Consider the following 53,780-nt stretch of genomic DNA (forward strand, 5'->3'; position numbering starts at 1 on the left):
AAGTTATCTGTCCGGCAGATACAAAACAACTGTCACTGTATTCCATGCTGACCGGTGCGATTGGTGCTGCCTGGAATACATGTCATGTTTAAAGCCACTATGGGAACACTGGATGGCATTCTTCAATTGAAACAAACACAAACAGAGCACAGGAGATATTCACAAAGAGTTTGTAGATGAGGAAAATCCAAAGAGCTAATACATAGCTTGAGGTTCCATGCCCTGCATGCACAGATCATTTTCAGTGTTAGTTTGAGTGCTGAGTTTGTTCTCTTAAATCGACTTAAGTGTACTAATAAAAGGTTGTATAGTGTTGGAGTGTATAATGTATAGCTGTACCACTGATAAACGTGCCTGCAGTAGCACTTGTATCATCTCAGACAATGAAGAACCTGACTGACCTGACAATGATTTAGATATTCATAATCCCATAGACATACTGTATGCACCGTGTATATATATATATATACACACACACACATATACTTGCTGTAGCAGCTCCATTTAATTCATGAGAATACACCGCTCTGAGGGAATGAAAGTAAATGGAATGTCAATAAAAAAGATACACACACATACTACAGAATGAAAGAAAGATGAAGAAACCATGCGTCTGACTGAAGGGGCTCTTTAAGTAGAGACTATGATGGTGTGTGTCATACACAACACATCATGCATTTGTCTGGGAATTCATCTCGATAATTATATATATTATTAATACATGTAGAGGGAAAAAAAAAAAAACTTCTACTAATCAAAATAAACTTGTATGATTAAGAAGGAAAAGTCACGGTAGGCGGCGGTGGAACAGAAAGAAATCACCCAGCTCTGATTCACAGTGTGACCAAACACCGAGCCCCAGTAGAGACTAATGAAGTCTTTAATTTGGTTATAGTTTATTAATGTCAGAGACACTCCGCCATTAATCATATTATAACACCCCCAAGTGTGTGTATGCGTGTGTGTGTGTGTGTGTGTGTGTGTGTGCATGTGTGTGCACGTCAGTCTTTCTGTGTGTGAGCGCTCTGCACACGCACACACCGATTATTAAACCTTTGAGCGTGCACACAAACGAGCACACACACACACACACACATGCACACACGCACGCACACGCACACACACAAACAGATATGGTCTTCCATATGATTGCTTGTGTGCATTTCTTGTGTTTCATGGTTTGTCCAGTATGTGTGTACGCACGCGCACGCGTGTATGTGTACTTGTGTGCATGTGTGTGTGTGTGTGTGTGTGTGTGTGTGTGTATGTGTGTGTGTGTGTGTGTGTGTGTGTGTGCATGTCTGCTTTCCTGTGTGCATAATCGTCTTGAGTGCAGCCCCTCCACCAGCAATAACATCACATACATTTTAAAGGGCCGTCATTATCGCCGTGGGTTACCCCCTGGCCCACCGTCACAAGCCCCACACACCGTTTTCATTCCAAACTTATTAATATGCAAACTTATTCAAATGAGATTGTAATTAAGCATCTAGCGAGTGGGAACCCTTTTCATGATAATTTATGATAAACTCCGCGCCACCTTTGATTGAGATTGATTTTTTGGCGCGAGGATGCCGACCTGAATACCAAGCTCCACCTGAGAGACCTGCAGGGGAACAACACTTTTAAAACAGCAAAAACTTATTTCATGGCTGATTGTGCCACAATCATCTTGGAGGAGTAACAATGATCACTTTGAATAATGCGTTCCCACTGTGCACTAGGTGTGCTCAGACTGAAAGCAGACTGGGGAAAAAAAAAAGAACGCAACACAAAGTTCTGCTTATCCATCTTGGTATCTATGTAGACAAAGTGCTAGCCATGTGTTAATTAATACGTGTGTGTGTGTGTGTTTGTGTGTTTGTGTGCCTGTGTGTCTGTGTGTTTTTGGCAAGTGCGTTCTGATCGGGGGTGTTATGATTATGTAGTTCATTAGACGTTGTTTTTTCTTATTCTACAAAGATTAGTTTTGTTCTCTGGTTCTGTTACCTCAGGTCATGTGGCCCAGGGAGGCAAGAAAACACACAGAAAAAAACAGTATTACAATAACCTGGAGATTTAAAATGCAGCGGCTATATTTCATGTTTATGTTTCATTATATTTTATGGAGTTACGGCAGCCATATAAAACAAAGAGTTTGTGAGCCTTTGGGGGATGGCGGACAGATATTTAGATTTGTAGATCTAAGTATTTTTTTGGGCACACTGCTTAGGGACTTTTAGTATTTTTAAGATGGGTTACACAGTGATGCCAAAGTGGAGGCCAAGACCAATAACGGTTACCCTCTTTATTGGTCTTGGCCACAATGGGGGAATTTCTGTATTATCGACCCTTAATAAAAAAAAGTCTATTTTCTGACTGTGTCATATCCTTCAGGTCCTCACACGCTTTAGAAGTCTGCATCCTGTCGGCTCACCCCCTGAGCCCCAGCCTCCCAGTTGGGGAAACTGGGAGGAACAACAGTGTTTTTGTTTATTGTTCTGTTTGAGATTGGCAACAGCCTTGGTAAATAACTCTAGCTTAGGTATCTGTTGTTGGCAGGGGTGGTGCTGGTGGTGGTGGAGGTGGAGGAGGAGGAGGGGGGAGGGCTGGGCCAGAACAGCATTGCATTGTTGTTTGCGAGGAAGAACATCAAAGCGAGAGGTAATCACAAGCAAATGATAACACAGTTTAATTAGCTGCGCGAGGCGCTACCTGAGAGCCGGCGCTATACGTCCAATGCTCCCCATGGCTGGTTGGGAGCCCCCGGGTGAGGCTGGCGAGGAGAACAGGAGGGCTGGAGCTCTGCATCCCCCGCGGCCTCGCGCAGGTTGCTGCTCACACTCAGGCATCCACATCACTCGGGCTTGTTGTGCTTTTCTCCAAAGCGCATTGTTTATCGGGGTCAGGGCGATCCAGAGAGGGGTGGGACTTGGGATGAAAACAAAAGGAAAAGTTATTTGTTTCTTTGTTTGTTTGTTCCCCTTAACTTCCGACTTCAAACCAGGTTTAGCATTGCAAATAAATCAATATGCTCATCTGCAGCCAACACTTTTTTTCAGGTTTTGTTCTACTCTGTTGTTTTTGGATTCTGACTTCTTTCTTGTTCTGGAGGCCAGTTGTTTTACGGCCAGTTTGGTCCGTCTCCTCGTGACCTTACTGTCGTACGCGCTATCGTTCCAAATAAAGCAAGATAACTTCAGCGAGCAACTCCTAGACCAGCACTTTCTCTCTTGTTTTTCACTGGAAGAAACCATTTAAGAGAATCCTATCCATCCTCAGACCCCTGCCAGTACAGGACATTGTCTCGGGCACAAGGACTCTGTCTCTAATGACAGCAGTGAGTGAGTGACTGAGACTTTTTGTGGAGGTTGATGATTGTGTGCCATATTTTGTCTGTTCAGCACTTTTGTCGACACCAGGTAAATGTGCTATGCAATTAATTTGACTACCATCTAACGGCTATCCATCTAACCCTCCATCCATCGAGCCAGTCATCCCCTCATCTTCATATAGATCCACCCACCCTTCCATCTGTCCCTCCACCCATCTGTCCCTCCACCCACACACCCTTCCATCTGTTCCTCCATCCACCCAACCTCCTATCCATCCGCCATCCAACCTTGCATCCACCCACATACATATCCATACTTTCGTCGACCCACACATCCACACTCCCATCCACACGCACATCCATACTCCCATTCAACCGCACACACATCTATACTCCAACCACACACTCCAACACACATCCAACCACACACACACCCATACTCTCATCCCACCACACATCCATACTCCCATCCAACCACACACATCCATACTCCAACACACATCCAACCAAAGACACATCCATACTCCCATCCGCACACTCCAACACACATCCAACCACTCACACATCCATACTCCCATCGACCCACACACATCCATTCTCCCATCCACACACACACATCCATTCATCCATATTTGGATAAAAGTGAAAGTTTTGTTTTCCCAGTGGGTTCCAATTCATGTTTATTATTTTTCCATAGTTCATAGTTTTCATAGTATCATGTTTATTCTACAGACCAACAAAAGGATAAATGATAGGGACATGCCATGGTGTCATTTTCGGTCCAAATTAATTATTTATTTCAAAATGTCTGTGATGTGGAGTCATTATGTAAATAAAATGGTGAAAATATTTAAATCTTGTCAAACGGGCCTTTTAAATGACAAACAAGAATATCAAGTATGTATCTTTTAGCACTTCAGACCTTCCATACAATTCTAGAATCAAACAGCCCAGTCATTCTTAAATGTTAAATCTATTTTTAAGAGTAAAATTAACCGTTTTATTTAATTAAATAATATCAAACCTTCACTGGGCCGTTCTGCATGGAAGTCCTCAAAATGTAACATGAACATTTTAATCAACATTTTGTAAACTATCAACATTTTAATCAACATTTTGTATTCTATTACGCTGATTACAACACTAATGTTAACCAAGCAATCTAATGAAAAATGTTATATGTCTCATGATAACATAGTTGTTCTTATTACTGAGAACTGGTATCTCTAGCCATGAAGAAGAACATTTATGAAAACATCATGTTGGTTCCTTAATAATTGACACCAGCAAGCCTTGGCAAAATGAAAAATAAAACTTTGTTGCACATAGGGCCTCCTCCGATCTCTATTTTACCTTTGTTTGGGACATCGTTTTAGATTGGACTGGAAGTTTCTGTAGCCAATGTTCTTAAATCTAGTCTCAAATGTTATGGTTCTCGTTTTTTGGACAAAACAAAGAGCACAGGGAATACAGCTATAGGAAATAAACAAATTAAATACTATTTATTAATAGACAGCTTTGATTTTTGTTCTATTGATTTTGTGACCATATGGTGCGTTCTTAAGTAATTTATACATTTATAAATGGCTGGCATTGATTTTGATTTAAGAAGGGGAAAAAAAATCCATTCCGACAGTGGAATTGGTTCTCTAATTGACCATTTGTATACAAGTGTACAAAAGGCAGAAAGTCTTTTTTTCTGAAGCAAATTATGCAAATGTTTTGCCTAACAGGTGAAGTGTCACTCTAAAAGCTGTAAACATGACAACCTTGAACATGACTATTCTTTTTTTTGACATAGCTGACATAGCCAAAATACCTCCACACACAGAGCTCCCTTCCTTCTATAGGTCCTCTCCCACATCCCCTAACAACCTCCATCTCCAACTCTTTTATTCTCCCTGGTTTTTTATGTCTCTGTCTTTCTCCACAGCCATCAGACTGGACTTGGAGATGACTCGACCAAGGTCGGCCACCTGAATGCAGTCAAGCAAGTGAATGCGTCAAGTGGCGTTTTTTTTTTAGAAACGCCAAACAAATGACATGCAACACAAAGGCATATATATCATGACCTTCACTGCATGGGAATATAAGACAATAGATTTTTTCCTCTGCATTCTTGTTCTTAATAGATTTTTTTGCTTGGGAACAAAATAGATGGGAGAGGTTCCACAAAAGCTGTTCCAGGAGCAGCGGAGGGATTGATCATTGTTGTTCTTGTTGCTGTTGTTCTGGTTGAGAGTGGATGTTTCCTTTGTTTTGGTCTCTACGCTGCTACTGGATAATTAATGAAACAAATTGAATCAAACCAGGGTGAACAAAACTTTTCTCGTCAAAAACGCCATAGTAAAAACGTGACACTTTGAAAAGGTTGCATCAGCCGCGATTGTCGAAATACCAAATCCTGGTGAACAAAAGACGTTCCAAAATGCATTTCTGCTGCCTAAAGGATATCTACTTTGATATTAAAGAGTCTGGTACAAACATCTTGAATCCTTGTCCAAGCTCTTGTTTAGTTGTGTTTTTAATGATGTCTTCAGGGTGTCTACCGGTAGAATCAAGAACAATTCAAGACTTTTTCCAATACCACTTTAACTGTAAGACCATATTTGCGATGTAAATACACACCAAAAGCGAAAATATACTTTATCCTAGTAAACACATTGATAGCTTTGAACACATCTTCAATCCCGGCATTTGACATGTATGATTGGTGGTTTGTCACCGTTCAGTGTTGGCGTAGAGCCAAAAATACTTGTGTCAGATGGTGACTTTGTTGGCTGTGGATTTCCCATCATATCGTTCATGGTAACATCCTTGCTAGCAGTGGAAAGAGTGGAGCAGAAATGGGCAATTGGAGTCTGTTGGCGGGCTCTTGCACACTCAGTGCTTCCCGCTCTGCATGTGCAATTCCACCGCTTTGATTCCCATTGTCTCAAGTTAAAAACTACTACATAAAGCTCAGTTTGCTTCTTATGCTTTTCCAGGCGCCGGCTTTAACCACCATGAGTAATCGTTATTCTCAGGCCATTTGTCGTTAAACTTGCATGTTTCCATTTCCATAAACTGACGATAAGGCTGGCAAGCAGGTCCTTAGTTTAACAATGCAGACACATTGCATCATGTGATCTAAATGAGTATTGGGAGCCATCCCATCAAATCTGAATTCAAGACAATTCCATACTTTTTAAGGCCTTTTATAAGTAAAAGTGTATTTAAGACAAGACACACAGTTTTTAAGAACCTGTGGCCACCCTGGTATTACTGATATAACATTCATACTGAACAACAATAGTACAGTTGTTACAAGAGCCAAAGTGGTACCAAATAAACAACAATAAAATAACACGTTAATAAACAAAAAAACAACAACCAAAGAAAAAAACTGTTTTATGTTGGTGACATGATTCGGATTGGTATGATAAATTTGGTATTTTCCCGACAAACTACCCATAAAACCTTCTCGATGCCATGGCTGCATGAAACAAAAGGAATGACAGTTAATCAGCTCCATATATCTCAGGCTTCAATTCCGCCCCGGGCCTGGAAGCCATTAACACCTCATCTGCATCCTGGTCAGTGTTTGCTCCCACTGCAGAAAGTATGGACGTATTAGTATCAAATCATACACCAACGGAGGAAAGGAGGAGAAACACACACACACACACACACACACACACACACGCGTGCATACACACACATACACACAGCTGCATAAAAACTGTTAGACACATACATTAGACGCACACACCCATCCTGCCACATACTACTCATACACATACACACACACACACACACACACAGGCTTAGACCTCAACACACTGCAATAATGACAAAACAGCGTCTCATTACCGACCATTAGATTCATATTACTTTCATTTGAACAGGCAATACATCTCACATTCATAAATGGTACAAAGCCACGGCGCGGAATAGTGAAACAGCTGCATGATGGGAGTTGAGGGACAAAACCAGGAACAAATAATACATAAAATAAAACAGCTTGATAATGGCCTCTCCTGTCATCACGGTGAGAGCGTGATAATCACCGGCGACGTGTAGCAACCGCTAAATCTGGCCTTCTAAACTAGTCAAAATAGCTAGGTGGTAAACAACCTTCCGACTGGTCTACGGTCTGCCTTTCAAAGGTCTAGGAGCTGTCTCTCTCACTTGACTCATTTCAACAAGAGGTCAAGTGCCAAATTACTTTGCACTTTTCACAGGATTTTGTGACTGTGGTGGCATGTGGTTACCTCCAGTTACACAGAAGCCAAAATGTCATAGAGCTGTCACTACCCCGCCATCTTGTTTTTCATGACTAATAAGCTAATTTATTTCAAAGATTTGTTTTGATGATTCTCCTGTCGTGGGGGGTGTTCAGTGCGACACTAACAGGAACATAACCAGGAGGTCAATAGAAATGTTATCTCTTTCATTCGTACTCATTTGAGGACATGAAGAAGAATGAATATGACATAACCTATGCAATATTCATCTTAGTTATGGGCCTCTGATGATATGGACATGCATACCTTGCAGATTTTAAGTGAATCATGTCACATCGATTTCAGGTAAAAGCGAGTGTATGTGTCAACGTAGAAATAACGATTCCAATACTGGTAAGGGATGTGATAATGGTGAATGTGATATTCTCCAATGCAACGTTGAGCCTGCTATGGACGGTGTGTGCTGCCAAAACCCATTTCAAACATATCGATATTACATAGAACAATTAACTGATTTTCTGCTGACAGACAGAAACAGAGGAATTACGTTTGATGACTAATTAAAAAACAATGGATTATCTGTCAATACTCTAATATTCTAACAACCTCAAATTAACTGTAGCTACCACACGAAAAATGTGTTTAATGTATCCAATGTAAATATGTATAGTAAGCACAAAAAAGTGAGATTGAGAGTATAACAATGAAAGTGAGAGAAAGAGAGAAGGATAAATACATAAAGATAAAGACATATATAGAAAGTGAAAGCAAGTTAGACACACAAAGTGAGGGATATGGGTTAGAAAGTGGGAGAAAGAGGGAGCAAGTGATATAGATAAAGAGAGCAAGAGACAGATAAAGTGCGAGAAAGAGGGAGCAAGAGATATAGATAAAGAGAGCGAGAGACAAAGAAAGAGAGAAGGAAGAGACAGAGAGATCTATAGAAATGAAATAAAGAGAGAAAAAGGTATACAGTGAGAAAAAGAGAGGTACACACAGTGAAAGGAAGGGAGGGAAATATGTATATAAAGTTTGAGAGAAAGCAAGAGATATATAAAAAGTAAGAGAAAGAGTGTGAGATATATAGAAAGAGAGAGAGCGAGAGACAATGAACGTGAGAGAGAGAGAGAGAGGGGAGACCTCTCTTTTCCCGGTGGTGCGGCGTGGATCTTGAGAGCCTCATGCTGATGGACACAGTGCATTAAGCGGCTCATTATCAGCGTTCCTCCATATGGTCCCGGGTCAGGGTGGGTCCCAGCCACGAGACCCCCCCCCTCTCACACCACCACCCCAATCCCCACCCCCACAAAACCCCAATTAGGACAATTATACCATCTCCATCATGAGGGCCGGTTACACAAAATGGTGTCGCGCCCCCAGCCGAGATTGGTGTCACCGCACCCAGACTCTGAGAGCACTGAGAGAGAGAGAGAGAGAGAGAGAGAGAGAGAGAGAGAGAGAGAGAGAGAGAGAGAGAGAGATGCCCACTGTGGCACCCCCAGTTAGTGTCGAGCTCACACTTGCAATTACCCTGGGTGGGGGGCGGTAGGGGTGGAGTATATGAGGAATAGGGGAATAAACTTTGGACAGTATAACAAGGATTTCTGGTGTGACACACATTAGTGAGCATTACTTTCGGATATTGATTGGTTCTCAGGGTGCAAATCCTGAGAGAGAGAGAGAGAGACCAATTGCATCTGCAGGACAACCCATTATTCAATATAGGCAGAAACGCACTATTCGATTTAGGAAGGTGCCAACGCAGAATGAATACGAGTTATAAAAAAAACATGCATTATCTTCTAAAAAAGCATCAAAAAGATTAGTTGGACATAAAAATAAATAAATGATTACAATAAATGATAATGATAAAAAAAAAGCATTTAATCTAAGAAGCTGTCAACCGTAATCAACCTAATCACATAACAAATAAAAATGAGTCAAAATTCAAAAGAATGCATGAAATGGTATTGTATTGTTAATGCATGTGGTGTCATCCTATGCATTCATGCTATTACTAATGCTATACTCCACCAACAATAAACAAATACCTTGTGTGGCAGCACTGAGGTAGATATAGGCCTACACTTGTTAGAGTCTTGACTCTATTGATGTTCACTGAAACAACAAAATACAGTCCTTGCAGCACAAGCCTGCAGGTCCACCCCCCCCCCCCCCCCCCCCCCCCTACTCTAAGCCCGTGATGTTTTATTTTCTGTTTTATTGGGGAATCCTAGAGTCTTATATGAAGCCCGGGAGGCGCCGGCAGATCGATTGCCTCACTATAGGTGTCTCGGAGTCGGTTCAACAAAAGCAGCCACTTTCCCGAGCTTTCATCTAAATAATGATGAAAGTGATAAAAGACTGCAACACATACACACACACACACACACACGCACAGGCCCCCCATCTAAACTTGATAAGGAGCGTAGCTGGGGAAACCTGCGAGTTGTGTCCACTGAGTTAATGAGATCTATTTGTTCATCGCATTGTGCGTTCGTTACCTCGCTGCCATATTGGGCATGCAGCGCAGGCACAGCAAAGCGAGATCAAGCTGGGTTAAATCAAGGAGGCAGGAACTGAAGAAAACAAACCGCTATCGATTTGTGTGAAGTGGGGACAGAAAACAAGAGCCGTAGAGAAGCGCCCGCTTTGTAAAAGGCCCGATGCAGAGTTGGAAAACAACAAACAAACTCTTTACGGCGGTCTTCTATAAGCGTGTCACGCTGAGCTGTGTGAAGACGCACCTTGCCATTGATTAACATGGCGTGTCATGGAGACTTTTCAATTCAACACAAATTAAAGCAGACACGGACGGTCATCTCCAAACGTGTTTCTTCTGTTGGGTTCGGTATCATAACTATGGAAACCAGAAGACTTGTTTCTCAAGGGCACATTATTCCGACAACGGAAATAATTCAAGGAATGGTCCTACGTGGCAAGCACGGCAAGCTAATGCATAAAAATAACGTGGAAGCGTCAAAAACACAGGCACTCATGTTATTTTCGACCAAGGACAATGCTTATATTAGTTGACATAGGCACTCAACTCCCTGCTTTGTGAATTGTTTGACCTTCGCCTTTCTTATCTCTCACTCCACTCTTTATTTTTTGCTTCGTAACTCAGGGCATTTTCACATTTCTTACAATTGATTCGTACCATGCCAGAGTATAATTGCCCACCTCCACACTACCCCGCTGCTCAGCGCTCACATCAGTAGTGTTGCTCCGTACACTTGCGTATCTACACACTCGGATACAGTAGGTGGCGGCATGCACTTGGTTGGTTTGCGACACAGAGTACACTATTTGTTTCTTAATGTTGTTGCACTGGTGTACAAAAGCATGCTGAGTGCAAGATCCCAAGCCCATACAATGGAGCCGACTTTCGCACTATGCCTACTGTTATTGATAATTTGGAGACTTTATCAGCTATGGCAGTGCAGTTCAGAGGATGAGATTGGCACTCACTGCCCACTTGCGCAGATTCAAATTGTGTTTTGGTATAGTACCGAGACACATGAACCGTGCTTGAGACAACCTTTTGAAGTGGACTTGGCCACAGTTCGCTGATCCACGCTCTAGTACTGTACACAGTGCTCACAATTATCGAACAAACTGGACTTTTGGGTCAAGGGAACTTGGATTAATAGGATTAATGGATTTTGAATTAAAGTGGATATATGATGTGCTCAGGTGTGGGCACTTTGCAAACCATCCAACAGGAACATAAGGCTGTTGAGGTGGGTGCACAATGTGATTATTACTTTGACCATCGTTATAAGCCTGCCTCATCTAATCAAGTAAACAAAAGCAACTGTTGGACCAATATTATGAATAAAAAAGTGTAATTAACAGTTGTATTCATAACAGTAACAGTCTCACAGTTTGCAAACAGATATAACAGCATCACATGTATAATTATTGTGCCAAGTCCAACTGAGTTATCAAACAAATCCTTTTTCTGTGAAATACCTTTATCAGACATATGCATTTGGGTGAACACTAGTTGGTGACACCCAGTTTCTCATTGTGCTATGTAATTAGCCGCAATATAAATACAATTATCATTATTTTAGAACATTTTATGGAAGTAAAAAAGAAGAATTAAAGAAATCATTACTTTTTTTGTTGTTTCCCCATTTCTAAATCTCTGTTGTGCATGGACCGGTATCGGTCCGCGGTCCGTTGGTTGAGAGTCACTTTACTGAATGACTAAAGTAAACTGCTTGGCGAACAATGAACCAATGGGGATGTTTTTTGCTATACATCAACACCAGCCAATCGGTATCGGCTAGTGGTTCCGCAGTAATGATTCCAGCCTCGCCATTGGTTGGCCAGTGCAGCGGAAGGGTCAAAACTACAGGAAGCAATCGGCATTATCAGTTTAGTTTAGTTTTTTCACACTGCGAACGTTGTTGTCTTGCGAGCTACACGGAACTGACAATGAAAATAAGCAACTAATGTAAGCCTACAGCTCATCTAGATTATCGTACATTTATTTAGTTTGTGATTGACCATCTGTCATAAACCACCTGTCCAAATCTTCTTTGGACAGATGGTTTATGAGCTCAATAGTCAATAGTCAGTCCCTCAAACGAGTGTTATAAAGACGTTATAGAGGTATCGTTAAGTGAGTTGCCATTAGAAACAAATTAATGCATACCGTCACCGACGCGTTATGAACTCCTCTTTGGCTGACAACATTGTCCGGTATAACTTTGTAATTCAGTTTCGTTTCTAATCAAAGTGCAGGCAAAAGGCAAATACATTCAACAGCCCTCCTTCGTATGTTTCTTTAGTGTGGGTAGTTGGTCGCTCAACCTCAAATCAATATAAAGAATACATCGATATGATGAGTATGTTCCTCTCTTCCAACAGTTTTGAGTCTGCAGAGTAGAAGCTGTCATGTCGCGGCCGCGTAAGAGCAGACTACCGAAACCCCTACCGGAGGGCTTCACCCTGGCCGACAGCGAGAAGAAGCGCTGGAGGCTGGGCAGACTCATCGGGCAGGGCGGCTTCGGGCTCATATATCTAGGTAAGGAAGATTTGGTACACTCATACAGGCGCGATTCTAGGTTTCTTAAACATCCGGGGCTCAGTGGGGGGCATCGAGCGATCGCGGGAGGACGAGATTGTTGAGGGGGGGGGGGGGGGGTTATTTTTTGTCAAACAAAAATAGATTCGGTGCTATTTCAATTTGATCCGGGGCTTTAGCCCCGAATAAAACAGCCTAGTGACGCCACTGCACTCATATCCCCAATACGTCTCCCTTTTAGTATGTTATATCTGCACTCGAAAACAAAACCCCTTTCCATCGTCTGAAACATGATGTACATAAAGACCGCTCAACTTACTATTGCTAATAGGGGATTTCTAAAAACAAACCAGAATACACAACAGAATAAACAACATTTGCAACCCTTGATTTGGCAACTTTGAGTAGCTGGAATGTGACATATTGATCTGTCCTGCTGCCTGATAACTTCTAACCCCCACCCCCCCTCATTCTTATTGTATACAAACTTCCCATTGCTTCATTTTATTTCACAATTCTGGCATATCTTATGGAAAACCATGGTGACAATCAATAAATTGAAGGTAAAAGCTAGCAATTCAGCAAACACCTGGGCCATACACTCAGCGCTTGCATGTCTTTCCCATCTGATCATTACATTACTGGTCTCTCTTAGCCTCCCAGGATGTTGACTCAGCTGTTGGAGAAGACACCGGCTTTGTCATAAAAGTGGTAAGTTTGTTATTTTTTCCTCATTTGTCAAAAGTGAGTTTACAGACATTTATTTACATATAAATCTTTGAGATTGCCACTTAAAGTAAATGTAAACTTTAATCGTTTTGATATTTTGTCTTTTCTAAAGTGTATGACTCAGTAGTACCCCCACATTTGTCATGATCTCAAATGTTTTCTAACATATTGTTGTTTAACCAACCTCATCTTTCTAGTCTCTCAAATATACAGTAGTACTCGAGTCAGCTTGACTGGATAACATTGGTGACATTCCATTCAATAATGCCATGTTCTTGTTATCCAGCCATCATTGTTGGATTTAGGCCTAGTTATTTTAGAAATGTTCTTCCATTCAGCGACTAAGAGGCAATGCTGAGATAAACCCTGATGCATACTCTGCACATGCTTAGTCCCCTGAGAGAGCTGGTGTTTGACACTCTGTAGCGGCTCATGTGAGAAAACCAGCAAGACCGATTCTGTAAATTATGGGTTGAAAATTGAGGGTTCATATGTGTCAATGGGAGGGACAGGCGACAGTGGCAACAGCATAATCTCCGTCTATGATGCAGTGATCAATGGTTATAAGGATTATAAGAAAATAATAAGGGGGAAAAAAAAGGGCAAAAATTATAAGGGGAAAACATTACAACAATATATAATTGAATTATATTTGTATACATAATACGATATTTCTGCATACAGTATTTCATATAGATATAGACATAGCATTCAATTGTAATTAATAAATATAGAAAGAAGGTGTGTGGGTAATCTTTCACAGGTCACTGTGGCCACACACCTTAACTCTTGTCTATTACCTATGTTTGGACTTATGATAAGATGACAGCAGGGTGTTTAGCATCTCGTTTTATAAAGAGCCCTCAAAGAAAGTAACGGCTGTTTTTTCTTCATGATTAGATTAACAGTTTTTCCCTACCTGACTAAATCATTAAATGTGTTCACATTAAATGCCACGTTTGGCATGCAGTTTGTCCCAGATGTTGTAATAGCAGACTTGTTCTATGAGATTGTATGTCTCCAGCTGCCTGATGTATTGGTAACAAGCTTTGGCTGGAAGTCTATGTGCCATGATTTAATGGCTGAGGGTATATATCCAAGTCTACAGAAAATATATTCTACATGTCTGTCGAAAGAAACCTTTACTGTTCTTTTGAGTAAATCCGTCCGGTTTATACATAACTCACATGTTACGAAAAACATACGGTGTAAAACTTCAAGACCAAAGACATCCCGTAACACATACACACACAAATGCTTCGCTGGGGTGGGTCTGACAAATACCATCTGTGGTCCCTTTAGGTTTGGCTGGTGATCACAAGAGTAAACAAACCCAAAACAACGGGATCAATACGACTCCTTGCCTTTTCTCCATACAGGAGTACCAGGAGAACGGCCCCCTGTTCTCCGAGCTCAAGTTCTACCAGAGGGCAGCCAAGGCGGAGATCAGTGAGTTGGGGCCGCCCGCTGAGCGAGCAGGCAGCTCGCTGGAGCAGCAGCGCATTTGACTGATGAAGTGGTGGTGGGACACACCAGTGCCGCCGCTCGCTGCACAGTAATTAATAAGCCAAAGCAAACATGCACCTCGGTGGCGGTTAGCGCACACCCGACACCTCCCACCGCTTACTTCCTATCCTCTCTCTCTCTCTCTCTCTCTCTCGCTCTCGCTCTGTGTCTGTGTCTTGCTCTGTGTGAGCCTGCCTGTGCTTTTACACAACACCGTCTTAGAGAGGGAGAGGGAGAGGGAGAGAGAGAGAGAGAGAGAGGCTACTCGCAATGCACGCACGTAATGATGCCCAGACCTCCGCTGGGCCCATGACCACCTGCCACCCTGGTGGAGAGCCAGTCCAGTCGGCAGCCATTGCGAAGTGAGCCAGGCTCACCTCTCTGTCTGTGTGTGTGTGTGTGTGTGTATGTGTCCCTGAGTGATTGATATGCTTGTGCTAGCGTTTGGACCGTATCCCTCCCCAGGGTGAACCGGGAGAGATCCATCATAGGTGGCAAAACTTTTAAACACCTTATTACACTTGAAACAACCAATTTGAGTAACGCACATACCCGTTGAATATATTCATGGTCACGGTATGAAGGCTGTATGGAAATTAATGTGTTTTTTTTCCAGGCCTATGAATTTAAAGGAACAGACGTCTGAAGCACTTTAATATAGTACAACGTACATACAAATGTATCTGTGTGTTAAAATCCTGCTCCTGTTTTATTGTTTTTATATAGTAGAGAGTTGGAAAAAGAGCAAGCAGTTGAGCTTCTTGGGCATACCGACCTACTGGGGATCAGGGCTAGCTGAACACAACGGACTCAGGTATGGTCTTTTCTTAGCGATTCTTAGTGCTGTCAAAATTAAAGCGTTAATCCTTGCGTTAATAGTGATTTTTTAATTATGCAATTAACACAGCCTTGTTTACTTCCTGTGGCGGCCGACCTCTCACGATCCACCCTTGAGAGGAACCATCGAGTCAAGAATACACACTTAGTTTGAAGGCGGGGGGATGGACATGCTTGAGCAAGCAAAGCACATTGCTCTCACACTATTTGAAGTTAAAAGAGCCAGTGAACCCACTGTTTCAGATGGAATTAAACACAAGTTTTAGGAAAGAGGGGGGCGTTATGGCCATGGTTACGACCCCCACCAACTTTATGATACCTTTTTACCACCGTGTAACGGTTATGAGCGTTATAATAAGTGAGGAGTGAAATCCGCCACACCCTGTAGCGTTATGCTATAAGTGTCCGGGAAGCCTTACACCGCTGCCCAGACAGAGCTCCACACGTCAACACAAACCGCACCGCCGGGGCCCCTTGGTCGTGACTTCAGACATGAAAAGACGCCACCTGCATGCGTAGTGGAACGTTCAGTGTTTTGGGAGAAGGGCAAAAACATTGGATTTCACCCTTTTTTTTTCTAAATTGGGGACTAAAATGGCAGATTACTATGATGACAATCATATAAGACAAATTACAATGTTTAAAACAAAAAAAGGGGTTTTGGGTTCACTGGCTCTTTAATTACTTCCTTTGTGTTGATTCTATATTAATTCCATCATTTTACAGACCGCTTCAATTTTAAGAATGATAAAAGCAATAAATCAATGTTTTATATTGGAATCTAAACCATTTAACAATGATGTATTGATAAAACTAACTCTAAGCATTATCTTCAAACACGATAATACAACCACAGATGTTACTTCCATCACTTCTTGAGAAGAAGATTTCTTTGTTCCTTTGACTTCCCTGCATTGAAACCCACAGGTACCGCTTCATGGCCATGGATCGGCTGGGCAGAGACCTCCAGAAAGTGTCAGAGTGCAATGGGGGTCAAATGAAGAGGGCCACCGTGCTCCAGATCGGTCAGAGGCTGGTGAGAGGAAAAGTACCAGTGTGTTATTGTCCAACTCTTTTATTCCCATTGATGCTGATTTCCAAAGGAGAGGGAAAGGTGGATGGTTTATTTTTCCTTTAGTCTAAGGCTACGCTAGCTCTCTGCCAAGTGCTGTACAACTATTGACAAAGAGCAAAATGATCATCTTCAAGACAATGCCCCCTTGTTTACATCCAAGGCTGACTCTTTGAATGGGTAGTTTGTTCAAGAACGCCTATGACCACTCTTGGGCCACAACTCTTTGTAGTCATTGTGGAAAAAGTTGCTTTTGATTCATTATGTATCTTTGTGTTTGTGTACGTTTCTGTGTGTGTGTCTTCCCTTTATAGTTGGATGTGCTGGAGTATATCCATGACCACGAATACGTCCACGCAGACATCAAAGCTGCCAATCTAATGCTGGGTTACACAGACCCTGAGAAGGTGAGCCAGCGTCTTCTTGGTAATGCGTGAAACAAAGTTGACAGTCTCAGAAAATGTTTCCATGGTTTCCTCTGCTGCTGACGTCTCTCTGTGGTCGCTTCTGGGGTTATTTTGCTAGCCGTGATTCTTAAGGGACATTTAAATACATAATAACGAACTACACAAAGGGCCGTTGTTTGGACAGTTTTTTGTGTTATTGTTGAGCTTTGTTGTGGTCGAATATCCTGAAGCGTCAAAGTGACGGGTTAGCCAATGGGTGTGTTGTGTCCTGAAGGTCTACCTTGCAGACTACGGCCTGGCTTACAGGTATTGCCCTGAGGGAGTACACAAGGAGTACACAGAGAACCCCAAGAAGGGCCACAACGGCACCATGGAGTACACCAGTCTGGACGCCCACCTTGGAGTTGGTGAGATGTTCAGCCATATATTTAAACGCATCACAGTAGAGAAAGGACAATGGAGAAATACCAGAATAATCTCAGCTCTAAATTCAGAAGTTATGACCACACATGATTATAATTCGATTCAAATCAGAATCACCATCCAATAAGGGTTGAATTTTTTAATTTATTAGCCAAAACAAGCCAATCTATTACTGACCAGCCGGCTTGATATAAATTGCACTTCGTCTGCACATTATTTTATGCATAGATGTTGCTTTTATTTGTCTGGTAAATTGAAAATTTTCAATATAAAAACTATACAGCAAGGTCTGCGACCAAGTGGAGAAAGAAATCTACTATCCATACTGGAAGTAACTTAAAAAAAAAAGAAAAAAAAGCATTTTTTTCTATTGCAGTTTTGCTCAATAAATGTTCTTAAAATACTTCTTCTATACAAAAATAGCTGCCTAACCAGTATTTTACCTCTTCAGAAGCATTTATATCGAAATTAGAATATAAAATTAACATACCGTGATATAATACTGTACCGGCGTCTATGCCTCAAATCATACCGTGTTAATATATACATCATTATCTTTCCTTTCCATTCCTTTTCTTTCCTTTGAAATTCCCGTTTGGTCAATACATATCCGCCTGTCTGCCCCGTGCCCTCCACTTCCATCGGCTGATATTGAGAACACATTAGCTGGGAAATTGCCCACACGATTACCACTCTTCATTGACCATCGATTTACCCCCTGGCCACCACCACCACCTATCCACGTGGCCTCTGCTAACTCCCAGCTACTTTGTCCTTTCAACAACTAGCTTGTTAGCCTGTGTCAGAACCTGGGTGGAATATTTATCCCCACTCCCCCCCCACTACATTAATGGAGGGTTGTGATGTTTGGTTAAATGGGAGGCCCGGAATGCTGGTAACCTTTACATAGAGCACGAGTGCACACGCGCGCACACACACACACACACACACACACACACACACACACACACACACACACACACACACACACACACACACACACACACACACACACACACACACACACACACACACACAGCCTCTACTCAACCAGGGTAGTATGCAATGGAGTTTGTAGTGATGATGGAGGGAAATAATAGTTGATTGGATTTATTCCAAACAGTTATGTGCAAAGTGCAAGATTCATTCACGTAATTTGGAACACAGATCAATTTGTGCTATGGATATATATTCAAACAAGGTTTCAGTCACAAACACAAACCGCAGTTTAACAAAACAATATATTGAAAACCGGCACGTACTCAACCTAGAAGTTTAATTTTGGACCGTTATCTCTCGCTCCATCTCCCGACGCTGTCTTAAATGGACCGGATCAATCTCTCATTCTGTTTCTACTCAGCCAAATTGAAAGAAGAATCTTCAGGGCGACGATCGATATGACTTCTCGGGCTCCAAAAGTTAACCTTTTTAAGAGTATGATTAACTTTTAATCCTCTGTGCTCCGAAAGCCAAGAGGTCTGATTTGGACGCGGCACTGGAACGACGTGGGTGGGTGGGGAGGGGGGGGGTTAAGTGACAACTGGGACCCTGTCAACGGGGCCACCCCTGGCCCGGTGCCACACGTCATCGTAAAGAAATTGTCGGGTTGCCGGGTTGCGGTGCAGCCGGCCGACGCAAAACCACACCGGCCGGGTGTGGGTGGAAGTTGGCGAGCGGTTGGAGCGGGAGCTAAACGGTGTAATTACACGAGCATCGGGTGGGCGTCCGGGCGGATGGCTGACCACCTTGGGTCTGACGAGGTGGAGCAGGAGTGGATTAAGTATGCGATGGCGAGGCTCGCTTTAGGAGCAGGGGGGGGTTGGGGGTCTGAATAACAATGGGAGATAATTACCAGCAACATCATCCCTCTCCTCGCTCGTGCGTGCGTGCGTGTGGCATGTGTGCAAGATTCATCCGATAGTGTTTGCATTTCTATTTGTGTGTCTGTAGGCTATTCACGCATGTCCAAGTTTCTTTTTGAAAGTTATTGTCACACTGTCTCTCTCTCTCACACACAGACACACACACACACACACACACACACACACACACACACACACACACACACACACACACACACACACACACACACACACACACACACACACACACACACACACACACACACACACCATCTCACTCACAAGGGCATTGAACACAATGGCGGCAAACACACAGAACGTTGTTGTTGAACAGGGACAGAGCACGTGCGGGAGGGCAGCGGCAGCATTATGTAGTTGTTGATCTTTTTTTAATTGTTAATCTTTTGTGTCGCGGTGGGAGTCACACCACTTCTTAAAAAGGGCTCATATTTTTCATCAGCCTTTGCCTTCGGTCGACTCTAAATAGGGACGGAGCACCGTGTAATTATAAGCAACAATAAGGATTGCCACAGCGTAATGCTGCCTTAATGCATGCCTGATGCACACTCTAAAGCTCACAAGGGCAGGCTGTGGGCTGTTTGGGAGCAGGGAAGCCTATATAATCAAAGTTGTTGATTTGGAGAGTGAATATAAGTCAACTACTCAATATCAAGTGTCTCCATTGTGTCAGTGGCAAGCACCGGTCCTGTAAACCATTTTTTAAGATGGCAATCAAAAAACTATTGTTTGAATTGAAGTGGAAACACTAGAACACTTTTTATGCATTTATTGTTGTTGATGGTTACGTTGCATAAGGCTAGTTGGACCTGCAGTGAAGAGGGGATTGGGGTTGTTGGGTTGTTATGGGATGGTGATAACACTGTTGAAAAGTCTCAACAGTCTCAACAGTTCAAAACAACAGTGAGGATATAGTTTTCACTGCTTCTGTATGAACATAGCATTCAGCTTAGTTTTTGTTTTGGAATACTTGTACTCTTCTCACCATGTTACCAAACCACTCATTCTTTACCGTCCCAGTGGTCCTGACCCAGAACTGCCTGTTTTCACACCAGTGTTAATCTGTGAGATCCTATGAGATTCCTTCTCATCAGGTTAGCCCTTCTCAATGGACTGTGCTTGTTTTTCTTAACACCCTTTAAATCCTATGTTACAATTCAACCAAAAGAACGTTGTAGAACCCACTGGTTTCTCACCAATAGTGGAAACTTAAAATACATAACTTAGCAATTCCATTAGTTGTACTGTAGGCACTGACATCACCAGACAAATTGCCACCAACAGGCATTTTCACCAACAGGCTCAGACCAAAATGTCTCTAGACACAATTGGATAGGCCTACAACCGATCATTGCAACAGAATGGGTGACACATCACTGAGGGACAAAGCAAAGACGTCTTTCTTCTCAACAAAAGCTTTAAGTGCAGACGTTTGTTCTTCTTTTAGTGAAATATAACATTGAGTTTGTTTAATACTGTCTTGATAGCGGAATCAGCAGACCACTCTACAGCAGTGGCAGCTATCTTTGTTGTTGCTGAAAATGTTTCTACGACGCTCCTCTGCACCATCATTGTATTTATCCCGCCTCACATTAGATAAACGGTTGTGAGGCACCATCATTGTATTTATCCCGCCTCACATTAGGTAAACGGTTGTGATAAGTCGGTCCATCTTTTACCGGGAAGAACTATTTTTGAATGGAGAGAGGAGCCAGACTAGCTTTGCTATTGCCAGACCAAGCTCAATCATAGATTGAGCTTGAGCTGCTGTCATTTTCTTCAGCACAAGAGGCGTGATCAACGGGCGTAGTTCAAACGACTCAATTGGCTACGCAATTGGCTATTGCGTAGCCAATTGAGTCGTTTGAACTACGCCCGTTGATTGCCGCTGCTTCCCTGCCGTCATTGTGTTAAACCAGCCAATAGCCAGGGGGAAAAGCCACCTTGGTGATTGGCTCCAGTAAAAGTGGATCGGAAACCGGAAGAAAAGTATTGCTCCTCTCCAGCCCCTCCTGCTGGGCGAATTCAAAGCGCTGGCAGAACGGGCTGGGGGTACCCAGTCTACAGACCTTATCTGCAGAGCAATTGAAACATGAGCTTGCGAGATTCGTCTGGTTCCCAGGCTAGTAGGTACGGGCTCCAACCTCGTAATGTTATCCATTCCTCATGAGCGTCCACTGTGCGACTCGTTTAAAGAAGCTCATCAGCTGGGGGCTGAACAGTGGTTGAGGGATCAATTCCGGCCACTGCTCAGGGAAGAGATTTCCAGCGTTGGACAAGCCTAGTCAATAGATGCTTTCTCACGGGACACGTCGCGGCCTTTGCGGTATTGAGCTCCACTAAAAGTCTTTGGCCACGACCCCCTTTAGGATGGACTTGGTATTGATGAACGTCACGCGTATATTCAGACACTCCCAGACGCGCTATTGGCTAGATTATGAGCGAGATGTGTTTACAGCACCTCCCACATCATCTGCTCCAAGTAATTTGATTCCTTTTCAAGACTGATATTTCCGGCATTTTATGAAGCTTATTAGGGACATTTGAGGTTAGTGTTATCCAAAAAGCCATCCAACCATAATGTAGAAACAAGAAAGTCATTGCATTATGCAGTGCAGACTTGGAAAAGAGAATAGAGGAGTCTGCCGAAAGTGTTCACAAAATGGAATATAACGGGACTGTCTAATAATTAAAAAACATTGTTACAATGAGGATTTGTTGTCATCTTCATTAAGTGCACATATAGTGGTTCATCTTTTTCTGAGGTGGATGCACGTTTTACATCAACTGGATTGCTTGAAAGCAAAAAGAATGACTCTCTCTCCGCAGCCCCCTCCAGGCGTGGGGACCTCCAGGTGCTGGGGTTCTGTCTGCTCCACTGGCTGTGTGGCGCGCTGCCCTGGGACGGCATGCTGAGCAACCCGGCCCAGGTCCAGGAAGCCAAGGCCAAGTAAGATAACTTACTAGAAAAAAAGCATCATTCTTGCCAATGCTTGCCTCTTTCTTTGCCTTCTTCAGACCTCTTGCTTGCCTTTTGTTTTAACTGCTAATGCCAAAATGTAACCAAGTTTTGCGAAACCTAACCAAAAACATTGACATTTGCACTGGATGTAAAGCTGTGTATGAACGCTTTCAAGGATGAAAAGGTTTTCAGGTGAAAAGTCTCTACCGCAGTGTAAATAGTGAAAACTCTAAGCTCCGTTTAAGCCTATCGAAGGGCCGGTTTCCTGGGCTTCAACTCAGCCCTGCTTTCCAGAACGCATTCTTTCCATGTCAAAATATCTGCCTCCATTCCCCCCCCACTACTCCTCTCCTCCTTCCTTTAATGCTCCATGACAGTTTCTTAATTTTCCATCCCTCTGTCTCAGACTGATGGATAATCTGCCTCGCTCTGTCCAGCAGCTGTCTGCCGGTGGATCATCCACGGGTAGGTGAAGATCTCAATGCTTCGTCCAATTGTTTGAACTTGGACTGGTCTGTGTGAGGGGGGGGGGGGGGGAGGGTTGGAGGTGTCAGCCAGATGGTTATCATGTACCTTCTGCAAAGCTATGGCTTTGCAGGTCCCCCTAAAATATTGTAGTAATTAGTATAATATATGACACACACATGGTAGTGCTAGTGCTACTGACGGCCCTTTCAGCACTTCTTGTTATTTTTTTTTTTAATTAAATGAAGTATGTCAAGGTGCACGGAGCAGAGGAAATTCCAAAGACGAAAATAAATCCTGCTGAAGTCGCCATGTGGTCAGCCTTTTTTTTATTGATTCTGGTCGATCGGCTGGAATTCCAAAATAAACGTTCCACCACTCCAGACACCCTGTTGATATTAACTGTTTTTTTTACTAAGTTTTTCCGCAGTGCACCTATCACCCCTCCCTTACCTCCTTCATAAAACTAGGCGAGGTCATGTGCTGAAGGCTCACTGTGTGATGTATGGTTGGCACCACAGTGCTGATTCTCCCAGCCTCATGGTGACAGGGTCCCCGGGCTGCGTGCCACAGATAAGCCCCAGGGCATGCATCAACCCCGAGTGCATGTGTGCGCTGTGCACGCCATTACTGCACGCTATATGTGTTGTGGCGGCCCGTGTGATGAATAGAGGTTGACTATGCGATACCCACACACACTAATACAATGTCCCCCCCCTATAAACCGCAACGCTTTGCCCCTCACTTCCTAGCTGTAACTGGACTGTCAGTGCTTCAGGTAGATCACGCTGTATGGGTTTGATAACTTTGGTGAGGCATTCATGTGCCAGTAGTGTACTGATGTCAGACTAGGAATATTCTGTTGCGGTTCAGACACCAAAATGTGAGCACATGCATGATGGAAACTCTTTGAAATAAAAATGATGATATTCTTCTCCCCCTCTTCTTAAGAGGTAGGAAGGATGCTCCTGCACGTCAAATCCCTTGGGTACCAGCAGCGACCAGACTACCAGATGCTCAGGGACCTGCTGGGAAGCGGCGTTCAGGGAAGGCTCGACTTCTCCGGGCCCCATGGATGCCTAGCAGCTGGGGCCCTGGAGGATCCCCTTCCCCGGGGCAAGGTAAGACAACAAGGGGCCTGGGGGTCTGACTCAGCACCTGCTCTGCCCCTTCACTTCATCATTTATTTACTGATTCATACAACGTGTTTTGATGTGAAATCCATCTTTGAACCATAGGTTATTTTTGCCTGGATTAATACCAGACAGAGGACTTTTTGCCTCTCCTGGTTATTTCCATAGCCAGGTGTGTTTCCAACTGTTTCTTAAATCTTAACTGGAACAGTATTGGGACATTATTGAAGCTCAATAATGTGAGGACAATGGGTGGTTTAGAGGCAATAACAACAAACGTGGCTGTCTCTATCAATGTAGTGTGATGAAACTAGCATTACATGGAGGTATTGATCACATGGTTAAATTCACACTGTCCTCTAAGTAAGTTCATACAAAGGGTGATTCAGTAGTCTGTGTGCCATCATCATATAACCAGGCATCCACGTTCCATCCAATCGCATCATGTGATTCACAACACCCATCGACAATATAGCACATGGTTTCCAAGCACAGTTTGATGCCAGTTTCGTCCGTTAACTCCAAAACGAGAAAATCTTTTCTCACACACACACACACACAAAGACAAGGGACTGAGCACTGACCCCTGGGTAAGCGCTAACACAGAGGGCCTCTGCTTGGAGAGCAGTGGGGTTGTGAGCTCATGATCACTCCAGTCCTCCTCCAGTGACACGACCTCCCAGAGCCTTGCTGGTGCTGCCCCTCCAAACACTCCCCAATCTGACAACTCCAATCACACAGAAACACTTTTGCGCGGGGGGCAAAAGGGATCGCTGCACGTCCTATAATTGTGCTCGTTTCTATTTTTTCTCCTCTTCGCTCCCGTGTCATTTAATTTCCATACTGGAGTGCTGGCCAGTTTGATCCCTTGTTAAACAGAAGTGGCCATTTACAGGTGGTTTAGCAAACAGGAGAGTAAATGTCACAGATGACAAAGGCCATTGAATGGCCGTTTCCAGTGAGTCATTCCGTCACAATAGTCGTGGAAATAAATGAGGGTTGTTTTTATTTTTTGGTCAAACAGGGTCGGGGGTAATCAAAAGCTGTGTTACACAGAAATTGGTCAAACTGATAAAGCAATTACAAGTTGAGGTTGAAAGTTATTTTTGAAGTGACAGCATTGTGACATTCATTTGGAAGTTAAAACAGAAGAATACAGCAATCCTGGGCTTTCAAGGGAAAGTAAATATGCTTTCGTAGAGGAGAATCCCACACTTTGATCAAATCGTCAATCTTCCGTTATTGCATTTTTGATGATATTGACTTGAAAAGAATTTGGATGTTATTGAGTTTCAGAGTAATTCTATTTCTGTGTGTAGGGGCAGCACACTCAATAAAAAATTACTTGGGTCAAGAGAAAGGTGATCGAAAGCGAGGTTAGGAGAAAAAATATTGAAAAAGAAAGTGGAGCAAGACAGTCATAATCTGTTTAAATCATATAAATGACCACGCCATCAAAAACCAGCAGGTTGGCTCACCAGTGTCAACATCTCTGCAAAATACTTATCCCACAGTTGTAGCCAGGCTCAGTCAGTATGCAGGGCTTGGTATCAATCAGTTATACTTAGTATGTACTATCACAAGGTCAATAAGAAAACTGTACAGCCCCTAAATATTGTCTGTTGAGCGGATACAGAGCATGGACCGAAGTTGACAACTGAAAACATATATATAATATGATCATATGACACACATGAACAATATTGCTCTCCAAAAAGGTGGGAACATCAAAAAGACAGCCCAAATCGAAGACTGGAGCTGTGGTGTTGGATGAAGACGAGGATGGTGCGAAAGGGGAAGTGACGAAGACCAAACCAAGTGGGGTCAGACAAGGAACGGTTGCTTACAGCCCACGGACAGAACAAGTGAGGATCTATCCATCTCCCTTCAACTGCTACTCTATGAAACAGGAGAGAGGAGTCACTGGTTTCTCACCTATTCCGTCCCCTTAGCCTGAGCCTAGAAGATGTTTCAATATTTAGGGTAGACAGAAAAGCGCTAATGTTATGCAAAACCCTTCTCCCAACAGAAGGGGAGGACCTCCAGAGGAACTTCCAAACCTGAAGCCATGGAGCTGAAGGAGGAGGAGCTGGCAAGGGAGACCAAACCCATTCCCTCTCAATATCTAAGAGGACCACCAGTAAATAGGCCTGAGGTATGACAACTGTCATTTAGGGACCCATTTATAAAAAGACTGAGGGCGGGGGAAGGGGAGTCAACACCTCAATTTAGACATTTACAGAATGAATGTGGAACCTTTGTCCAGTCTAACAGACAGGACTGCAACTTAGTAATAACATGGATTATGGTTCAAACATCATAATCACAAAAAAATAGATACATATCTTTTGTATTTTCTTTGATTCTTAACGACAAACTGTCAGTAGCCTAGCACTAAGGTGTCAATAACGGCAGTGTTGCCACAGTTCCATCAAAGTCGCTAATGAAAGCGGCGCTTAGTTGATTAAGCCCGGTTAGAACTAGCGCCAACTTCCACTTAAGGCTTAAGCCGTTCCATCAACGCAGTTCAGCTGCGCCTTGCTCAGGTTAGTTCAAGCCAGGCTAACGTTATCCTGGATTACGCGCATTCACAAGATATGTAACTAGCCCATAACCGTGAATGTCGAATCATGGATCCAATGTCCGAAAAGGACCGAGCGGGATCTTTTCCAGAGGCGAACAGAAGCTGCTTGTGGAGGTCTATGAGGAGTACAAGCATATAATAACTAAAAAAGGGAACACCGTAACCATTAATAGAAACAGGGAGGCTGCCTGGCACAAAAATCGGCTATCTGTTGAATGCATAAGTAGTATTAAGCGTAACATATTTTCATTTAATATTGACCATGGATTTGAAAGCAGGGAGATAGTCTTGAGTTAACGTGTCGGACTTGCACCCGGTCGTCCGGGGTTCAATCCCCACGCAATTAGTATAGGTAGGATTACTAGAGAAATCAAAGAACTTTTCATGCCATTTATTTTCCATTTCTTTGAACATTCTTAATTAGGGAATTAATCAAATTAATAAAGGGAATTACAAAATGAAGCCAACGCCAAGAATACTATGAAATACTGGATAAATTTGCGAACTCGGGTCTCGCGTATCACAGTGCAAGTGCTAGACCATTCACCCAACCACTGATTCCTGATCACATTATAATACATCGATTTGTATAAAAATGTGTTGAAAAAATAGCCACAGTAACAATAGATAGCAATTCATTGAATGATTTCATTTGCATCATTTAATCTTAGACCCTTAGTGAAAATATACGCTGTTTGTACTTCATATATGTACATTTATGACAAAATCGTGAGGACTAGGACCTTCTGATGGTACAATTGTTGCTGACAGATGGATTTCTCTGAAACACCGCTCAAGTTAGCCTGACAGTTAACCTGCTACCGACCAGGTTAGTTTGGTCGGATAAGTTGCCATGGTTACTTAGCGGAGATTCCCTTAAGTCACATTCATGGAACGCAACTAGCTGAAAGAAGCCGGGCTAAGCGAAATAAGCCCGGTTTTACGCTTAGCTTGGTTGATGGAATACCCCTCAGATCTCACTCAAAAACAAGCAGTATCAACATTCAACAGCTCAATATACAGAGCTGCCATATTGATTACACTTGCTGGGTTCCAGATGTACTGACTGTTTAAGGATAAGAGGAAAATAATCAGATGTAGACAATCTTAAGTAAAGTCCAATTCTTTTTTGGTATGCTATTTCTATATAACATAGTGAATGAAGCTTCTGACGGGCTAACACATTGCAGCATATTTACGCAAATACTAATAGCTCACAATTACGAAACATTTTGTTTTTTAGTTGCAGGCATCAGGAACAGCTGCGGTCAGGCGATCACCCAGAGCCAGGTCAGTGCCTACTGGGGTTTATGAAGACCATTCTGAAAGTGAAGATGACGAAGAGGACTGGGAGGAAGAGACCATTCCCATTGCTGCGTGCCACCTCAGAGGGCCCCCCATCGGCCCCAGACCAGAGCAGACATCGGCGGTGAGGCCAAGACGCTAGACGACCCAAAACATTACTGCCTTGAATCAGCTTTACCTCTGTACCCCTAGTGTGTGTATGCCACTGTGTATGTGGAGTTCTGAGAGTGGAAAAGAGTGGTTGTTAATCAAAGACGGATTTGATTTATGACAAATTGTATTTTATATTTTAATATTTGACGTTATTTAACCCACATAGATGTGAAGCAATATGTTTTTAACACATTAAATTAATTGAAAAAACAAAGAATGCTTTTGTATGCTAATTATTAAACAGTGGAAAAAATGGTGTCTATCAAAATCAACTGGGGTGTCAAACTGGCTATCTCAATTCAACAGAGAACACTCCACACCAGAAGAAGGGAAGACGTCCGGTACGTTTGCACGAAATCCCAGACAGTGAGCACAGCCCGGAAGCACGTACACTTCCACGATCCACCCCACGGATGGGGGAGGGGCCGAGGCCTCCTGGAGTGGGAGGAGCCATCTCCCGGGGCCCCCAGAGAGGAGCGCACTATCAATTTGATAGCAAGACCCATCTGGAGGAACTTGTTTGTCTGCGGCACCGTTTTCGCAACCCTCTTTTTCGTCCTAGTTTGTGTTAAGGCACTGAGATGACGCGCACAGCCTAAATAAAAATATGAATCACTAGAACTGGATCGTATGGGCCGTCCTGCCATCGGCTCCCATGTAGTGATGTTGGTTGAAATGTGTTGGAAGATGGAAGAGGAATCCACAAACCTCAGGATTTTGGTGCTGCCATCTTTACAGTGATTGGCTGAAACACAAGCAGAGTGAAAACATCATTTTTGTTTGAGTAACCCAACAAGAAGAAGGCAAGTGGCTCTTTTGTAAAACATCTCTAGTCGAATCGTTTGACACAGAAGACTACATAATACATTGGAGCACTCTGCCACTCTCAAGGTGCTGACAAACGTGCTCAAGTTAACACCCCTTGCACACTACATGTTGACGGATCTCATTGACTTTGCATGGGACACTCCCGAAATGCATTGTGGGTTCGTCCGTATCATCGGCTCCGTCTCTTGCGTCCAAAAGTTGAGAAAAGTTTAACTTTCCAGGCAGAGATTGATCCGTCAGCCAATCAGATCACGTTATGCAAATATACGCAAGTGCACTGTCCAATGAAATCGCCTTTGTAATACAACCCGGGAAAACACATGGATACGTCAAAAAGCCCCCATCTGTCGACGGACGGAGGTAGTGTGCAAAAGGCGTAACGGAACATCCCTCTCAGCTGAAAGGGTTGACAGAACAGTTATTTATATATGGTGCTGAGGGCACACACTCACAAAGAGACAGTCACTAGTCTATATGCCAGTGTTTATCAACCAGTTTCGTACTGCAGGTGGCATGTGGGATGTCATTCTTGAAATATACATTTTTTTACAATAGTAGATAGTACAATAGTACAATAAGTGAGTAGTGTTCCATATTAATGTTTTCAATTGATGCGTAGTATTGATTTGTGTTTGCTCAATAAAACCCTGGTAGCATAAGCAGTGTTGCTGACTTTTCTTTCCAGTTTTCCACTGACTATGACCTTGCAGTAACAATTCTGTATAAAAGGGGCCCTTGCACTCTTTGCCTCCACCACTGTGTGTGTATTTATCTATTCCTTACAATTTGCCTATAAGGTGGTCTGCGACAATGTCTCGAAGACAATTTAGTGATACAGCTAAGGTCAAAGGTCAGGATCCACTGCCATATGCAATATATAGAGCAGGTGAGTTATCTTGAAGGCGTTGGTGGAGCCTCACAATATGAGGAAGACGTTGGATCATACCTTGCTGCAGTACGGACACTCGCCAAACACCACACTGAAGCTCTGCCTGCTGGATGGCAGCGCACGCAGCCACTGGTGGAGAAGGAAAGAAAGAAATACTTATGTGTATGCATACTTTTTATGTTCTTATGTGCTTAGAAAAGAATGAGGGACATATTTGTCTTCCATTTGTAATGGTTATGTGATGATTCAAAGAAGGTCTTCTGATTGGTCAACCTCTTTGAGGTTATCTACTCTAGTTGTAATGCTGAGGAGAAAGAAAAAGTAGCGTATTGGTGTGGCTAATCTCTGACCTCGCAATTTTGGATATGCAAAATCATTTTGCATATCTTGGTATACGGGCCAAAGATATGAGCATTCAGTTATTTAGGTAATACCATATTAACATCTTAACAACGGATCCCATCAGTATAGATATTATGTAATTGGACGGACTTGCAGATCATCCTGTGTATGCGTGTGCGCGTTGGCGTGTACATACCTCGTACAGACAGGCCTGGTGGAAGGGCTGGCCGCAGCGCGGGTCGTTGCACACCTGATCCGGGATGGCGGTCTCCAGTCGATAGGCGTAACAGATGCCACACTCTGCGTTGAAGCTCTGCACACACAGGAGCACGTAACATATGATATCGCTGACACCACTCCTCAGCCGTCAGCTATGAGGGCCGCATGGTTTTTAATACGAAAAACAAAGCAAACAAAGAAAAGGTGACATTAAAAAGGGCGGATCAGCAGTTATGTTCTTCGCTATCTGTATTTCACACGCGCAACATTTAATTTTAGGCCTCTAGGTCGACCTACTCAACGCATTACAACAGTGTTTGAGATGAAGCTCTGGCCTCTGTCAGGGACGGCTCTACCAAATTATGCCCAACTCCTCGAAGCCACATCCTTATGCCACCTTTTCTCTCTCCTGGCTCACACACTCTCCCCCTCCCTCCACCCCCTTCGCCCCCCCCCCCCCCCTCTCTGCCTTCGTTTGCACTTTTCATAATGAGAAGATAATTTTTTTTATTCTCCAAGTGATATCAATTAAGAGAAAGGATGTCAGGTAAAAAAAAAAAAAATCTATTATATGATATTCAACATCTGGTCAAGTCTACTTTTCCATGCTTCTCGGAATGTTAATGAAGCTGAAACATTAATCACTCTGGCGACAGCAGATAAACACCAAGCCCTTTTCTACCCATCCACAGCGGGAGGAAGGGGAGCAAGGAGGGTGTGTGTGTGAGTGTGTGTGGTTTCTTTTTTTTTTCTTGATAAATGGTTTGGTGTGATAAAAGCGATCTTGATAGTGGTGTGGATTCTGCCATCTTTTGGTTATTCTAATGATCTTCTCTGTATACAACCCAATTAAAAAGGAGGATGTCTGCCCACCTCTCAAAACACAAATATAATGTAGTTAAATACAAATATAAATAAAGCATTGACAACCAAAAAAGCAGATATAGGTCCACGCCGGGTAAAGGCGCAGGGGGTGGAGTACCTTCCAGCTAAAAGCAGGCAAACGAGCAGGAGTACATACACACTAACGCACGCTAGTACACAGTCCAAGCCAGGAATCATCATCATCATCCAGCAAACAAGACGGAAGTGAAGAGTGTGTGGCTAGTGTGTGTGTGTGGCTAGTGTGACATACAGATTTTTCGTGGGTGGCAGGTGACGGGAATTCTATCTCCAAAACATCCTGGAGGTTGTGCAAGACGCTGGAGCCCGGGTTCCTGTCAGCAGAGCAGAGACAGCTCCTTCACACACACTAATTAAACACATGCAAATGAAGCCTGCAGAGACACTGCGGCATGATTAGGAGCACTTCACCATTGGTTTATGAAAGACAAAAAAAAAAGAAAACGCATGATATATATATATATATATATATATATATATATATATATATATATATATATATATATATATATATATGTGTGTGTGTGTGTGTGTGTGTGTGTGTGTGTGTGTGTGTATATATATATATATATATATATATACACACACAGACAAACGTTTTTGTTGTGTGAGTGTGTGTTTTTTTTAGAACAATGAAATATAATCTAAAAGGAAGCCTTGTTCCTTCCCATCAGCGAACCAGTTCAGAGCTGAACGCCAGGAGCTGGTCTTTTGGTTATTTTACTAACACTACAAATAAAGAAAATATATAAACAAACAACCAAAATGTCAAAAATAACAGCAGTGCTAAATCTGCAGGATCCTGAGATGAAGATTTGCAGGATTTGTGGATTTGCATTTTGCCTGGTGAGATATGGAAGCGTCTCAACCTCATTGAAAAACAAATGGTCATGGTCTATGTGTCATGCAGCATGCCTGTTCTGGGAACAGAAAGCATCGCCCTAAGGTACTGGTGGACCTCTTTTGTCGCCTGTGCTAATGTTTTCTTTTCGTTTTTTTTTTTTCTCCCTTAAACAAGGAGCAGCAATGAGCAACGAGGGCACCGATTGGACGACGGTGTCACGAGGAGCCGCGCGGACCCTGACCGCTCACCACATGTGCATGTTGGCGTTCAGCTTGTTCCGGAGAGGGGTCACCACTGCAACACAGACGGACATATGACACATGTGAGTGAACTGCATCGTGTTTCCAATACATTTACTGCAGGGTAGTCCTGAAGAAGACACACACACACCTTGAGCTTAGTCTTGATGATACTGCACGCATGTGTGATTTGACAGTGGTCCAGTTCACTATGCCACTCAGAAGGCAGAACACCCATTACATTGTCCATGCCACAGGGGAGGGAAAGTGTGTGTGTGTGTGTGTGTGTGTGTGTGTGTGTGTGTGTGTGCAGTCCTTTCTCCTCGTGTTTATTATTCCTACATGCATAAAGCTACATTTCTCCTTGTATTTGAGGGGTTGTTGCCAGCCTCCCGTCTTGGAGGCTGAAGTCTGTCTGTGTCTGTGTGTGTTAATATCTTTTGGAGGTGCATTGCTAGGCAACTGCCTTGGAGTTGTGCAGCATCCGCATTGTGTGACCTTGGGCTTCACAGAAACAATTGTCAGCAATTGACAGGGATAGATCCACTATCTTGGATAGATCCACCCCCCCCCCCTCCCCAGCCACTGCCCATTCGCCCTAAGAAATGAAAATGAAGTAAATAAATTTGTCTGGCTTTGGACTCCACCCGGCTTGTGTCAGTGAGCACACGTCTGCCTGGAAGCAATTTCTCTGACATGGACATGCCTGACAGACGGACGGGCCCTTACTGGAGAGCTGTGACTAAACCACAGAGGATTCAACTGCCCCCCCCCCCCCCCTCCCTACAGCCACGTTACTTCAAAGTTCCTGCCCTTTCCTCTCAACATAATCTCCAAATGAAAATCCTAGATTTAGATTAGAAATATATACATCATGCGACATACAGGACAAACAGATGAACACACAAGATTGTTAGAAGATGGCCTTTACTTCCTAGCTCCATCCAATCTCAATGGACCACATAGTGGAAATTGGCTGCTCACAGGTTTCCCCTATACCTCTACCCACATGCTACCCACCATGTTCGGCTCCCAGCAGACAGCTCTCTGGTAGCATTTTGGGGTGTCTGGGATTCACATCCACCCGGATAGACACGTTGCTCCCTAAAAATAAAAAAAGGACATGGCGATGTATTTAATAGGAGGTCGCCCCACATCCTTTCATTGGTTTCCTCCTTTTGTAACTGGTTTTCTGATATAATCTGCATTTTAGCCAAGATCTGAGTCATCATCATGAAGTTTATCAGCAGGTAAGTGTGTGTGTGCGTGTGCGTGCGTGAGTGTGTGTGTACCAATGGCGATCCTCCTCATGGTGTCAGCCCTGCTGGGTCTCTCTGGCTCCAGGACCCAGGTCCTGCGGTCAATCTCATCCAGCACCTCCCAGAACTCTGCCAGGGAGTCCAGGACCAGCAGGAACTGGCTGTGGAGCTGCTCCAGTGTGCTCTGCCAAATCACGTCGTATCACATTAGACCAAACACAAGATCAGACCAGACCAGACCATCCCAAATCATGTCACACATCAGACCAAACACGAAACGAGACCAGACCATACCACCCCAAACCATACCATACCACAAATCAGACCAAAGACGAAATCAGACCAGACCATCCTAAACCATACCACAAATCAGAACGCTCACCAAATCGGATCAGATCAGGTTATCCCAAAACATATCCACATATCAGACCAGTCTGGCCAGCTTGATAATCAATCCTTTCAAACTGTTTAGTGCTTTATCCCAGAACCCTTCTCTTTTTAAACCCAGATGATGAGATGATAGGGTTAGGGTTAGGAGTTGGTGTGGTTGTGGTCTGAGTAAGCTCAAAAGGAACCATGTAAAAAAACAAAGAATTACAATTATTTTAATTAATTAGTGTTAGTATTATAGTGTGAGGGATGGGGGGATTGGGGGGATTGAAGTTCAGCCGATTGTGAGTATGAGTGGGATTTAAAAGTGGCAAAATAATCGACATTTGTTTATTGGACATGTTAAATGATGCCAATATGCCAGTAGATTGTAAAGATACTATCCTACATTTACATATTTACATACTTTCCATCATAAGTACGTGTCAGATAAACTGATAAATGAACTCCAGTACGCTTAGTTTATTGACACTATATTGACAAATGTATTGCGCCAGCGTAACCTACCCACCAGCAGCAGATCTTATACGGTGCTCTTTAAAAATACTTTATGGGTAACATAATGAGAAGACAACATACAAACAAACAAAATCCACTTTTATTGCCAGTAATAATTCCACTGTCTGTTTAATTAGTTTTGTTTACTCTGTATGCACTGGGAAATGATAATCTCCGAGCTGGATATTTTTTCATATGCACACACCTTTCAAGGCCTTATTGGATGGCAAATTGGATCCATTTGAAATCGGCTTGATTGTCAGATTAAGCTTATTTCTTTTATTTTTTTAACCAACTGGTCATCCACACAGATACATAGTTACACACACACACACACACACACACACACTAGAAGAAGAAACAGAGAGAAAGAGAGGAAGTGTGGCGGGCAATAAAGATGGGAGCGAGGAGAGAGATAAAAAAAATAAATAAACCAAAAATTATGGGTCATTGTGCCGGCACAGTGCACACAATTAAGCATCGGCCAGGTGTGAGAGCCTCAGCAATTACAGCCCAATTAATGCCAGTGGCATGATTATGGTTACAGCACCGGATAACGACGCTAGGTCTGGCTTGGAAAAAAGAAATGAGTGTGTATGTTATGGTGGTGGTGGGAAGGGGGGTGTGCAGAAGAAGAGTTGGTAATTGAATTCCTGCAGTTTCTGCAACGGCGAGGGTACATGGTGGGGGCCAAAAGAGGGGGTGGAAGAGGGGTGGGCATCTCAGCGAGAACGTAAAGAGCTACTTATGTCTCAATCAGGCCTTCTGGTCTTTAGTTCAGCCCAACGAGTGGCCCCAGGCACTGCCCACCGGAGACAGGCCAGAGTACCATTTCCTTTCTAACACGCTGTATATTTTTGCGCCCTGAGGCTGCAAAACAAATGGCACAAACACAGCCCGACAGTAAAACCCTGGATACAACTGGAAGTCTGTCGATAACTAATTAATGACCGGAGCGACGCACCACGTGCTGATGGACTCCAACGTCCCGTGATGTAAGCAGTTGTCAGATTCAAACCGAACAGGACCTTCAATGTCCATTCAGAAAGAACTACAGGGAGATAGGGGGGAGCCTATCATCTTGTCATCCCTAATGAGGGGCTGCAGCATGGCCAGTGTTTGTATATGTCCCTATGTCTCTCATGATATGTAGGAGCAAAGGTACGGACCAATATTTAGTACCTACCTATGGTACAGAGCTAATTATTAATGGCTGAACGAATGAAGCAAATGTTGAAGCCAACCCTACTTCATATCTTGCTATCATTTGTTGCATGTTGTTGTGGTTGTTGTTGTACGGTTTTTGTACGGTTTGTACAAAAACGGTTCTGCTGCTGTGGGGTTTGGTAATTAGTTGTGCAATTCAGGTCCAACACAAGATGGACGGACACAGAAAGACTGGGTAGACCACTGCATACACATCTCACAATAACAGTAGGACAGACAGGGTAGGTAGCCCCACAAAAAAAAGCTATGCACCCGCTGAACACACACAAAAATCTGAAACAAATGCAAACACACACCAACATACACAGCGTAATGATGGTGGTAATGTGGTGGTGCTCGGCCAGGCTTTAATGCAAACATCAATCGACGTGTCGGCATACTGTATGCCCACTCACAATCACTCACTCACACGTCCTCATTGCTGGTCCCTCTCTCACCCGCCCGTTCCCTTTGACATACTTCATCATGTCACGCACACACCAAACATTCTAATAATATTTTTGTTGTTGTTTTTAATTTAATTTAAATTATGTTTTAAAAAAAGATATATTTTTTTGCCCATGGGGTCAGAGTAAACAAGGTTTGATTTGCACACCCAAACATACGGACAGTCACGCACACGCACAGATACCCTGGTTTGTTTTTCTTGTCCTTCCATTTCCACATAAATACACAGAGTGGCACGTTTTAGCCCCGCTACGGAGCAGGCAATAATTACTCATTCAAATGAACATGTCAGCAACACTGCCGACAGACAGGCCCCACCCTCTCCCTGCACACACACACACACACACACACACACACACACACACACACACACTCACACAACCCCCGTGCACACTCACCCCGTGCAGACAGACACACACACACACACTTCCCATTTCTTACCCTCCTCCCCCACCTTCCTACAACCACATGCACAGGCACCAACACAGACATGCACCATTAAGTGTGTTAAATACACACACACACACACACACTTAAAAACACACAAATGCAAAAACCAAAAAGGCATGCACACTCACACTTTCACGCACACACATTCCTATGAAATACACACACACACACACTGGATGTTGCATTGTGGGGGAGATCCATCAGCGGCCCAGCAGGCAGACAGGCTCCATACGGCAGCACTGTTCTGAGCTGGTACTCACTGTATGCCTGACATGTATCACACATGTGTGCACACACATGCTCACACACACACACATACACATACACATTAGCATCTCCACCAGCAAAATCATTGTCATAGGCTCTCTTCTGCTCCTCTAGCACTCTCCTTTTCATGAAGGCCACCACCCATTCCCCCTACCCGAAGTGGTGTGCGTAGTGGCCCATTGCTCTGGGAGATTATAATGAATGAAACAAACAATTGGGAGGGATCATTAGGAAGGTTTTGTGTGTGTGTGTGTGTGTGTGTGTGTGTGTGTGTGTGTGTGTGTGTGTGTGTGTACCTGCGGTGTCCAAGCCATGTCCAAGGGAACTGGCATGTCAGCTGAGCATTCTGGACTCTCTTCTGGGTGCTGAGGAAAGTAAACGAATACAAAAGATTGATGTCTTTAATATATTGTTTTCCCCAAGCTTCTTCAGTCGGTTAGTCAGACAATTAATTGGGGCAGTGCACTACGCTTCTAGATTAATGTGTGATCGTGTTTAATGTGAAAATACCTTTTCAACAAAAAATAGCTTTACAATGAAATAAAATGTGTTTAGAATTACTTGACATACCTACATAATGTACTTTTGTACTCAAAATTACTTTAGAGGCATGATCCTTGATGCTCCAACGGCACATCTCACTTCTCCACATCGCAACTTCCAGCAACTCGTCTTAAGTGGTACAATCAGGATGCCAGATGCCTCACCTGTGTGTGTGTGTGTGTGTGTGTGTGTGTGTGTGTGTGTGTGTGTGTGTGTGTGTGTGTGTGTGTGTGTGTGTGTGTGTGTGTGTGTGTGTGTGTGTGTGTGTGTGTGTGTGTGTGTGTGTGTGTGTTCTGGCATTCCCCAGCTTGTTTTCCCCGCGGGGGGTTTGGAGGCAGCTCTGGGAGTTTCACATCCCTGATGCCAGAGAAGGTGCGTGCTCAGGACACTTGGGGATAGGTAGGCCTCCCCGTCTTCTCATGTGGGCACAGCTTTTATTTATTTATTTTATTTGTCGGTGTGTGTGTGTGGGGGGGGGGGGCTCCCGTCTGCTTACCCACAACACTGGGGAATGTGACCTTCAACAACTGCAACTCTTGCAGCTTAGTGCCATTGAGGGCTGCCTTTGGAAAACAAACTTCAACGGCAAAAGTGTTCTGGTATGAATGCAAATGGTTTGGTGGTATGTGGCCTTTAATGATTTTATGGTTCATCAATTTGTCCAGAAACATATCCCCCTTTTTTAAAGGGGGGGCGAGCTTTATTGAACAACAGAGGAAAAGCAATTTACTCTAAAGGGGTCTTGACTTGTATTTTGTTTATCCAAACACTGAATTGTTTTTATCCATTCACTTTACCAGAAGAGCCCCGAGGCTTGTCTTCATCTGGCATATTCTCTGGTACTTCATCAAACTACACAGAGGAGGCTCCTGTAGCGACAGATATTGCAGATTTGATGTCCGCGGAGGACGGCGGAGAGCGTTCCATCACGTCGACGGTCCACATTGAGCAGTTTTATCCTCGCTGCATCTCGGACACAGCGGGGTTTTATCGTATCCTTCTACACGCGCTGGCTCTCCCGTTTTGGCCTAGATTTACTGACGATGGAGACGTCCGCCAGCCCGCCACTCTACCACCTCACGAGATGTGACCCCTCTGCTCGGACTGCTAGTGAGTCCACCCCCCCCCCCCCCAACTGTGAATGTGTTGCTTTTGTGTAATGTAGGAGCTTGGGCACGAGAATGATCCGTGCCATGGTGTGTGTGTGTGCGGGTGTGTGTGTGTGTGTGCGTGTTTGTACGTGCAGAATGAGTCATTGTCTTACCTTGGCCTTGAGTTTAACTGTGAGTATGTGCTCCCGCTCCGAAGAGTCGCCGGCTTTCAATCTCAGCGTACGGAACTCGGAGTCTATGAAAAGCAACCTCAAGACACACACACACACACACACACACACACACACACACACACACACACACACACACACACACACACACACACACACACACACACACACACACACACACACACACACACACAGAAAACTCAATAAATCCACACCCTAAATCGCGAGACGGACACAGGGGTGTACATGCAATATTGTGAGATGACAGGAGCTATCAGGAGCCGTTAATCATGTCTGCGCGGGGCAGGGCGGAGCCGCCACGCGGTGCAGCTGGATTTACAGCCGCCCTGTAGTGGACGCTGGAATCAGTCTGAGTACTTTGACTTATATGTGCAAATGCAACGCAACCAGGCGTGCCGCCACTTTGATGGTTCATTTTTATTTTTTTTGCTTTCACAAAGCACGAGTGTGTGTGACAAGGACCTATGGGGGGGGGCGTTATCAGTAGTCGTACTGCCACTGTTATTTTTCTATTAAAGATGGACACATCACATCTTACGATATAAGCGGAAGAACTGGTGTCGTTTTAATGCAATGGCATGCAATGTCGTTTAGAAATAAAAGGACGCATCGGTAATAACCGATAGGCCCCCCGCCCCCCCCCAGCTTTAATAATGACTTCATGGTTACGTCAGCTGTGATACTATACCCGGCGGCTTTGGATTCACCTCTTCAAAGGACAAACAAACTTAGAATTATGATGACCTTTATTCATTGAGTCCAGCAAAAAGCTAGTGACCAAAGTCTATTATATTAAATGCAGTCTGCCTGAGGGGCAGCCTGAGAAAGCACGAATGAGATAAGGCTCATTGTGTAAGGTGGGTTTCAGACGGTGAAATGGTTGGTTGGATCAAGTGGTTCCCAAACTTTTTTTATCAGGTCCCTCCCCAGGGTTAAAATAAGTACAATTCCTTGGTAAATATAATCGTATTTCAGGGTTCCACCAGGATTTTTGTACATGGCAGGCTCTCCCATACAATCTTTGAGCTTCTCCCTCACTCAATTCTCCCTTCGCTCTCATCTCAACTGGTGGGAAACACTGGATTATATTTGAAACCCATTGACAGCATACAACACGGTCTGACGGTAACTTTCTCTTCCATCTGTCATCAACCATTGAGTCAGCTAGCAGATGCTTTCATCCAAAGTGACTTAAAGTGGATTAAGTGATTATTATAATTTTTTTCCCAACAATGTTCAGGTAGGGGTTAGGCATCATGCACAGGGATACCGACAGGTAGGACTGCGGACAGTGTTGGTTGACCCCAGAACCTTTGGGCATGGGAGTCAAACAGCTTCATCCCCAGACTAGGTCCTCGTGTCATCTAAATAAATCGGGCACCGGTAAAAAGAGGTGCCTTTGCGATGCATATTGCAGTGGCTGAGCCTCCCGTGGTGAACAAGTTCAAATGTACTAGTGTAACAAACCCACTGTCGCCATCAACGTCGCTGTCAGCAGACCGCTGATCCCGACACCTCCTTCCCATATGGGGCAGTGGCAGATACATTTCCCCTCCCGCATGGATACCGCTACACTCTAATCTCCCACATCTGCGTTTTGAGATCTCACACACACACACACACATACACGCACATACACACTCCTTCCCGTGCCACAATTTGTAAGATGTGATGATAAAGTGGGATTGCTTATCAGTCCTGTAGCAGGCCTATGTGACTATTGAGGAGTTTTCTCAAATATGATGGCAAAAAACAAGTCTGTGACCGTTTAGGAATGCATTACTTGCACATCTTTCACATATAACAGGATGGAAAAATATACTTGGCTCCTTGAGAGAGGACTATCTACAACCTATTCCCCCTATTACCCCTCTTCCGACTGATTTAACCATTTCTATGATTTCTCTATAGTGTCTATTATTCAAAGGTGTAGTGGCAGGGTCGATCAGGCAATCAGCCTCGGACCAATGAAAGTTCTTCAAATTAGTTCACAACAGTGGCAAAACAAAAGCCTCCTCACTGCATCTTCCATACATCATCTTTTCCCCTGTGACACGGTTCCATCTGCACTCCTCGAGGGGTCTCCTGCCCAGGGAGGCAGGGGTTTGGTGCAGGCCCCTCCCCCCTCTCTGCCATGATTAAAACAGCGTGAGAGTGGGATGACCTGCTGGGAAGACTGATGAGAGCATCCTATTTGCAACTCGGCAAGCCAACCGCATTGCACGCAGACGCAACACATCAGCACGCACCCTGGCACCACAGAATGCACATCTGTGATTGGCTATGTCTGTCTGTGTATGCTGTGTGCTGGGTGTGTGTGGTTGTGTGTGTGTGTGTGTTAAAATGAAACTTAGTTGAGTGACTAATTTGACGGTGATATAGGGCAGTGGTTTCTAAACTGTGGGTCACGTCCCACCGGCGTCCAATTAGATCAATGTGATAGCGGTTATTAACGTAAGTGATTCACTAAAAGCAGTGATCGAGGAAATAGCGAAAGCAGAGGGCACCAAATCACATACACAAACATTGGTACAACTTGAAAAACTTTGGTTCAATGTTCATTCACAATCCCTTGAAAATGTTTTTTGACAGTATACATTTTCCTCTGAGAGAACGTGGAACTTTCTCCAGATGCACCACAGACACCAATGCTTTTCAAACTGTTTGCTGCTGGGGTGACCTCACACGGCCTCTCTTAAAGGGCCTCACTGCGAGAGTGGGACCAAGCCTCACACTTAGGACAGCATGGAGGTGAAGGGTCACAACAGTAAACACCAGCAGAGATCTACTCAACCTCATTCCCCATTAATTAACTCATGATCACTTCTTCCCCAATCCACAGAGATGACCACTCTGACACACAGAGGGCAGGGGTGCAAAATAAATCCAGATAGGGGAAAGGGAGAGAGGGAGAGAGGGATGGAGCGAGGGAGAGCAAGAAAGAAATGAGCTTCTCACTTTACCTGCTCCCAATCAACTAACGAGAATTACCGCTCTAAACCCCTGGCGGCCATTAACGTCGCCCATGCCAATTAAGTCACTAAACGAATCTCGAGTGCTTTGGAGAGACTGGGGCCCAGCGTGTATAATGCCTTGTCGTTGTAACATGACATGGAAACAACGCCGCATACCTTTACCAACCGCCCCCCCCACACCACCGCCATCACTATCCGCACTCTCCTATTAAAACCAAAGACTCTTCAATTAGAGCAATTTGCATTTTTTGCTAATAAGATAATTGCGGGTTGTGGTCATTAATACGGGGGAAAGTGGAAAATGAGCACTGCAGATGAGCTTAATCCGTGCTGGGGGAGAACAGATCAGATGACGCACTAGATCTGCGGCACACACCCTTCTCAGCCCCCATCCACCTCCACCCCACCAGCCCCGAGGGAGCTGGGGTGACGGCATTAGCCGCCGCACGTGGGCTCAGCGTTATTAAATGTGACCTGGATTTAACTATAACTCAATAACTAAAAATAAGTAAGTCGTTAGAAGAGTGGCGCTGAGAAATGTGGAGCAAACGCCACTGCCGTCCTCGCCGCGGCAACGCCTGGGGGCGGGCTGTGGAACCAGGCGATTAACTGCGGCGCCCATGCTAAAGCTATTCCGCTCAAGTTCCGTTTTTTTTTTTTTTTTCAATCTTTTCTAAAGATACGCTGGAAAGAGGTTTTTTTCCCCCTTCCCGCAACTCCCACTGACCACGGTAAAGGGGCTACAGAGATGGCGAGAGACACCACCTGGAAACAAGAACACTCAAGGAAAACTAAAAGATGTTCATCCTTTTTCAAATGTAATTATCGTATGATACATTGTTTTTGTACTTTCACTCCGATCCAATAGAACTGAATTGGTGGTGGATGTTGTTCCGAAACGTTTCAACAAGAATATGTTTTGAACGCATTAAGGTCACTGCATGTTCTACCCGTCACCGTGACAACAGATCGGTAAATCAATGTGCTATAAACTACATTGGCCGACACAGTGAGGATTGTATTTCAACAAAAGCAGGGCAGACGCATCGTGAAGTAGTCGATTCAATGTAACAATAACAGTAATAATAATGGTAATAGTAACAATAATAGCAGCAGGCCGCCCCTTCAAATCTCTAGTGGCATTGACCGACTTAGAGGCTCATTAGGTAATGGCAGCGTGGGATTTAGGGCTGGGCAATAATTCAATATTATGTCCAAACTGATATTGGTTGTGAGGTACGGATTTACTTAATGTGATACCCGGTTATGTAGACACAATCAATTATTGAAGAAAGATATAACCTTAAAATGATAAACGAGATGAGAAATCATCACAGATAAAGAAGAAAAACTGTTTTAGTGTGACAGCACAACTCAAACCATTTCAATCTCATCCGTTGGACTGCAAAAGGGAATGTTGAATTCATACTACATCCTTATAAGTATGTCACGATAATAGTTTGCCTGTTAAACAGTTCATTGCTTTCAGACACTATAGCGCTCCTTGCTTGAACACACTTACTTGTCCCAGCCCAGCGTCTCCATCTCCGTAATGAGCTGTGAGTAATACTGAGGAGGTGGGATGGAGAGGCTCTCTGGACGGCCCCTCAACGCGACCTCCTGCAAGATCACACAGACTGGGTAATGACACCTCAATGTATCTGTTGCCAAGGTCTTCAGGGGATATTTTGACACTAGAAAATGTAAACACGAAGGTGACCGCAACGTGATGCCCGTGTGCCTGTACACACACACACACACACACACACACACACACACACACACACACACACACACACACACACACACACACACACACACACACACACACACACAGCATAGGCCATTACATTTTGTTTCTTTTTCCTTCCATCAACCTGATGAGAGAGAGACACGGTGCAGCTCCACTGCTCACAGAAGAGGGCTATTGATAACGCCTGGGAGGCAGCCATTACTTCCCTATGATATGATAGGCTAACAATGTCAGCGTTAAAGTGAGAACGGCAGGCACGCCATGCTCCTTACCAAGACGGTCTTGAACTCCAGAATGAAACTGACAAGATTGTCCGAGTGTTGCAGCCTCTGAAAGGAGTCAAATGAAAGAGAGGTGTGGAGAGAGAGAGATGGAGAGAGAGAGATGGCGAGGGAAAAGGCATCATTGAATGAGAAGATAATGAATTGATGGTGGCGTGCTCCCCCCGCCCCCCTTTTCTTTTTCTCCAGCCATTCAAATCAAACACTGTGTTTGTGATTAATGTGGGCTGCCACCAGCCTTAATAATTAATAATAGCTTAAAGGGTGTGAAAATAATGAACTTTGCTGCCCGGGGTGAAATATCAATCTCATCCAAATAACCCTGAGGGGCCACATAACAAATAGGGACATTTTCCAGGCAATGTTAATTAAATAGTGGAAAAAATATTTAGGTTTTTTTCCAACAGTGAGGCAGACCTGATGCGTAACAGATAGAAGAATAATGAGGTGAGTTTGAATGCAGCACCCAGGTTCATAAACTTGATAAAAAAAAGTGATTCCCATAGGGCACTGTAGTAGTATTAAGTTACACCCAACATACCACGACACACACACACACACACACACACACACACACACACACACACACACACACACACACACACACACACACCACCCTGATCCACATCTGAGATACAATACAAAAGTATAGCAATGCATTGCACAGGCACACATTTAGGCAAGATAAGAGAATAGATATAGAAACCACAAGTCAGTATAAAATAAAACCTGACCTGCTTTACTATGTGCTGGTATCCACGGAGCAGGTGTTTCAGCTGCCAACAGCAGTGGAGCCTGCACACAACAAGGTGAGACGTCTACGTAACTGCAGAAAAGTGTTAGCATCCGGTGCAGTTGTGACAGTTAATAAAGGCTTTGGACAGCTATCTATGAACAATAAGACCTCCAAGAGGAAGGCCTGCCTGCTAGTAACACAATCATTAGTAGCGTCTCCCTAATCTACGACACATAGTGCTGTATTATATTGGTTCTAACATGAAGAACATAACAAGAAAGTGCGTATACTTTGCCCGTTTGAGTTGGCGGTCAGAGGGGAGGACGATCCTGAGTCTGAAGTCTCTTTCCTGAACGGGGTACAAGCGTTCAGTGGTCACGTAGTATGACTTTAATGACAAGTAGCACATCGTTTAGTAACAATAGTTACCTGGACCGTAACAAAGCCGTCGTATATGGTTTTGTCCTTGTTGAGCGGTAGGAGAATAGGACTCTCGTTGACCAGTGAACTAACGTTAGCCATCCTGACTAATAATCTGGCGCTCACCAGCCTACAAACCACACATGTACGGTGGCTACAAGTCACTTAGCCTCCACTAAAGGGCCACCCGGGTATGACAAACCATTAGTTGTTTGTAAGTTTGTACGTTTTTACTTTGTTTCACATGTGCGTTAACGTTTTATAAACTTGCTTCATGAAATCGGTCCAGTTGGTCCCGCGGATAAAAACAAACCAACTCCGTCACGCGGAGGTGTGGTCTGAATTGAATCTCAGAGCTTTATTAGTCAGGATGTGACAAGTCTGTCTGGAGAGGCAATGGGTATGTTATCTATCAATTGAGCTTGAATAAAGCAGCTTGCTTGTGTTTAAACTATGGTTTTATTTCTCAGAGAACACATTTATATCTTTTCGCAATTTTCCTATTACTAAAAATAATCCACCCAAAATGCAAGTATGGGGTTGTAATAGACAATTTATGATTAATATTTGATTATTATGATGTTGAGCATTGCGATAAGTGATATAAAAGCTTAACATTCTACTGACTATTATTTCTAAAGCACTGTGTAGCATCAATAGGCCTACTGTTGACCACGGACAGGAGAGAAAGCTGTAGTGCTGTAGAGACCACTTGTCCAAAGTCGTAAAAGGGTGTGTAATTGGTGATAACATAGACTTGTGATGTTGGGTATAAAAGAACAATCACCTGCATGAATCAGTGCTGTGATAAACTATCATTTGGAAGATGTCAGTCATCAAGACACTTAACCTTTGGGTGCCAAACAGACCAAATGATGTGCAGTGTACAATCTTGAACCAGCAGACCCATGCCTGTCATTCCAAAGGTGAACTCAGCTTGCTTAAGACAAATCCATATCTCTGCTACACTGGAGGCCTGGATCTTTACTACGATTTTGGGACCCACTCCACAGACCTTCACTGCTATTTGGTTCTCTGTACGAGGTGATGTGACTGATATTTAGATCTAGACCTAAAGCCATGTTTGTGCCTAAACATCCTCAATAATAACCATCCATCTGTATCTGACTGTGTATAAAACTTGGGCCTCCCATGTGAGAAATCTATTGTCAAGGGGCCAATATGATCTGGTGGTTAGGATATTTGACCCGTGGCCAGATGCTATGGGTTAAAATATCTGCAGTCTAACTGTAGGCATCCTTGAGCCTACATGCTCATTAATTACATACAAAAGTTGACATAAAAGCTTTGCTAAATCACTCAATAAATATTATTGCCATAAAGAAATGTTATGCATGGGTGAATTTGGTTTAGCAAGCAATTAACCATGAACGATCCATTCAAGATCCACCGACCCTGTTCATCTGTCCTTATCCATCCCTGATCGGGCACCAAGAAGGCATGGTTAACAGGTGCCCAAAGCACCTCACCCAGTGGAATCTGTGGAGGATGCACTGGAGACCAGAACCTCCAGGTTCTTTACTTGCCGCCATGGCACCAAAACTGTGGGCAGGTCAGTGGACGAGTTAAGCCGTTTTCAATTTCAGATCTTGGAGATTGTGCATGCAGTCATGACAATCACAGTATCTTCCGATACTTAAGTCCACAAAAAGCTAAAGCACATATTTTTATTCATCATGTTTTACGGGAAACATAGACTATGTTCTTGTGTAATTTCAATTCACATCTGATCTGCAAATATTTTCATAGTAGGCCTATGAACCGAAAGCGCTTAAGTTCAAGTCCAGTGCCCAGCCCTGAAGAAAACATTGTTCAATATATAGCCAAACATTCTCCTCCCTGTGTACCTTTTGAAACCAAATGGCAATATATATGAGAGAAAGTCATATCAGTCCTTCACTCGTTTGCTTTGAGAGAAAAGTTGTAACTAACTATTACGCTTTTGTGTCAGTCATGGCATAGGCCTACTACGATGTCTACGATGTCCTTGGCGATTTAACAACAAGATACAAAAAAATGACCGGATAACTTTTTGGATTGTGAGATAATATATGTTTCGATCTGTTGTGAGACACACAAAGGGGATTTTTAATTGTCTCATTGTGAGCAATGTGTTAGGGATCGGGAAACACAAAGCGAAAGTGGCTCTCGCTGGAGCTTTTAAATCCGCCTGCGTGCATTCGGCACACTGGCAGCGGTAAAAGGAACACCCCCTCTCTCGCTCACTCTCTCTCTCTCTTTATCTCTCTCATACACTTTCTCTCACTCACTCTTCCTCTCGTTTGGCTCCCGCTCTCTATTATACACACACAATTCTGCGGGAATGCAGCAACAACGACTTAATGACATCCCGATTTGCAAAAGCTCGAAAATGTAGCTACAGACAGAGGACAGCGGCGGAAGATGCATAGGCGGTGAGCTCCTTCGTTCCCTCTCACTTTCTCTGCTTTCTCTCTCTCGCTATCTGGCTATCTCTCTCTGCCTCTCCTTGCTATATCTTGCTCTCCGTTCTCCTTTGTGGCTGCCCCCCAGTATGCGCGAGGATGGGGCTTTGTTTAACATTGGCCATGGTCACTTCTCTGGAATGCAATTGGCTGGAACTACACCGTGTGGGTCTTGACACGCTGCGTATCCACCTCTCTCTCTCTCTCTCTCTCTCTCTCTCTCTCTCTCTCTCTCTCTCTCTCTCTCTCTCTCTCTCTCTCTCTCCCTACACCCTCTCTCTCTCTCTCTCTCTCTCTCTCTCTCTGAAAGCAAGACATGATCAAGGGGTGCCTCGTCCAACGTGGCTTTTTTTCTCTCTTCTTTCCCTCTCTCTCCCTCTCCCTCTTCCTGACTGTCGCTCATAGTCTCTTCCTCTCTTTCATGGCGTCTTGCATGTATCTGAATGATAATAGGACATATTGTTCCCGCAGTCTGTGATTGATTTAATGGCTTGACAGCAAAAGGCATTCAAGTCATTTGGAAATTCCTGCATGCACATTTTAAAAGATTTGTCCGTGGTTGATTCTGTGGGGCTAGTGGTATTATGTAGTTATTTTTTCCGAAATTTAAAATGTCCCCTGTGTGATCATTTTATAATATTTTATTTCACTGTGTTCATTTTTTTCTATTATGGTGCGTCTTAAATACTTAAATAATCATATTCTAAGCCTTTCTATATTGCTTGATAATATTATATAAACTACTTGATTTTAAGATATTATATTTTAAGAATTTTTTTCTTTTATATTATTTATGTATTACAGTATTCTTATCTCACTTCAACTCAGTATATAAAAGTATCTTGAAGGCTGTGTTGAGTCTCTACACTAAAAAAGTTATTAAGTGTTATTTATTTTAAAGCATTATATACTTTTGTAGTTACATGATTTAATCCCAAAATGTGACCTACACCTCTACAAAATGCAGTTTTCCTTTGATCTCAAACACAGATTGACGCCAAAACAACCAAGCTTTCTCTTGGCGATTTTACACGTGTAGGTGTGTGTGTGTGTGTGTGTGTGTAACTGTACGTGTGCTTCGGTGTGTGAGTGTGTGTGTCTGTGTGTGTGTGTGTGTGTGTGTGTGTGTGTGTGTGTGTGTGTGTGAGCGTGCGTGCATACACAAGCATGCCTGTTTGTGTGTGCGTGTGCGTGTGTGTGTGCGTGTGTGCGTGTGTGTGTGTGTGTGTTTCTCTTCAGATGAGTGGGAGCGTAGCATGTGATGTCTTAGCCATGGATTACAGCGACACGCATCCACACCATACCCGTCTGACACGCCGTCTTGATAGGATTAGCAGGTTCTGCTGCAGTCCTACCTACGCCCCCCCCCCCCCCTTCCCCCCAGCCACAAACCTCCCTAGCCCCCCGAACCTCCTACCCTTCCAAACGCTCATTGGGCAGATGAGTCATCTGCCGACATGTCTGAGGAGAATTCACGTTGTAGTTACCTGGATGCCATGGTGGGTTCGACCGAGACAGTGAGTCGTGTAGCTGTTGTTGGGTGTGTAGTGTTTGCGTGTGTGTGTGTGTGTGTGTGTGTGTGTGTGTGTGTGTGTGTGTTTGGCAAACGGCCCTGGGATGGAACAGTGCACACAGCCAAGCCAGCGGAGGCCTAAACTGAAACGAATACAAAGATGATTGCCATTCTACAATGTGGCAACAGCGACTGTTGGACCATTGCCTGTGATCATCTTTCCCTTGTTAGGAAAACGACCATCTTTGCATTCAGCCATATCTCTGTGTTATCACACATTACACACGCCTTATCTGCTCTCTCTTCATTAGAGAGATGTATTCATTAGGCGCCGCACAAATCACATCGCCGCCGCCGCCGCCGTATCCATTGGCACTATCGCGATCGGCCCCCGATTCTCAGTGTCGGTGTCAGGCTGGAAGCTGTTGCAGGATGCGGATGCAAGGGTGTGCTCTTGTGCTGATTAGCATGTGGAGTGGAACTTGTTAGACGCACTGTGAAGTGCGGCTGTTATGCCTCCACTCCTCCCGTTTGATTACCGTCGACTCGGAAACACCGCCGGTTGAGTCGGGTAGCAGCCGCACATGCTAACCCCGCCAGCTAGCGCGGTACGACAACAATGACAACAGTCATTATATACATCACGCGGTCGATACCGAGGATCGTAATGACAATAATTAGGAAGTATATTAGAATCTGCCTTATTTGAAGGGTGTTTTTTCCCATGGTGATCTCATGACATTTAGGAAGGGCCTGACCTCTGTCTGTGGGTGCAATGTGTCTTCTGTGTTTGGTAACCGGGGTATAGCTTGCATGTTTTTTTTTTCATTTATTTCTCAGCAGGCTCTCTAGTATAGGAGAACAAGACTTTAAAGGATCAATTCTTTTATTATTGAATTCTCAAGCCTCGGTAGTGCAGGCTAATACACTCTGCATTGATCTATTACAACCCCCACGCCCCCGTGCCACACCTCCACACACATACTCTCTCACACACACACACACACACACACACACACACACACACATGCACACAGAGAAAAAAAAATGCACCTTTATTGCGATCCCTTCCAGCGAGCTTCGCATTTAAAAGATATGTTCAGCAAGAATAAAGATTTTACAAAGTGACTGGAGGACAAATATAAGCATATAAACTGAGCTCCTCACAATGTTTTACTGGAGAGGTAAGAGGAGGGAAATGCATGCCGTTCGTGTCGCCAGCAGCCGTTTTGAATATCATTACTGCCTGGCAGGGAGGAATTTAAATCATAAGAATAAGAAAAGTACCTGGTAATTAAAACTGTCTCGCTGCGCCAACGCTTTGATACCTGCTCCACCAAGTGTGCGTGTGTGTGTGTGTGAGTATGCATGTGTGTGTGTGTGTGTGTGTGTGTGCGCTCGTGTGTGTGTGCCAACTGCCCGTATGTTTGAGTCTGTGTGAGTAATGTATGCATGTGTGTGTGTGTGTGTGTGTGTGTGTGTGTGTGTATAAGAGAGTGAAAGTGATAGAGAAAAAAATAGATTTATGTCTGACTTTTAGTAGGATTTATTCTGAGAAAAAAAGGCTATATGTGTGTGTGCATGTGTGTCTTTGTGTCTTTGTAAGAGAAAGAAATAGCTTGTTTTGCACTTCATAATCCACAATATAGTATGCAGACATACCGCTCCTCTCCTCTTTGAGCAGACCCTGAATCCACATTCTTTCCATGGTTTTATCTCTTTATACTCGTTACATACCTCTCTCCTTTAGTAACGAAGGCACCCTTGGGTGTCTCATAGCAATGCATGAGACACCGGTGTAGTCATGTTTTCCAGGATCACTTAGAAAAAGTGATGTGCGTTCAATTGCTCAACTGTATTCTGAAATCGTGTGCTCGAGCACTGTTCTGGATCGAACACGGTGTCCCGCTGTGAGCTTCATGCGCCATCCCTCCATCCTCGTTTTTTTTTGCTTTCACGCCCAGTACGAAAAAATAAACCGTATCGCTGTTTTTTTTCGTTGTTGTTTTTATGTTGTTGTCGAACACGGGAGCTTGAGAAGGGCTCAGCCCTCGTGGCAGTCAGAACAGGAGCTTGATATGTGCCTTATCAAAATCAAAGCCCCCGCAGCGAGCTCCTTATTGACTAGATTTGTGCCGATGAAGGCAGCCGTTGAGGACATTAATGATCAGGGGGGCCCACCGAGGTCCGCTGCACCGTGCCCACAGGCGAGGCCGCTGCAACCCCAATCAATAGCTTTTTATTAAAATTGTTTGCAAGGCAACACAAATCCATATTGTTTTGCCTCAGACACGGCCACCAATGTGAAATACACTCGGTGTATTTATATATATATATACTTTTTTTTTTTTGTCAAGTAGAAAGTGATTGGCTGGAATGCGTGTGGAGGGAAAGAAACCAGAGGGCCAGTGATCTCGGGCAGTTATTGGAATATCCATTTCAGCATTGATTTTCATAAGAGATGCTTTTGTGATTATCTTATTTTTCTCTTCCCTCAATCAAGGGCTGAATTACATATTGTCTTAAAGCCTGGTATTAAGCCAAAATTAATAACACAAGTAATTATAATGCTTATATCTAATGATATGCTGCGGGGGGCCCGCATCGATTCAGCGGTCAGGCGTCGGAGGAGATTTGCCTGGCGATGACCCCCCCCCCCCCCCCTCCACACACACGTCTTCTCTCTCTCTCTCTCTCTCTCTCTCTCTCTCTCTCTCTCTCTCTCTCTCTCTCTCGCTCTCTCTCCCCCCCCCCTCCCTCCCTCCCTCTCTGTGCACAGTGACACACACACAGCAATAGGAAATTAGTACAGCACAGACAAAATTAGCAACGCATCTTCATTATAGAAAATCAACATCTTAATAGAAAGCTTAAATTAGCTTTTTATGTAAAAAAAAAAAGTGTTCTTACATGTTCTCTGTAAGATGCCACATCTCATTACTTTGGAGCTGACTTGATTTAGTGTTTCACTTTAAAGGTTATGTTTCAACTGAATCTATATTTAGATGGGTAATTAGCCTATTAAGGTATGTAGAAAATAGGCAATCAAAACAAGGATCATCGTTCAGAAGTTATTACATTTGGGTGGGGGTTGGGAATAAATGGACAGGAGAAATAAATTGCATCAATGTGTTTAAAATATCCTTGTGTCAAAGAAGTGACACACTAGATGAGGTGAAATCCAAGCCTGAATGAAAGAAGCAAGGAACTCCCTTCTTTTCTCCCTTTTTATTTATTGTTGCTTGCTTGAAGCTTGTCTAGCCTACTATTGCATTACTCTTACAACACACTATTTACAACAACTGAAAATATCATCAAGTGCAGACTACTTATTTAACTGTCAGGCGTCTCTTTAGAGGTCTATGCAAAATACTTTTAAAGGCATGGGTGGGTTATATACACTGTGGAATCCTCAACAGAAATCTGTCACATAAAACTATTGTGAAAAGTACCATAGGTATTTGGACCATTGACTATACAATCTGTTTTGTTTTATTGTTTTGTTTAGATTAATCAAATTGCTTTTTAAAGAAAAGAGTCGGTGGTATGAAGGTCTGTGTGAGGGACGCAGTTTCACATCGCCGCCAAAAGAGGGCAACATCATGTCAGGGTTGAGGCGCGCCCTTTCCCACCGCGTTCAGCCGAGCCCAGGGCCGCCGCCAACGGTGTGCAGAGGAGAGGAGGTGGGGTGCGGAGGGACTGGGGGGTGATTGTAGTTGCTGGGTTAAACGTGTAAGTAACAATAATTTGCATTTTCGCCTGGAACGGCTTCCCCCGCGCTGTCAGTCTGCAGTTCAAAGCCCTCTTCCTTCCTCCACTCTCGTGGCAACAAAGCAGCCGTCTTGTGGATGAAGTTCTTTCCAGTCAAGGTGTCGTTATGAAAGACCTTGCCTTAGCGCGGCGGCCGCTTCAAAACAAAAGAGGGGGGAAATTAAATGTGCCACTCTCTATCCTTTCCTCCCAGCTTGCACAAAAACCCCGTCAAGGCAAGGCAAGGCAAGCACCCGGTAGGCAACGCGACTTGGGCCCTGTGCCAACGACATTCAGACCGAGGAACTCTCGCGACGCTGCTCCTCTGCTCTTGATTGTTTATTATTATTGCTTATGCATGGATGCGTTTTTTATCTTAATTTTTTTGCGTCAACGAAAAAAGCCTTTCACACATTTGCATTTGTGGTTGAAGTTCAACCTTTTTTTTCCCGTCTTATCATTCAATCTTCAATCAGAAACCAATTACAGTGACAAGTCCATTGTGCATATTGAAAGAGCACGTTTAATCACATCTACAGTAGATTGATGCGGTACATTTTTTTTGTTGCTATCACTTTGCGCTGTATAGGGTTTCGGGAGGGGGGAGGAGGGAGGGGGGGGGGAAGTCCATTTGTTCCATGATAACAGTGGGACGTGACAGTGCTGAGAGGTTGATAAATGCCAAGCCAGCGCCCGCCACCCTGGGCGCTGTGGATCCCCAACCTGCCCCCGCGACCCCGATAAAACAATTTGGCCCCCAGCCCCCCCCCCATTCCCCGCCCGCACCCTCTCCCCTCTCCCCCCTGCACTCCAACGCCGCTGACCGCTGAGCACAGCTGCACCATCAATGCGAACCCACCTCCCTAACCTCACCCACCTCCTGGTCCTCCTCTCGCCGTGTGTGTGCGTGTCTGCTTGAGTGTGTGTGTGTGTGTGTGTGTACGTGTATTTGTGAGTGTGTGTCTGTGTGTATTGTTATGTGTGTGTGTGTGTGTGTGTGTCTTTGTGAGTGTGTGTGTGTGTGTGTATGTGTGTCTTTGTGAGTGTGTGTGTGTGTGTGTGTGTGTTTGTCTTTGTGTGTGTATGTGTGTCTTTGTGAGAGTGTGTGTGTGTGTGCATGTGAGTGTGTGTGTGTGAAGAGGGGGTTGTACCAAAAGAGGCCTTCTTCCTTGGCACCGTGCCTTCTCTTTGTTCCCTGCCAGGTTT

General features: G+C 43.9%; 2 protein-coding genes across 2 annotated transcripts; one reads left to right on the plus strand and one right to left on the minus strand.

Moving 5' to 3' along the window:
• Positions 1 to 11,896: 11,896 nt before the first annotated feature.
• Positions 11,897 to 29,500, plus strand: vrk2 (VRK serine/threonine kinase 2). Its single transcript, XM_084470807.1, has 15 exons — positions 11,897 to 12,004; positions 12,421 to 12,577; positions 13,233 to 13,288; positions 14,686 to 14,755; positions 15,539 to 15,626; positions 16,577 to 16,685; positions 17,036 to 17,128; positions 17,403 to 17,535; positions 22,261 to 22,381; positions 22,800 to 22,858; positions 23,810 to 23,979; positions 25,710 to 25,856; positions 26,021 to 26,146; positions 27,819 to 28,004; positions 28,340 to 29,500. The coding sequence occupies exons 2-15, from the start codon at positions 12,448 to 12,450 to the stop codon at positions 28,616 to 28,618; spliced, it is 1,767 nt and encodes a 588-aa protein (XP_084326933.1). The 5' UTR covers positions 11,897 to 12,004; positions 12,421 to 12,447; the 3' UTR covers positions 28,619 to 29,500.
• On the minus strand, positions 28,563 to 45,140 carry fancl (FA complementation group L). The gene is made up of 15 exons (XM_084470808.1): positions 44,856 to 45,140; positions 44,717 to 44,775; positions 44,425 to 44,485; positions 43,682 to 43,738; positions 43,179 to 43,276; positions 38,643 to 38,739; positions 37,132 to 37,200; positions 33,590 to 33,740; positions 33,318 to 33,401; positions 32,307 to 32,352; positions 31,447 to 31,528; positions 30,289 to 30,405; positions 29,808 to 29,879; positions 28,742 to 28,778; positions 28,563 to 28,628 (listed from the first exon to the last, which is right to left on the minus strand). Exons 1-14 carry the CDS (start codon positions 44,946 to 44,948, stop codon positions 28,743 to 28,745), a joined length of 1,122 nt encoding a protein of 373 aa, XP_084326934.1. The 5' UTR covers positions 44,949 to 45,140; the 3' UTR covers positions 28,563 to 28,628; position 28,742.
• Positions 45,141 to 53,780: the final 8,640 nt, after the last annotated feature.

Source organism: Micromesistius poutassou, assembly GCF_964030765.1.
Source record: "Micromesistius poutassou genome assembly, chromosome: 7".
NCBI lineage: Eukaryota > Metazoa > Chordata > Actinopteri > Gadiformes > Gadidae > Micromesistius > Micromesistius poutassou.

What these genes read in the sequence shown, in the direction of transcription:
- fancl (XM_084470808.1), bottom strand. Translation starts at nt 44,948, where the DNA reads ATGGCTAACGTTAGTTCACTGGTCAACGAGAGTCCTATTCTCCTACCG. An exon ending in TGGAGTTCAAGACCGTCTTG is followed by an intron (nt 43,277 to 43,681) that starts GTAAGGAGCATG and finishes GTGATCTTGCAG; the next exon opens with GAGGTCGCGTTGAGGGGCCG. An exon ending in CTGCCACCCACGAAAAATCT is followed by an intron (nt 30,406 to 31,446) that starts GTATGTCACACT and finishes CTGTGTGTGCAG; the next exon opens with AGCTTCAACGCAGAGTGTGG.
- vrk2 (XM_084470807.1), top strand. Translation starts at nt 12,448, where the DNA reads ATGTCGCGGCCGCGTAAGAGCAGACTACCGAAACCCCTACCGGAGGGC. An exon ending in CCGGCTTTGTCATAAAAGTG is followed by an intron (nt 13,289 to 14,685) that starts GTAAGTTTGTTA and finishes TTCTCCATACAG; the next exon opens with GAGTACCAGGAGAACGGCCC. An exon ending in ACAGCCCACGGACAGAACAA is followed by an intron (nt 25,857 to 26,020) that starts GTGAGGATCTAT and finishes TTCTCCCAACAG; the next exon opens with AAGGGGAGGACCTCCAGAGG.